General features: G+C 36.5%; 1 pseudogene; it reads right to left on the minus strand.

Moving 5' to 3' along the window:
- Window positions 1-24,338: 24,338 nt before the first annotated feature.
- On the minus strand, window positions 24,339-26,760 carry LOC149240283 (UDP-rhamnose/UDP-galactose transporter 5-like; annotated as a pseudogene).
- Window positions 26,761-72,089: the final 45,329 nt, after the last annotated feature.

The following is a 72,089-nucleotide window of genomic DNA, read 5'->3' on the forward strand; positions in this document are numbered from 1 at the left end:
CTTGGATCGTACAAGTCTGACGAAGGAAGCTTGCTCAAGGGTCTGAAACTTCAAGATAAAGCTCGCACTGAACTAGGGCTTTTTTTTATTCAAATTCGTTGGCACAAAACTAGGAAATTGGGTCCCTGGATGCTGGCGCACAATTTTCATGAAAGCGACTTTGGACCCTTGGATGCTCGCACAGAGTCTTCATGAGAGCGACTGAGAGTCTGGGTCAGTCTGGTCCCCGACTGCTCACACATAATGGTATGAGAGCGACCAAGATGCCATAGTCACCATCATGAAATTTAGAGAGAGTGACCCTATCTATCATAGTCGTTCGCATAGCTCCTCCTCCCTGTGAGTGGGACTCCAAGATGAGATTTCAGTGTTCCGAAGATTCCAGTCAGTGACAGAAGTGTTTGGTAGCAGGATACAGGTAGTGATAGTACATTACAATTATCTGAATCAGAATTCTGATGTTTTAAATGCATTTCATGGATATTCTAGTTGTTGTGAAGATATGGATCATTATACTCTCTTTTTCTAAATCATTTGATGACAATCTATTAGAATAAGATTTGCAAGGGTTTTCCCCATAGTGGGTTTTGTCCTGGTCTGCAACCAATCCTGGTGTCTCTATGTGTGCATGATTTTATTCTATTGTTCCTTTATGTTCCCCTACATTGATGTTGATTTTGTTACTATTTCTACGTAATTGCATATGTTGATTAATAATGATGTAAATCTTTATAATGTTATGATGCTATGGGGTGAAATTAATGCGTTAATGGAGAAATTTAATTATCAAAGCAATGAAAAATATAGCGCTATGAAAAATTAACATGGTATCAGAGCATAAATAATCATATAAATCACAAAAAGATACCATAATCGTCATCCCTCTCAAGGAGGTGCAAACCACAAGTCCGAAGAAGAGAGTGACCCTGTCTGTCATAGTCACTATTACAACTCCTCCTCCCTGTGATTAAGACTCCAAGATGAGATTTTAGTGTTATGAAGATCTCTCTTAGCGACAAAAGTGCTCGGTAGCAGTTTATAGGCAGTGATAATACATTACAGTTATCTGAATCAGAGTTCTGATGTTTTAGATGCATTTCATGGAAATTCTAGTTGTTATGAAGATATGGATCATTGTACTCTCTTTTTGTGAATTATTTGATGACAATCTATTAGAAGAATATTTGCAAGGGTTTTGCCCTGGTCTCCGACCAATCCTGGTGTCTCTATGTGTGCATGTTTTTCTTCTATTGTTCCTTTATGTTTCGCTACATTGATGATGGTGTTATTTTTCTTTCTACATAGTTGCATATGTTGATGAATAATGATGTAAATCTGAATAATGTTATGATTTTATGGCATGAACTTAATGCGTTAATCGAGAAATGCAATTATCAAAGAAAAGAAAAATATAGCCCTATTAAAAATTAACATGGTATCAAAGTTGTGCTGAGTAAAAGCCATCAAGATCACCCCCATGGAGACACTTTGGATGGAAGAAATAAGAGGATGGTTGAGACCTAAAATAATTCTATGTTATGAAGGAAACCCTAGGTATTTAGTGCATAAGGATTTGATGGTTAGGGTTTGAGAGAAACCCTAGTTTATGACAAAGATTTGAGATTTGATGTATGAAACTGTAGCATGGTCTATGTGAAGATGCTCAAGCACTTGGGACATATTTGATGAAGCCCTAGATGGTTGGTTGTTGATTCAATGAAATATATTATGTGGACTATGGATAGTGATGACTCTTGAAGGTTGGTTCAAGAGGGAGAGGATCACCTCCCATTGAAGATAAGTACTCCTTGACTTATGATATTTATTTATGTCTTTACTCTTGTTTAGAATTATGGATTTGATTATTATGATTATTGTTTTGATAATTTCTTATACTTATTGCATGTATATTTTAGTATATGGATGTATCTAACCTCCTTGATGAGAAGCGATAAGTAGATCCCTCTTGAGGATCGTTTGAGATGCAGGAAAGAAAAGCCCGATGAATAGAGGGTGGTACCTTATGCTCCCCTCCAGTGGCAAATTATTCTTCTTCTAGGCTCGAGAATATTCAACATATGAGTAGGAACAATCAAGAGATAAGCAGGAATAAGAAAGATATGTACATTAAAAATCAAAGATGATGATATACTTGAGATGGGACGTATGTCATGTTGATCGATGGTCAAATATTAGCAAGTGGACTTCTCCCTAGTTGAGAGGGAGAGTTAAAATGTGCAACTGCGATCAAATTCCACTTTGAGATACTCATTTGATGGAGATGATGATGGCATGAGATTCCTCTTTCCAAGAGGACCAAAATCGACCTAAATACCACCTCATTTGAACACGCGAAAGTTGAGTTATGTGTAACGAACTAAATTTATATAAAAATAAACATAAATAATGTAAAAGCTAACAAATAAGATTAATGATTAATTAGTTAAGAAATTAATGAAAATATATGTCCCTAAGGACATAACCATTCGTGAAAGGGTAATTACCTGCCTATATATACATGACCCTCATTCTCATTTGTATTCATCCTACATCAATTCTTTATACAATATATAATATACAATTACTATCCTACAATGGATGTCATTGTCTACGAAGTATTTTAATATTTTTGTTGTGTATACGAATTTTGGTCAGTACATTGGTATAAGAGCCACGTTTGGCTAATCACCAGGCCTTTGGTTGTCAACCTATCGTCAACCTTGTTGTCATCGTGATTTAGGCGTTTCGTCAGTCTTGGAGATTCTCCATTCCACTAGATTCGTCGTTGGGCCTTTGGCTATTAAAAAAAAAGGAAAAAAATCAAAATACAAAAAAGGGCAAATAGAAAAGATTATTTATATATATATATATATATAAAACAAAAAACAAAAAACAAAAAAAAACCAAAATCTATATTAAAAAAAAATTGAAAAATATCATATCTATATATATATATATATATATATATATATATATATATATATACTATGAATAAGAATAAGTCAGAAATAGTGTTGCAGCCAACGTTGTATGCTAACCACACATAGATAGTGACAACCTGCTGCGTAATCTCCCAACCGACTACTCAATAGGCCTGCCCTCCATCACCAGACTTCTCTTCTCATTCCGCCTTGCTGCTTTCTCCACTTATCCATCACTACAATATATCTTCAAGTGGTCGGAGCTCCACTGCCACTATCGAGTCTGTTGCCATCGATTTCCATTATGTCTAAACTCATGACTTCCTGTTGTTTCTTCCGACTAAAATCCACTCCCCCACTTTCTTCACAACCACCAACAAATTCAAATTCATTGTCCAATCCGTCACTGTTGGTAAACAACTACCGTGTAGCCATTTTCATGTTTGTTTGCACTATCGTCTTCTTCCCCTAGCTGTAACAACAGGTACGTATCCTTCAACTCTGAGCTACCCATGTCCCTGGATCCTCATTGTCGTCACTCAATCCCATCCTCCTGTTCATTGCTTCCCGTCCAACAGTCATTTAACACATCACTCCTCTAATCTATAGGTCCATCAAACCGATTTAGCGGGTAACACTCCATTACAGTCACGACATTCAATTAACCTGTTTCATTAAAATATATAATTAATTTATCTATCTATCTATCTATCTATATATATATATATATATATATATATATATATATATATATATCTATCTATCTATCTATCTATCTATCTATCTATCTATATATATATATATATATATATATATATATATATATATATATATATATAGATATATATATATATAGATATATATATATATATATATATATAGTAATTATTTTAAAAAAAGGCTACCTTTTAAACCCTAAGCTTGGTGACAAACACAAAAGAAAGTTCATCACTGAAGAAAGAAGTCTAATTTGAAGATGAACAGAGAAATTATGGAATCCATACATAACTCTACATTTTGGATCAGATGTCCATTTTGTGGAGCAGAAGATTGGTATTTATCGATTTATAAAAATCGCACAATACCTTGTCCCAAATGTTGAAGATTGTTTACTCTAGAAGAATATCAATATAGCACCCAGACGCAAATTAAAGAATTAAAAGAAGAAATCACAAAACTTCAACAAAAAAACCAAGCCTCAGAGAAGAAATATAAAGATCTCGCATAGCAGTTTCATGCAAAATCAACAGAATGCAACGAAGAAATTTTGCATCTAAGGAACCACAATGAGAAACTTCTTGCACAAGTCAAAAAGTGTAAAACTAAGAAGCACAAGTTAGAACAAGAAAAAGAAAGTTTTGACAAAAAATTCAATGAAAGTCTATTAAAGAAATAAGAGGAGAATTTATGTTTAAAAGACCTTAACAAAAAATTATTAGAACAAATTAAAAAATTAAAATATCAAGATAAGGATAATAGAGACAAGATCAATGATTCAGAAAAAAGAAGAAATGTTACGTCTAAAAAACACAACCAAAATCTGCTTAGCTAGATTAAAAAAATTAAGACTGATAAGTAATCATTGGAGAATAGATACAAAGAATTTCTCACAAAGGAAGCATCAAAATCTCCAAATGTAGCAACCCACGCTGAAGAAACAAACATTGATTCCACTAATCTCACATTTCAGGCAAATCCAAATCCTACTGAAGTAAAAATGTACTCAAAGGTTTCCATTCAAATGACAGACACCCCAAATCAAGATTCAGTAGTCAAGTCAACAACAACAATGCCTGAGGGAAATCAATAACTTTCCATAAAAGCGTTTAAGGAAGTTCAAACAAGAAAAATTCCTTATCTACATCTGAATCACAAGAGTAGACATCATATTCAATCTACAAATCTATATCATGCCTAACATAAACAAACTTATGTTCTGAAGAATATTGAAGTGAGCTCAATCCTGTCAAACGATAACTATTCACCACACATCTCTAAGGATCAAAAGATTCTCCAAAAGATTAATCTAGGATGGTCCAATCCATTTTTAGTGTGACGATTTTTTTTATCGCTCATAACATCATACCATCTTGTATCAACAAAGATGAAAGCTCAGAAACAAGAAGATATTATGCACGACATAAGAGATCCAATCCTTCATCAGTAAGCTTTGAGGACAAAGCTTTTTGAAGGGGAAGGCAATGTAATGAACTAAATTTATATAAAAAATAAACATAAATAATGTAAAATATAACAAATAAGACTAATGATTAATTAGTTAAGCAATTAATGAAAAGGTATGTCCCTAAGGACATAACTATTTGTGAAAGAGTACTTACCTGGCTATATATACAAGACCCACATTCTTATTTGTACTCATCCTACATCAATTATTTATACAATATACAATTTACAATTACTATCTTATGATGGATGTCTTTTTCTATGAATTATTTTAATATTTCCAATGCGTATATGACTTTTTGTCGTTACATTATGAATTATTTTATGCGTACATATATTTTGGATCAGGTCAGCCCTATGCACATGTACTAATGGGCAGGTCAAGTGGACCCTCATGGAAGCCTATAAATAGAATAGACCTCAAGCTCATTTGGACACACATCAATCTATCTTATCCTCTTCTATTTGGTCTTGGCTCCCACAGATCTGATGGAGGAAGCTCGCTCAAGGGTGCGAAACTTCCAAATGAAGCTTGCAAAGAACTAGGGTTTTCTGATTCAAAGTCGCTAGCACAAAACTGAGAATTTGGTTCCATGGACACTCAAACATAGTGGTCATGAGAGCGAATTTGGGTCCTTGGACACTGGCACTCAGTCTTCATGAGAGTGATTGGGAGTTTGGGTCAGTTTTGTCCCCAGTCGCTTGCACAAAATGGTATGAGAGCGACCATGTTTGTCTGTTAAGCACTTGGGACAGATTTGATGAAGCCATAGATGGCTGGTTGTTGATTGAAGGAAACATCTTATGTGGACTATGGATAGTGATGAATCTTGAAGGTTGGTTCAAGAGGGAGAGGATCACCTCTCATTGAAGATAAGTACTCCTTGACTTATGATATTTCTTTATGTATTTACACTTGTTTAGACTTATCAAATTGATTATTTTGATTATAGTTTTGATCATTGCTTATACTTCTTGCATGTATATTTGTGTATATGGATGTATCTAACCTCCTTGATGAGAGGTGATAAGTAGATCCCTCTTCAGGATCATTTGAGATGTAGGAAAGAAAAACCCGATGAATAGAGGGTCGTAGCTTAAGCTCCCCTCCTGTGGAAAATTCTTCTTCTTTTAGATTCGAGAATATTTAGCATATAAGAAGGAACAATCAAGAGATAAGCAAGAATAAGAAAGAGATGTACATTTATTATCTGAGATGATGAGATACTTAATATGGGACGTATGTAACGTTGATCGATGGTTAGATATTGGCAACTGAATTCTCCCTAGTTGAGAGGGAATGTTAAAATATGTAACTATGGTCAAATTCCACTTTTGCATACTCATTTGATGGATATGATTATGGTATCAGAATCCTCTTTTCGAGAGGACTGAAGTCAACTTGAATATCACCTCATTTGGAAAAGTGGAAGTTGAGTTATGAATTATTTTATTCATACATATATTATGGATCACGTTGGCCGTATGCACATGTACTAATGGACAGGTCAAGTGAACCCTCATGGAAGCCTATAAATAAATGATACCTCAAGCTCATTTGGACACACATCAAGCTCTCTTCTCCACTTCTATGAAACTGTGTTCAAATTCCACTTTGGGCTACTCATTTGATGGAGATGATTATGGAATCAGATTCCTTTTTCCAAGAGGACCAAAATCGACCTAAATATCACCTAATTTTGACAAGCGTAAGTTGAGTTATGGATTCTTTTATTCATACATATATTTTGGATCAAGTCAACCCTATGCACATGTACCAATGTATAGGTCAAGTTCCCCCTCATGGAATCCTATAAATAGAAGAGACCTCAAGCTCATTTGGACACACATCAAGCTCTCTTCTCCTCTTCATTTGGTCTTGGCTCGCACAGGTCTAATGGAAGAATCTCACTCAAGGGTCTGAAAGTTCAAGATGAAGCTTGCGTTGAACTAGCATTTTCTGATTCAAAGTCGCTGGAAAAAAACTGAGGATTTGGGTCCCTAGATGCTAGCACACAGTGGTCATGAGAGCGACTTTAGACCCTTGGATGTTGGCACAAAGTCTTCATGAGATCGATCGGGAGTCTGGGTCATTTTGGTCCCAAGTTGCTCACACAAAATGGTATGGGAGTGACCGAGTTGCCATAGTCGCTATCATGCAGTTCACAGAGAGTGTCCCTGTCTGTCATAGTCGCTCTCACAGCTCCTCCTCCCTGTGACTGGGACTCCAATATGAGATTTCAGTATTCCGTATATTTTTCTTAGTGACAACAATGTTTGGCAGCAGGCTAAAGGTAGTGATAGTACATTACAATTATGTGAATCAGAGTTTTTGATGTTTAGATGCATTTCATGGATATTCTAGTTGTTGTGAAAATATGGATCATTGTACTCTATTTTGTTGAATCATTTGATGGAAATCTATTATAAGAATATTTGCCTGGTTTTCCCCATAGTGGGTTTTGCCCTGGTCTCTGACCAATCCTAGTGTCTCTATGTTTGCATGCTTTTCTTCTATTGTTCCTTTATGTTCTGATGCATTGATGATGATGTTATTTTTATTTCTACATAGTTGCATATGATGTTGAATAATGATGTAAATATGAATAATGTTATGATGTTATGGGGTGAACTTAATGTATTAATGAAGAAATACAATTATCAAAGCAAAGAACAATATAACCCTATGAAAACTTAACATGGAATTTGAGCTGGGCTGAAGAAAAGCCATGGAGACCATCCCCATGGAGACACTTTTGATGGAAGGAAGAAGAGGATGGTGGAGACCTAAAATAATGATAGGATATGAAGGAAACCCTAGGTAGTTAGTGCATAAGGACTTGATGGTTAGGGTTTGATAGAAACCCTGGTTTATGGTAAAGACTTGAGATTTGATGTATGAAACTCTAGCATGGTCTATGTGAAGATGCTCAAGCAGTTGGGACAAATTTGATGAAGCCCTGACGACCTGGATGTTGATAAAGTTGATTGGAGGCAACATTCTTATGTGGAATATGGATAGTCATGATTCTTGAAGGCTGGTTCAAGAGGTAGAGGACCACTTCTCATTAAAAGACAAGTACTCTTTGACTTACGATGTTTCTTTATGTCTTTACCCTTGTTTAGACTTATGGATCTAATTATTATAATTATTCTTTTAATCATTGCTTATACTTCCTGCATGTATATTTGAGCATATGGATATATCTAACCTCCTTGATGATATGTGATAAGTAGATCCCTCTCAAGGATCATTTGAGATGCAAGAAATAAAATCTAGATCTGAAAAGCGGTAAAGAGGCATTTGATGAAAAGGTAACAAGCACTACAAGTTGCATATGAGAAGGTGCATAGGTATTTGAACACTACAAGGTATGAAAGGTATTTTATTTCAATGTTATGTTTTAGCTATAACATTGGATGACTCTAAAAATGATACTCTTAACACTTGACATTCAATTGACATGATGGATCTCTTATTGAAGGTTACCTCATTTATATTGATAATGATGAATATTTGCAAGGGTTTTTCCCATAGTGAGTTTGCCTATTCAGCATCGGTGTATCCATGAAGTCGAACATCTCCGGCAGAGTATCTCAGACCAAATGTAATTGATAGAAAGGGTACGTCGGGATGTTGTTTTATTCTTGGATTTGTCATGATATCTTGGAAGAGCAGGAAACATAAATCCATAGCATTGAGTACCGCTGAGGCAAAGTATATTGTTGCTAGCATAGCTATCTGAGATGCAGTTTGGTTGAGGAATCTCTTTAGAGAGCTATTTGAGAAGGTCCTAGATACTATAGTGATATATTGCGACAACAAGAGTGGGATCCATCTAGCAGTGAATATTGTGTTCCATGACAATTTCAAGCATACGGAGATCTGAATCACTTCATTCATGATATGGTACAAAGAGGAGTCATTCGACTCCATCACATATCGACATATGAGAAGATTGCAGATATTCTCACTAAGGCTTTTCTGAAAGGAAATTTCTTGGCCTTAAGAGAGAAGCTTGGACTAATGGACGTGACCCCTCCTAATAAGGGGCACCATTGTTCAAGGACACTGAGCCATACTCTTCCCCCTGTTTGAGCTCCCAGTGTAAGGAATTGAGATAGAGGACTCTTGGGGTTGAGGGAACTCTAGACAATAGGGTATCACCCCTATATGTTACCCATGGGGCTAGAGTGGTAGCTCACCCTATCTTGGTATTTGTAGAGTATACCCTAGTTGGCATCATACCCACAAGCTGAGCTTGTTGGGATTATCCCTCCCTGTCTAGCCAATGGGTGAGGAGGCTTGGGGGTATGAGATCCTTACCTTTGGTAAGTCGGGTATCTTACCCAAGATAGGATTATGATGCAAGTGTTCTATCACATGTTTTTAGGAAGATCAGTGATCAATAGAATGGGTTGAGTATTAGCTCCCCTACATCACCTATTGCTCGATATGGGTTGATTTTTAGCTCCCCCATGATATTTATGGGTAGTATCCCAATGTCATTTCCAGGTAGTAGATTGATGACATATTCTGGGTACTAGCCCAATGACATTTCCAGGTAGTAGCCTGATGAAATTTTCTAGGTAGCAGCCTAATGACATTCTCAAGTAGTAGCCTTATGACATATTTCCAGGTAGCATCCTGCCCACTGACATTCCAGGTAGTAGCCCGCTAACAGATATTTCCGGGTAGTAATCCATTAATAGAGATTCTAGGTTGTATCCCGATGGATAGAGGGTGTTAGATTTCACTCCCCATGATTCTTCTTTTGTAGATTTGTGCATTTTTTAGTAGATAGAGTTGAGCATATTTGTACACTCGATGATAGGATGACACATTGATCAATGGACAGGTTTTAAAAGTGGAATTCTCCCTAGTTGAGAGGGAGTATTGAAAATATGGAACTACAGTCAAATTCAACTTTGGATTAATCATTTTATGGATAAGATGATGGTATCATATTCCTCTTTTCGAGAGGACCAAAATTGACCTAAAGATCACCTCATTTGGATAAGCGGAAGCTGAGTTATGAATTATTTTATTCATACATATATTTTGGATCAGGTTGGCCCTATGCACATGGACCAATGGATAGGTCAAGTGGACCCTCATGGAAGCTTATAAATAGAAGAGACCTCAAGCTCATTTGGACACACATCAAGCTCTCTTCTCCTCTTTTATTTGGTCTTGGATCGCATAGGTTTGACGAAGGAAGCTCACTCAAGGGTCTAAAACTTCAGGATGAAGCTCGTACTGAACTAGGGTTTTCTATATCAAAGTCACTAGCACAGAATTGAGCATTTGATTCCCTAGATTTTGGCACACAGTGGTCCTGAGAGAGAATTTTGGTCCTTGGACTCTAGCCCATATTCTTCATAAGAGCGACTGAGAGTCTGGTTCGGTTTGGTCCCTAGTCGCTCACACATAATGGTATGAGAGCGATCGAGCTGCCATAATCACTATCATGCAGTTCACAAAGAGTGACCCTGTCTATCGTAGTTTCTCGCACAACTCTTCCTCCCTGCGACTGGGACTCCAAGATGAGATTTCACTATTCCAAATATTTTTCTTAGTGACAGAAGTGTTCAGGAGCAAGCTACAGGCAATGACAGTACATTACAATTATATGATTAAGAGTTCTAATGTTTTAGATGCATATCATGGATATTCTAGTTGTTTTGAAGACATGGATCATTGTAATATCTTTTTCTAAATAATTTTATGACAATCTATGAGAAGAATATTTGTAAGGGTTTTCCCCTTAGTGGGCATTTCCTTGGTCTCCGACCAACCCTGTTGTCTCTATGTGTGCATGCTTTTCTTCTATTGTTCCTTTATGTTCTGCTACATTGATGATGATGTTATTGTTCTTTCTATATATTTTCATATGTTCATGAATAATGATATAAATATGAATAATGTTATGATGCTATGGGGTGAACTTAATTTATTAATGTAGAAATGTAATTATCAAATCAAAGAACAATATAGCCCTATGAAAAATTAACATGGTATCAGAGCTAGTTTGAGGAAAATCCATGGAGATCACCCCCATGGAGACACTTTGGAAGGAAGCAAGAAGAGGATGGTGGAGACCTAAAATAATTCTAGGGTATGAAGGAAACCCTAGGTAATCAATGCATAAGGATTTGATGGTTAGGGTTTGAGAGAAACCTTGCTTTATGGAAAAGACTTGATATTTGTATGAAACTCTACCATGGTCTATGTGAAGATGCTCAAGAACTTGGGACATATTTGATGAAGCCCTAGATGATGGTTGTTAATAAATTTTATTTAAGGCAACATCTTATGTGGACTATGGACAGTGATGACTCTTGAAGGTTGGTTTAAGAGGGAGAGGTTCACCTCTCATTGAAGATAAGTACTCCTTGACTTATGATGTTTCTTTGTGTATTTACTCTTGTTTAGAATTATGGATCTGATTATTATGATTATTGTTTCAATCATTTCTTATTCTTATTGCATGTATATTTGAGTATATGGATGTATCTAACCTCCTTGATGAGATGCGATAAGTGGATCCCTATTATGGATCATTTGAGATGCTGGAAAAGAAAAGCTAGATTTGGAAAGAGGTAAAGAGGCACTTGATGAAAAAGTGACAAGCACTACAAGCTGGCTATAAGAAGGTGAACAAGTATTTGAACACTACAAGGTTTGAAAGGTATATTGTTTCAATGTTATGGATGACAAGGTAAGCCTCATGGTATGTTGAGAATGTTTGCTTCGCAAATGGTCCATGCTTACATATGAAAGAGATTTGGATTTATGTTTCCTATACTGAAATGGTGCACATGGTATTGAGTATTTTGATCATGATGATCTTCTTGATTTTATGAGGTTGTGATCTTGGATATAGTGGCATAACGTGATGTTTGGCTAACATCTATTGTTCTTAGAGATCCTGATTATGTGAATAAGTCTAGTACCTTGACTCTAGTAAATGATACTCTTGACATGATGGATCTCTTATAGAAGGTTACCTTATTGATACTGATAATTCTTGTGATAAGTATGATGAAATTATGTTGACACTCATGTTTTTTTGGTAAATTTTTATTGAATGACCTGACTTGGTCCTATGGTAATCTTGATGATAGAATTATGAGATTGATACTATAAATCTCTTATTAGCCATGGTCACGTCTTTGATAGTAATTATGGAATATGGTAAAACTAGATTCCCTAAACCTAATGGATTGACTTGATAAAAGTGATTTTGCGTTCATGATATTTGAAGTATGTTGTCACACATGTCCGTTGTTCCTATCATGTGAATATAACCTTTGATGAAAGATTGATGTCATGATGTAATTATGTAGTAGTTGACGTGAGCGTGTTATAACCATGATGGGTATATGTTTGACTCTGATCTAACATAACTGCTTTTGCATGATTCTAGTAAAGACAAGGTGATGACATGAAAGAAAATGAATGAAGTTGATTCCCAGTCAGAGGGGCAATAACTTCTCAAGATTCTTACTCTTATTACTATTTTCATTTTGTATTGTTGGTATATGATTTATGTGAATATGACATTATTGATCTGCAGCAAGGTCTCAGATTTGAAGCCTGTACAGAAATTAGGGTTTTTTCTTCTGATGTAGGCATAGAACTGGGAATACTTATCCCTGGATACACACATGCTAAGGCCTAGGTAGAGTCAAGACAACTAAAGTTACTCCCATGCTAACCTGAAGGGAGCGTCCACAGGTTTGACTATTGTTGACCATCATCTGAAGATTTCTGAATTTGTGTGAACTCTGAATCAAGATGTCCACGTGGAGGATGCCAGTTCCATAGACAAGTAGCACATATCCGAAATATTTGAAAATAGGGAAGTTTGAATGGTTGCAAGTGACCATGATATACATATACATATCTCATTATGTTTGAAGTTTGTGCTATAAGAGTTTGACATGATTTGGTTGATTGATATATTTAATTTGTATGATGTATGACGATGACCTAAATATCATACTCAATGATTGAGATATTTCTTGGACTATAGATCTTACTATGATATAAAACTTGGATGTTGACACGATGTCTAAATTTTTGACTTGACGACTGATGATTTGTCTTGATGACAATGATATATGAGCATAATGAATTTCAATGACTTGTATTATTGGAATGGCTTGATTGATATTGTGTGGTTGATAACAACCTATTGGCATGATCAGAGATGATGTCATGACTTGATGAAAGCCCTACCTGTCATCTGGTTCAAAGGATTGACACTGAGATATTGATGACTTTTGATATTAGTATTGATCTAGTTTCTAAAATTTGATGAGATGATATGATTGCACAATAAGGATTTATGAAAGGCTCATGGTTTGATAAAGTGTTATGGTTGTAGTGAGAATTGCATGAAGCAAGCTCCCCCGATTCATATATGTCTGCATTGACATTTATTTGATGAAGCCAAGATGATGTGTTAATCCAAGCCTCTACCTCATAAGTGTTCCAAGGTATCACTTTGATTTTGATTTTGGTTTTTATATATTGACGATATACTATTGTCAGGTAAAGATCCTTTGATGATATAAGAGGGAGATGGCTTCTGAAGCTTGTAATAATGTATCATGGCATGATGAATTGATTTCTGAAGTTGGGAAAAGATAATGTATATTGTGAAACTGTTAAAAAAGCTTTGAGAAGTGGAAATGAAAATCCTTGGACACTTTTATTTGAAGTTAAAGATGTTGTTGAACTTGACATGGCATTTGATAGTTGATTGAAGCATTGATGTTCCGTTTTGAACATCCATGTGTATATATATGATGTGCATATAACATGAATAAGTTCATGATTGAGCTGCTTCATACACATTGCTGCCATAATATGATCTATTCTTGGTCTGAGATATGATTATGATATATGACTGTATGATGCTTATGGTGATTATTGATGAGCACATATGAATGCTTCCTTAGTATGAGATATGACATCATGAGAGGTTTGTGGCACAATCATGGTTCAATATAATGTTGCTAGCATGACTAGCTACGAGAAGGTTGAAGAAGCTCCTTAGAGAGTGGTATGAGCATGATTTGGATATGACAAGGATACATTGTGATAATAAATAGTGGGATATGATTGGAAAAAAAATCCCATATATATAGTTGGGACTGTGATACTCTCATATATTGAGACAATGCAGTTGTGTGAGACAAACTTAGGCTTGTGGTTGGCACTTCCTTGAGAGGGAGGATGATTATGGTATCCTTTTGTGATTTATATGATTATTTATGCTCTAACAAGATTTCATCTAATGTTCTGTATAAATAGGAGATAACAGTTATTGGTAGATGACTTTATACAATTACAATTACATGAGTATGATGAGAGCAATGTTGATCGAGGACACTGAGCCAAGCTCTTATTCCCTTGTATGACCTCCTAGGGTACGGAATTGAGATAGAAGGCTCCTAGGGTCTAGGGAACTCTCGAAAATAAGGTGTTACCCCTATCTGTTACCCATAGGGTTGGAGTAGTATCTCACCCTATCTTGGTCATTGTAGAGTATACCCCATTTGGCATCATACCCACAAGTTGGGCTTATTGGGATTATCCCTCCCCGTCTTGCCAATGGTTGAGGATGCTTGGGGACGTGAGATCCTTTCCTTTGGTAAGTCAGGTATCTCACCCAAGATAGGATTATGATGCAATTTTTCTACCACTTGACTATTCAGGGTCATTGATGGGAAGATTAGTAGCCAATAGGATGGGTTGATTAGTAGCTCCCCTATATCACCTATTTCTTGATATGGGGTCATCGTAGTAGCTCTCCCATGAGATTTTGGGTTGAGTAGGCTATCCCTGATGTGGTTCCAAGTAGAGATGTGCTCCTTGATGATATTCTCTCTGATGATGATACAAGTCATAGATCTGATTCCCCGCCGACATTTCTAAGTAGTCTACAAATGGTATTTTCAGGTAGTAGCACGATGAAATTTCCAAGTAGTTTCCTGATGACATATTTTTTGGTAGTAGCCCATTGACATATTTTTGGGTATTAGCTTGTTGTTTGATATTTTGGGTAGTAGCCCGCTGACAAATATTTTTAATTAGTAGCCTAACGATAGATATTCTGGGTAGTAGCCCGTTGACAGACATTCTGAGTAGTAGCATGTTAACTGATATTCTGGGTAGTATCTCACTGACATATATTCTAGGTAGTATCTCACTGATATATATTCTAGTTCATAGCCCAATGACTAAAGGTTGGTAGGTTAAGATCCCCTCCAGTAGCAAATAATTCTTCTTCTAGATTCAATAATATTCAGCATATGAGCAGGAACAATCAAGAGATAAGTAGGGATTAGCAAGAGATGTACATTGATGATCTGAGATGATGAGATACTTGATATGGGATGTATGTCATGTTGATCGATGGTTCGATATTGGAAGGTGGAATTCTCCTTAGTTGAGGAGTGTTAAAAATATGAAACTACGATCAAATTACACTTTGAACTACTCATTTTATGGAGTTGATGATGGCATCAGATCCCTCTTTCTGAAAGGACCAAAATAGACCTAGAAATCACCTCATTTGGATAAGAGAAAGTTGAGTTATGAATTATTTTATTCATACATATATTATGGATCAGGTTGGCCCTATGCACATGTACCAATGGACAGGTCAAGTGGATCATCATGGAAGCCTATATATAGAAGACACCTTAAGCTCATTTGGACATACATCAAGTTATCTTATCCTCTTCTATTTGTTCTTGGCTCGCACATGTCTGATAGAGGAAGCTTGCTGAAGGGTTTAAAACTTTAGGATGAAGCTCGCACTGAACTAGGTTTTTCTGATTCAAAGTCGTTGGCACAAAATTGAGCATTTGGGTGCCTGTATGCTTGCACATAGTGGTCATGAGAGCGAATTTGGACCCTTGGACGCTAGCACAAATTCCTCATGAGAGAAACTGAGAGTCTAGGTCAGTTTGGTCCCCGGTCATTCACACATAAAGGTATGGGAGCGACCAAGCTACCATAGTCGCTATCATGCAGTTCACAGAGAGTGACCCTATCTGTCATAGTCTCTCGCACAGCTCCTCCTCCGTGACTGGGACTCCAAGATGAAATTTTAGCGTTCCGAAGATTTCGCTCAGTGATAGAAGTGTTTGGAAGCATGCTACAGGCATTGACAATACATTACATTTATCTGAATCAATTTTTTAATGTTTAGATGCATTTCATGGGTATTATAGTTGTTGTGAAGATATGGATCATTGTACTCTCTTTTTCTGAATCATTTGATATTAATCTATTAGGAGAAGATTTACATGGGTTTTCCTCACAGTGGGTTTTTCCTTGGTCTCTGACCAATCGTGGTGTCTCTATGTGTGCATGCTTTTCTTCTATTGTTCCTTGATGTTTCGCTTCATTGATGATGATGAATTTGTTCTTTCTACATAGTTGCATATGTTGATGAATAATGAAGTAAATATGAATAATGTTATGATGTTATGGGGTGAACTTAATGTATTAATGAAGATATGGAATTATCAAAGCAAAGAACAATGTAATCCTATGAAAAATTAACAATGAGTGGTCAGAATGGGAACCAAGAAGAACATGAAGGCTTGGAAAGAAATAGAGATCCAGGAACTGTAAAGATCAAAACTAGGAACTAAGTATTAGTCCCTAGTGGAGTTTCCATTTCTACTATAGGGATTAATGCATGGGTGGTTGTGGATGAAATACCCTCTCGGGTCTTTCTGGGACCCAAGGAAAACTGTTTAAGATTAGCTGCAATTGTCACAAATAAACACACATATATTCATATTAATCCATGATTAACAAAGAAAAAGGAGAAGGATTGTTAAAATATAGACATGCGGTCAGATTCCACTTTGGACTATTCATTTGATGAAGATGATGATGGCATCAGATTCCTCTTTCTGAGAGCACCAAAATTGACCTAAAGATCACCTCATTTGGACAAGTGGAAGTTAAGTTAGGAATTATTTTATTCATACATATATTCTGGATCAGGTCGGCCCTATGCACATGTACCAATGAATAGATCAAGTGGACCCTCATGGAAGCCTATAAATAGAAGAGACCCCAATCTCATTTGGAAACACATCAAGCTCTCTTCTCCTCTTCTATTTGGTCTTAGATCACATAGGTATGACGAAGGAAGCTCCCTCCAGGGTCTAAAACTTCAGGATGAAGCTCGCACTGAACTAGGGTTTTCTGATTCAAAGTCGTTGGCACAAAATTGAACCTTTGGGTCCCTGGACACTGGCACACAGTGGTCATGAGAGCGACTTTGAGTCCTTGGATGCTGACACAGAGTCTTCATGAGAGCGACGGGGAATCAGGGTTAGTTTGGTCCCCGATCGCTCAAACAAAATGGTATGAGAATGCCCTAGTTTCCATAGTCGCTATCATGCAGCTCACAGAGAGTGACCTTGTCTGTCATAGTCGCTTGCACAACTTATCCTCCCTGTGATTGGGACTCCAAGATGAGATTTTAGTATTCTGAATATTTCACTTAGTCACAGAAGTGTTCTTTAGTAGGCTACAGGTAGTGACAGTACATTACAGTTATCTAAATTAGAGTTATGATGTTTTAGATGCATTTCATGGATATTCTAGTTGTTGTGAAGATATGGATCATTGTGTTCTCTTTTGCTGAATCATTTGATGACAATTTATTAGAATAACATTTGCAAGGGTTTTCCCCATAGTGGGTTTTACCATGGTCTCCAACCAATCCTGGTGTCTCTATGTGTGCATGCTTTTCTTCTATTGTTCCTTTATGTTCCACTGCATTGATGATGGTTTTATTGTTCTTTCTACATAGTTGCATATGTTGATGAATAATGATGTAAATATGAATAACGTTATGATGCTATGGGGTGAACTTAATGTGTTAATGGATAAATTAAATTATCAAAGTAAAGAACAATATATCCCTATGAGAAATTAACGAGGATTACCTCAGTCCTTAGTGTAGCCTTGCTAGAGAACTCAGTGTGGAAAATTTCAAGACCTCTCCGCCAGCTCCTAGATCAGAATCTACACATAAACAAGACAAAGTGTAATCCTACAAGATATAAACCTTGATAATAAAAACATCAATATATAAGAATATAACTAGCATGCATCTATGCTACTTATTAATCATGGAATCGAATCAACACGTAAAGGAATACTATCGGCGCCATCAATTAGACAACACAAAAACATATTGATATTATTAGATAGAAGAAGAATGATTACAACCATCTTGGATGGATCAACCCTCCTCTGGTCCTTCAGTTCCACTCTCTCTTTATCTCAACATCTTAGTAGCATAACAATGCTAAAGCTCTTGCAAACTTTCGACAGCCATTCGATCTCTATCACAATGACCGAGCCTCCAATATATAGATGGAGAGAGGCTCATCCATGCCAATTATTTCATGAGTTACATTGAGGCAAAAGCTTGGATGTTGCTTCACTTTATTTCTCTTTCCTTTCCCGCAAGACATTGTTAGGAATATAAATTTCCTTAGTTAGGCCAGAGGTGGATGTTTCCTGCTTTTTGAGCTGGAATTTGAGTGAAAAGCGTAGTATCAATGAGTCAATTCATGCTTTTACCTCCAGAATCTCATAAATATCCAGTAATGCTACCCTTTAGGAAAAACAAAGAATTAACCTAGGGACTAACGCCTTTCGCTAAGAGATGGAAAGCGTTATAACTCTCCTTGTCTGTTTTTGAGGTGCGTTACCCTGGAAAATAGTCTTGTAACTTAGATCTTGTCTTCAACCAATGTGTCTTTCTCCTCTGAGCTGATGAGGAGGTCATTTTCCTATATAACAGTAACTAGTTAACAAGTATGATTCTTTGAAATCACATAATAAATATCTACCTTTTACGTAAACCTTATGTTAACAAATGCTACATAGTCGCTACTGCTTAGTTTAAATATAACTAAATAAAAATAAAAATATTGAATTCAAGTTAGTGTTAAGGTTTAGAATATAGTCAAACATAGCAGCTAGTACCTTCCGCTTCATTCAAATATAGCTAAATTAAAGTAAAAATATTGAATTCAAGTTAGTCTTAAGGTTTAAAATACAATCAATTTAGGTTGCATTGATTGGTAAATTGAGGTATTTTGTTAACTGTAATTTTTCATTTTGGCCATGGAGAATCCAATCCTACCTAGCAACAATATAATGTCTTATTGTAGTGATAATTTTTTTGTTGAGAAGGTTGCCTAGAAGGTTTTAGATTTTTTGTGTAAAGTATATATAGATATATTTTAAAGGGTAGTTGTTCTTGCCATATATATATGAGAAAGATAGGTTGAATATATTCATTAAAAATATATAAATGTTAAAAATGAAGTTGTTTTATTTTCTTAGTTATTTTTTATTTGAATTGATAACTATTACAATTTATTATTAATAAATGTTATTGATTTCTTATTGATATTAAGTAAAATTATATAATTTTTTTACTATAATTTAATTTATTTGTTAAAATTCATTTCATCAAGCCAAATGTTGTAACAATTAATAAATACTTAGGTAATATGAATAAGTGGTTTTTATTTTTAAAATAATTATATAATAATTAAATAAATCTATATTATTTTTTTAAGTGCCTAATTATTTTTAATATATATTAAATAAAATCTGTGATGGGGGTGGTAAATAGCCAAGTTGAGGCCCAAATTTAGGGCGTAGATGACCAACCCACTCAACACCAATGGGCAAGAGGCATGTAAAGAAAACCCAATGCTGGATTGGGAAAGCGAATGTTCTGGAGAATTTTTTGAGTATAAGAGAATTGGGCTAGCTAATTTTGACCATTTGTTTCGGATGGGAGATGGAGTGGCGAGCTAAGGGAACCATTGTTATAGAGGAGTGAGGAGGCTATGCTATTAGGCTTTTCCTGTTCTTTGGTCGGTAGGTGCATAAGAAGAATCTTGTTGGGAAGAAAGATAAAGTTGTGTGGATCCCTAAGGCAGTGCAATATGCGACCTAGGATCCTGGCTCGCATCGATCTCTAGTGAGTGAAGCAATCATTGCGAAGGCTGGAGGGAGGGTGGTTGGAGTTTTCGAGTCCTCATTCGTCTTGCATCAAGGGTAAGTATGCCATTCCTTCTCATTGGTCTTCTTGTATTGTTTAATCTATGTTGTTTTCAAGTCATAGTGGTATTTATCTTGTTGGGGGCTCGAGGAAAGTTGGAAGGAGGTCAAAGTCATATTTGTTCTTAGTTGGTGGTCACGGTGGCTTTCCTCCTATATTTCTCTTTATTTCTAGGAGGGTCTTGTGTCGTTATTTTTTTTTATGTGGGGGGAGGGGGGGGGTTGGGGGTCCACACTATTGCTTTTAGAGAGTGCTTGAGAAGAATTTGCAGGTCCATGGAGGGTGCTGGCGGGCTTGGCGGTTAGTTCATACCGGCCAGGGAACTCGTTGTGGGCGTATTTTGCTACCGCGAGTGGGAGTGGTATATCTATTTTTAGTCAAGAGAGGTGGGGATTGTGTTAAATGGGAAGACTTTGGAATTTTCACTATAAACTAGTGGTGTGGAGTGGGAAGTGAGGTGCTTTTTATAGCTAGTGTAGGTGGGTGGACCAGTGAAGCTTGTGGGGTAGGGGTCAGGCATTTGAAGCGAGGGACCTGGAAAGTTCTTGGTGATTCGACAATGGTCCATCAAAGAGGGAGGCCTAGAAGGGGGGTGGGCCATCGAGGCAAAGGTGCTTCCCACTCAGTTGCCTAGCTCAATGAGGATGAAGGGTTGGTGCAACCGTGTGAGTCATCCCTATGGAATTTGGACCTTCCACCACCCTTTGACTCTTTAGAGGCCCAAATTCGAGTGATGGCAATGGCGGTGGAGAAAATGGAAAGAGAAAAACAACATGAACATAATGAGTTTATCTGTTTTTTGCAAGATATACAGCACAATCAATTGAAAATTTTGGATTCATGAATCTCCCTTCGTAGAGGCCAAAAGTGACTTTAGGAGCGGATGGATGATTTCAAAGGCAGAATGGATCACATGGAATCACATGTGCATGAAACATTTCGACACACTGCAGGAGGAGAACCTAAAACCCAGACACAGTTAACATGACTGGTTAACTATGATTTTGGGACATTTTTCACTTTTTAGATAGTTCTAGTCACTTTGGGCCATTAATCTCCAGTGTCCTTGTTTTCTCTGGCTATTATCCATTTTTTAATGTTTGCAATTGAAGTTTAATAAATCTAGTAGGAGTTAGGCCTCAAAGGTTTTGAAATGATGCAATCCACGATGTAATCTTCTTTTGAATTATTAGAAAAGGTTGATTCACACACACACACATATATAATTTTAATCAATTTTCACTTAATTATTAATGAGTTTATCCATTGTATTTGTTTATGAATAAAGTTATTTATTTTGCTCAATAAAATTTTAAACTTGTTAACTAACAATATTTATTAATTTTGAACTTGTTAAATAATAATTAAATATTTAATACAAAATTAGTTACGTCGTAAGGCATTCCTCTTTGAAAATAACTCCCCTAGTTTCCATGGTGTACCTGTCTGCAGTGTTCGATGAAATGTTAGATGATTGAATATTTTTGTGCCATTGGATTAATAGTTATGAAAAATAGTTAAGAGACACTAACAGTTAGGGAAAGAATGCATACAACTTTAATCCATCAGATATAGAAATCCAAGCAAAAGTCATTATTGTGCTCCAGGACTGGTTCCCTCTCCCTTCCAAATGCAAAGGACTTATAGACGAGACAGAATGCAGTGTTTGATGAAGATATCCCATTACCCACCCTCACAAATGCTCACCACAATTCCATGGATCCCATCGCATCCCAAAACTTGAGGCACTCCATTGCTCATCCCTAGCTCGTGGAACCGAGAGTTAGAGGCGCCAAAGCTCCTATAATTTCTGCTTCAACGATTTCATTCAAAGAATATGGAGATTCAATGTCAAGGGAGTCAACATTCACTGAGACCTTTTCAAAGGTGCAAAGGCGAAGAATTGAATCGTGTAGATAATGACAAGAATATTTTATGGGATCATGAGGAGGAAGAGGACATTAGTTTAAGTAAAAATATTGAACACAAGCATTCAACCTTCTGGACCTGGAAACGCATGCGAGTGCTTTCTCATATTGGGATGCACCACTTCAACTACATATTATCTATTTATGTGAATGCCATCCATGGTCTCTCACCTTCCATAAATGGGATGAGACTTTGTGTCAATTTGAGAAGGAAGGATAAGAGAGATGGAGTTGCTAAAACTATACCTGCTCGCTCATTTCTAAGTGTAGCAGAATTTGACAAAAGTCTGTATATCCATTGCCATGTCTATGGCAGCAGCAACATGCATGTGAGTTCTCATGGAACCATGAAGTTCCAGTCAAGGTCATTCATCATTTTTGTAGTTGTAGTGGATGCAAAGGAGTTGGATTTTGGTAAGCATCATGTGGATCTTAGTATATTGTTGCAGGAAGCCATTCATAAGAATCTTGTAGGGGAAGATTCCAATGATGGATGGAATGTTTGCTTTGTGTTGAGTGGGAAAGACAAAGAAGTAGAGATTTTTGTGGGGTTAGGATAAAAAAATCTTGATAAGGGTGAGTGTTATCATATTGGGAGTTGTAAGTTTAAGGATTATGCAGAGCATCGTATAGGAAGAATGCCCAATGGGGTTTCAAAAATCCTACCCAGTTCGTCTTGGGGAACTCCAAAAACATGGGTTGTTCCTAGATTTATCAATGCCGCGTAAGGCAGCAGTTACCCGTTTTAGCCGCAGAGGGGTAGGTACAATCTTGTCGATTTCATTCGAATGGTGCACCTTAATCTCGATGATCCTGGCCCAAATATGGAATCAGGGCTACAATCCCAAATGTTTTAGACTGAGAATTATGCCCTCAATGAAAAAGATGAAGGTAGGCATTTAGAAGAAATAGGGCTTAAATAAGTACATGAACAAGAACAAGAGAGCTTTGCTTCACATGTTGTGAATCATCCATCAGACCTAGAGATTGAAAATGCATAGGATGAAGGGTTTTGTTTGAAGTAGAAGAACATGGTGTGGAATTGGTTGAGAATGAAGTTGTAGAATATGAAGGAATTATTTTCAATAATAACTAGATTTAGTAGAAAAACGAGGATCAATAGGCTTGAATTTGAAGGGTAGAAATGAAAACATACTAGAGGCACTTTTTTGATGCTCTGTTGAAATTCAGTCAGCTCAATTCAATGTTTTCCTTGTATAAAGGCAACTCCTTTTGGGAGGGGAAAAGAGAAAGCAATATACAACATAGTAGCAGAATTTAATCCTCAACCAAATTGATGTTCAAACTTTCGGTAGATCAATTTTAATCCTTTCTCGGAAATTATAAAGGTTGTGGCTCCCTTAGCAAGCAAGCAATGGCACTGATTTTTTGGGCCACAGTCTGTATACAATTTGTTTGCATTTTAATCATCAAATTTAATCTTTGAAATACTACTAAAAGATTTATTACCATTGTTTCCATCCTTTTTCTAGAGAAAGCTCAGTAAACATTAAGTCATAGCATAATTCAATTATTTCCTTAATGATGCTCTTATGATCTTAGGTCGAATCAATTCTCCCCTTATTTATGCATTTGTCTAAGAACTACGTCTCACAAATTATTCTTATGTGCTTATTAGATATAGGTATTGTGATCAATTAGCAGAAAATGAATTCGCAGGCACATATTATGTCAGAACAAGAGTCAAGACATAAGCAAGTATGCATACACATTCCTTCAATTATGAGAAAAGAGACTTGGATCTCTAATACTAACTAAGAAGTGAAAAGCATGCAATAAATAATGATTGTTTTTCAAGTAAAAGAAGATGATGTAGAAGCCTTGCTTGCATGAAAGAAAACTGGAAGGTTGGCCAATTAAAGATTTTGTGTTGTACTTCCTCTACCTTGGAAAGGGTAGCAACCGTATACAAATTCATGATCTTACAATAAATTTATGGAGTAATTTTTATTGTACCACATGGCACATTACTCAACAATCTCTTAAATGTAATGCCAACGAGGACAAATATCTATAACGACAATAAATGAAGCCCAAATTAATCCCACAATCAATGGGTATCATTGGGAAAACCTCAGTTATCAGGTGTAGAATCAACCTAAGCAGTAGCATATTCTAATATGCTAAACTTTGTCGAGCCCTCCATCTTAAGATCCCCCAAGTTTTAGGTTCCTTTCACTATAAATCAGATACATACACCATTCTTTATCGCCAATTTTTTTGGATGCTTTATCATACCAAACCATTGAAATCATAGCTATTAACATTCCCAACACCACCTACGAATTTAACCCTTCTTTGCCAAAAAATATGAATCCCAATACAAGGACAAATATAGTCTTCATATTACCAAGAACTTGAAATGAGACTACTGTGAACCAACCAATGCAGATGAATTGGATAATATTGGTGCCAAATACGATCAAGCATGAGAGTGTAATGAAGAGTTGTACAACCATGACACATAGGATTAGCTACAGAATTCTAATTGACCTAATGATGGAGGAATATCATGTGCCCAAGTTTTTTAGCCTATGATTAATCTTATGTAACAAATAAACAAAAATATTGCATACATAAAAATAATCTAGGAATGATTCCCTTTCCATCTTACCACAGAAGTCATGGAATAATCATAAAGATCCATTGTTTTTTCTGTGAGCCAATAATCAAGAAAAGGACCAAAAATGAGAAAGATAGCTACTTGTAGTGGCGCAGTATGTCGAAGAAGATCAAAAGAACCCAATTCTTTCATAGGTAGTGAACATATTGTGTATACAACAACATAAAAGAGCTTTGTATCACAAAATAACGAAACATTTACTAGCCTAATCAACGAAATTGAAGTACCTCAAATGCAAACAACAACAAAATATTGTATGTCTTTGACATTAGTGAAACATAGAAAAGTGTAGTCACAGGATGATTTAAGACTTACATATTTTTGCATAGATGTGCTCAATACTACAATTGCAGCAACTACAAAACCTTTAGTATTGACACTAACATCTGTGACAGTACATATTGCTACACCAACTAGCACTACTATTATACTTAACTTGGTATCTCTTGAATAATGAATCTTTTGAAAGAGAACTTCAAAAAAGAAAGATACAAGTATCATGCTCAACTTTGTTATCTTCACAACAAATAGAAGCAGATAGAAGAAACTAAATCTTAACAAAAACAAGGCATTACATTTAAAACAACAAAATATAGTTATCATGCTCAAAACTGCAATACAAAGTGAACCTCATAAAAAAAATTATAATAAAATTCAATCTGAGCAAGAGACTGTAACGAACGAGTTATGAACCATTCAATAGACTCCACCAACAGGAAGCATGCTTATCTAAGGGCCCTAATTGTTTACTAAAATATGATACATGCCAATTGGCAAGAAGCCACAGGGATGTGGGATTGGAAGAACATTGCATTAAAATACTCCCAAAAATCTAATAGTTCAACTTATGGCATTTACAGATAGGAAGTTGGGAAATATTTATCTGCCAATATTATAAATTTTAAGAAGGATTCTAGGATCATAATAATGATTTGATCTCTGGCATTGATCTTCTTCCTTTGCTTCTTGATTTTCTTTGTCATTTCTTCATTTGGTTCCTCATTTAATGTATGCTAAATAGAAAATTCAAGAATTTGCATCACATTTTGCACTTTGAATTTTATATGTTCCTGCAATTTTCCATACTTTCAGCACTTTTATTGGATGCAATATTTTTAGTATGTATTAGGTTCCATATAAAAAAATTCCAACAATTCTTAGTAACTCTGACAACAGCTAAGTTGTTTATTTACATACAAATGAACAGAAAAGGTGAGAAAGGAAGTGTATTGATTTAAATCCTACAAAGGAGTGGCATACTTGTTTGCAAAACAAAGAAAGTAAGTGTATCAATATCACTTGGTAAAAAACAACAAAATTCCACATGAGACTGACATTCATGCCAACAATGGAGAAATTGGCACAAATCACAAATTTCGCAAGCTCGGAGAAAGGTAAATGGGAAGGCTGGATATAACCCATACAATGAAGAATAATTGTCATCAGTATGGTCATTCCAAAATGTAAGTATGTCAATGTAGTAGTTGCATAGAAAGAAAACAAGAACTCCACTTCAGAGATCAAAGAATTAATCTAACAAAATTTTCCCATTCCCCCAAATTATGAGAAATGTTCTGACCTATAATAGAAATAAATGAAAATCACTCATACTCCCTCTCTCTCACACACAAAAATGTATATGTATCAGAATTCCCCATCAGAGAAAGGTTTCGAGCTTAATGCTTTGTATAGAAAACAAGTAAAAAATCAAACAGAGCCATTTAACCAGAGAATAAATATCAATAAACTCTGAAATTAAAAATGCTTCAATCTGATGAAATTAAATAGCAGGAGATTTACAGGACATGGGATTGACCAAAAGTGAAGCCATATCTAGCCATGAGACCTTTTTTAACCATAATAATCCCAACAAATGTGCTGACATTGAACATCCATGTTTCCACATCAAGGGTTTCCTTCCTATCTGCCTTTCTTGCAGGTGTCATGCCTACCCAACCTCTAAAATTACACACAGATCCAAGTACTTCCAACCCATCAATTTACGCTATTAGTTTTGGATCTTGAATCCCCAAATATTGAAGTGTCCAAATGCCCTATGATGCAAAAAAATCATACAAATGACCTAAAGTGTTGTAGATCCTCAACATACCAATGAGCAGAGCAAATAATGTACAAAACAAAGAGAAACCCACATCACCAATCCCCAAAAACTAGAGACCCAAGTCACCTGATGCTCCTCAGAAATATAAAATTGAGCAACACGGAGGAAACAGATCCCTTTACGCCCTGGAGAGGATCCTCTCCTCACTAATTCTTTTACTTAACATAACGAGCCTATTATTCAAGAGCCAACGATTCCTCATCTGAAATTTTACCAATATTTAGTCGCATAGCATTGTATTGATAATGTAGGTTCACTTTGTTTGAAAGCATAATTTCTTCTGGTTTCATCGCTTTCTCAAATTTCATTATGTTCAATGGCTTGCAATACTAATAAAGTATATAAACCTTTGCATTGTGAATGTGTAAGAAATAGACAATCATAAATATGGTTCAGAAGGAATCCTCAATGCCTTAGGAAATCGATAAACAACATCACATTTTCAGTAGACACAATTGAGTAAATGCAAAAGTCTATAGACACGATGCTTATAACCTTCATTAATTGTTCTTCATTTAAGCTACTTGCTATGGATTCATTACAACCATGTTTTTGTCACATGAAAAGTATACCTCCAAAAATGACTACCACTAGCATTCTCGACTTCCATTGTTGGACTCCTCATGAGCTAGAGACTCGTTGTAGAATAAAAATCAACTTGTGCAGAGCACATACGCCTTTGTTATTCTCAAAGGACGATATGGATTACCTAACTTCCATTCTGTATGAACTTGGAGAAACTGAGTTGAAGTAAATGACCCATGTCTTAGACAGTCAAGATCAACCTAAAATGTTGGATTTTGAAGAGACTAAAGAATTGATAAAAAAAATGGGGATTGAACAAACATTTATTTAAGAACTCTTACCGTAACTTTGATTTAGGATATGGTTTGGGCTCTCATGTGATGCAAGTGTAGATTAGAGATGGAGGCATGCTTTCTTCAATGAACCCTGTGCACTCTCGATCTGAAAGGGCGATTAGTGATGCACGTGTCGGAACCTAAAGTACTTCTAGTTGAAATGGGTGATACTGCTATAGAAATTCTTCAAAATATGGTGGGCATGGGCATAACCCATATGAGTTCCCAAGAAATGGACTGCATGTCATTGGAAAACATTGTAGGCAAGACTGTGGAGCATATTTCCTTCGAAGGGATGGCCAACGCTATCACTAAGAGAGAGTAAAATTTAAATAACTATCTGCTTTTTATTTTTATTTTTTTCCCTAGCAAGGTATCAAGATATTATACATTCGAAGGATGATTTAGTATTTTTAGATATATTTGAAGGAATTTCTTGGATACACCATGTCACCCAACACAATATCAAATTTTCTACTTTGAGATTCCAATTTTTTCTCTTCAAAAATCACCAGTGCTCCTCTTCAAAGGCTTTGTGCATATCATTGACTTGATCACCTTCTATATTAGTACCTGAGGTTATTATTTTCCCAGACCATCACTCCACATGATATACTTATCCCATGGTATCGGTATGAAGAACAAAAAAAGGTTTAGATTGAAGCAGATTTCGATCATCCAAGACACTCGATATTTGAGTTTTTTTTTTTTTTTTTAAACCTTGCATGGCATAAAAAATCCATGTCTAATTTATTTTCTATACAGATTCACAGAGTAGAGCTAAAAAATCATCATTAGGACATCAAAAACAAATTAAACAAAAAATTGTTCTTCTTCAAAGAGCTAGCCAAACTCCCAACATAATTCTTACTTTACCGAATGTATTTCCTTGCATGATTATCACTCATACTAGAATTTTCCTAATAAGGTCTTGGCTAACATCTTTGAGGTGATATTCCCTCCCATCAGTTCATGCCCGACTTGTATGCCAATTTTTTTTTACAGTAGGGAGGGTTCTCAAACAGAGAAAGTGATAACTTTCCAACATCAAAATAGATGAATCTACTATTGAGAATGCCCACACATATACCCAAGCTCCTGTGCAACAATGCTTGAAAGCCCACCAATATGACCATATCTGAGACTACCCTTTACAATTTTCTCATGGTTGACCTGATTCTCAAACTTAGCACAACAAGGATTATCCAAATGAACTTTGAAGTTCCCTTGTTCCTCCACAATAAAGATCTTCACAACATAGGCCTTTGGGTAGTGTTTTACCAAAGAGCCAAGACTAATGTCGGTGATTTTCCGGTAGAGATGACACAATGTCTTTTATATATGGAGAAAATTATTGCTAATTGGACAATTGTTTTTTGAAGTAGCTACGACCTAATGTAGGCCTCATGGCACTTGTAACTCCACTTCAAACTGCCTAGCTTACCTCTTTCTTCATACTCTTCTTGTCAAATATTGTATCTAACTTCAATGGACGGAACCATAAAAGAACATTGTATATTTGAGTAGAAGCTCTGTTTATTTTTAAGTAGCTAGAAATAATCTCCTCGCTAAATATTTACTTAACATAATGAGCCTATTATTCTAGAGTCAACAGTTCCTCATATGAAATGTTACCAATATTTGGTCACATAGCATTGTATTGATCATGTCGGTTCACTCTGTTTGAGAGCATGGTTTCTTCTAGTGTCAGCACTTACTCAAATTTCATTATGTCCAATGGCTTTCAATACTAATAAAATATATAACCCTTTTCATTGTGAATGTGTAAGAAGTAGCCAACCATAAATATGGTTCAGAAGGAATCCTCGATGCCTTAGGAAATTGATAATAACATCATATTTTACACCATGCAGTTCCAGCAAGCACAATGGTCATTGAAGAGCATCTACCAATTGGATCTTGTCCTCTCTCAATAATAGAGAATGCCATCCAATGGGTTAGCCTTCAAACCACTCCTTGTCATTTCTCATAAACCAATATTACCCTTTCTAACCATTGCATATCAACCATCTAAGCCAAAAACCAATGATTTTAACATACTATAAAATATTGTGTTTCATAATAGATAGAATGTCGCATATAAGGCCACATCTTCCACCCTCCTATGCCTTTCAAATATTTTGTGAAATGACACTGAACTTATGGGTACACTTCATCCAGTCCCTACAAAAGAAATGGGAATCTTGTGTGAACCCCCTTTGGCTCATTGATGTATTATTCTCACTTCTCCATGTACAATGTATTGATTTGCATTAAAAAATAAAAATTTGATGCATTATCAACCTCTGATGATTGATGTAGTTCAATCCTTGATTCCCCTTGTGAAACAACATATTGGTACTAGAGTGACAAGCTCTCCCAAATTCTGCCATCATATTGTCACTATCAAATCTTGTTCAGTTGATAGTGGCAACAATGGAACAAGCCTTAATAGCCCAAGAATAACGGCTTCAACCAAGGACTGGAAATTTTTTATAGACAACTAAACCACAATCATCTTATGTTTTGGGTCCCAATATAGGATTTTGAATACATATATAGTGCAATGATGAATCATCCATCCAATTGGGAAGAAGATATACACCTCTATCTTCAAAGGGTTGAGGGTTGGTCCTTGCCAACTCACACAATTAAGAGGCCTATTCCCATGCTCTTGATGAATCTAACCCAGAAAGGGAACCTTAGCATTATTTCCTTATCCTCAGGAGCTATGGATCCAACATATTCAACTCCCACATTAATAAAAAGGCATATTTGTTTGAACTTGTCCTCATAACTGCTACACTGGATGATGGATTAACTACCTTAGCAGTTGCTAGTGCATCTGCACAATAGGGTGGTGCTCTCCTATCTCAAGTTGGGTGGCTTGGAAAGAAAGCATTTTTAATACAAATCAAGCTTCAACTCTCTTGTATCACCCAGACCATTGGGATGGTGACTCCATCCTACCCTGCATTAAATTGTAAACATGTACATCTGAGCAACATTCTCATGTTGTTGGTTGATATATAGATGGTTTCAGTAATCTAACCACCTAATCAGTGATATATTGTGATTAGTTGTATTATTTAAAATAATCTTGTAATATAATTGTTGTATATTTTAACTGTGACTCATTTATATATGAGTTTTGAGATGGGTCTAAGATACAAAACTTCGTACTAAATATCGATATGTACAGTTAGGAATTGTTTATATAAATTTTGAGATGACTTTGAGATATGAAGCTCGTACAAATTCGTTATAACTAAGTTATAAAGTGATATAAGTGAAGTGACATTGTTAAATAAATTATTGTATGGGTAAGTTAAAGGCTTTTATGATAATAAATATAAAATAAATTTATTATTTTTATATTTATTAAATATAATAAAGTTGTAAAAGTAGATATTAGGAAATACTTTTTGTTTATTTTAAAAAGATTTATATAGTTTGATAAATTAATTATCATTTAAAAAATGGGAGAATTAAATTGCTATATTGTAACAGAGAAAAGTTGCAGGATTAAAATTTAGGAAATATATAACATGATTTAACTATTTTTAAGTTTGAATTTATTCATTTGTTTTTTAAGTAATAGATTATCATCGTAATTACTTGAAAAAAAACAATTTTTATAAAATGAGAATTTAAATTTATATAGCGGTAAATTTTAAAAATTAAAAAAAAAAACGTAAAATTTAAAGAAACAATTATTAATGGACTTATCTTTACCCTACAACACCTCACCAAAGGACACAATTTCTTGCAGCTAAGCATTTGTCACTTCTTTGCAGCAAAGCACCTGGCTAAGCACTTGTTTCTGTCCCGTGAATAAACTTGACATCAAAAAAGTTATAGATAAAAAATGTTGTGTTAAGGAATATTGGTCCATCATTGGTATTAATTGCATGTCGATTGTATAAAGATATATTTGATTTTTAAACCACTTACTATTATCAATTTGGTTGTATTGAGCAACGTGTATGCAATATTATATTAACTTAATATTAGTGTATGTTAATACTATAAAGGTTTAATAATTGTATAGTTAAATTGTGTGCACTTGATGATGCCATTCTAGTTGGGAGTTAGTAGTTTATTTTTATTATTTTTGGATTTACAACTGAACAATGCTTCAATTTCTTCATATCCAAGAATCAATAGTTAATTGAATAATTTTTTTGAAAGGGAATTAGTTTTTGAGTTCCTTGTAGACAAGAAATAAAGATATTGAGATAAACAACAAATATCATTCTTTTCACATTCTCAAAAATAAGACTCAGTCAAATTGTTCTTCCTAAATTTCCCCAAGATTTAATGAATAATCACCAAAGAATCCCAATACTTGAATATTGGATACACCTATCTTTGTAAACATTGATTGTGTTGCTTGTAAGATCTCTTGTATATGTAAGTTTAATAATATGGTATATGTAAGTTTGGACTGGCATGCAAGTTTAATCATCCAATGACAGGTCTTTCTTATAGCTTTCTTACCTTTCAACATTTTTAGTGTGATGAGACTAGTGATTGATACATTTTGGTGAAGTTTTAGATCATTTTCATAAATACTTTAGAGTTAAGGTGTTGTGCATTACCTTCATCTTGAACACATTCTAGAATATTGGAATAGTTGGAATCTCTTTGAAACATAACATATGATAAAAAAAGAAACGTCAATAAAGAAACAAAATTGCATAAAATTCGTACTTCTTTCTTCTATGTTTTTTCCTATGATATCGCCTTACGACGTTTCTTTTGCAACATGTGGTAATTTAAATATTATAAAATAATGGCTTAGTCTAACTTATAATCGAAATAGACTTTTTCACAAGAATCTCGTAAAAAAATTTCAAGAAAGAATGTGATTTTCTATTATAATAATTTCAAGAAAGAATGTGATTTTTTTGTTATTTAAAATGCATTTTTGAATGCATAAATGGATATGGGGCACTCCATTTTACAGATTAAGAAACTTAAACTCAAGTTTTTTAAAATCTCTAAGATTTCGATTAAAATTAACTAGAAAAAATGTCGTGAAAAATGTCATTTCATCTATACGTTAGACTGCGGCTAAAATAATTAAGTTACATTTTAATTAATTAAGGCATAGTCTAACTTATAGATGAAATAGTATTTTTCATCAAGCTATATGATTTTGAGAAAGATTTGATTTTTTTTGTTTAGAGTGGTTTTTCAGGGTGTTGAATCCATTTATGCATTCAAAAATGTATTTTAAACAACAAAAAATCACAATCTTTCTTGAAATCATATTGTCACATTCCAATGAAAAATGTTATTTCGTCTATAGATTAAACTACACCATTATTTAATGTTTAATAAAATTTATTTTTGCTATTATTAGTCCTCTGCACCATTAATTAATGGTTAATAAGATTTATTTTTGTTATTATTAGTCCTTTGCAAGCCAATACTTTAATAATCGGTTTGTTTGTTGACCACTATTAGTTTAGCATTAAACAATGCAACTTATAATGTTATACATATTTGTTTTCCAACTATTAAAAAAAAAAACAATCATTTGATTAGACCATAACTCGAAAGTATTATTGCAACCTTTGCATGAGATAATCCCATGTGGATAATTGCCTCACATATTTTATGCCATAATTTTGTTGAAAATAGCAACAAGAAATGATAAAAATAGAATCTAGAAATTCTAGTTTAATTTGTCCTTGAATTAAACTAAGAATTAAAATTGAATTATATTCTCATAGCAACTTGTAAATAGTTAATTAAGTTTAATTAACTTAATTAGCTTAGGAATTTCGAGTTGGAAGTCTTTCTGAAGTCATGTATATGTTCTCCCTATATTTTAGGGGTCTAGTATGAGTTTAATTGTGAGTTGTAATTAGATAACTCAGTTTACTGAGTTAAGTTCAGTTAAATTAGTTCCAAACTGTTTGTGGAACTAATAGAGAGTTAACAGTCAGTTGGTGCACTAATGCATCCACTAGTGCTACTCCAGTTAACTGAAGATTCCCTCATCAGAAACTCATGCATGTCGATTCTAAGAAAGACCCAATTGAGACTAGAGTGCAAGGACAATGTACTATCAGTTGTATAATTTTCTGATCTGTAAAGATGGTGAATGCAATCGAGAACTGAACCTAGAATGGATTGCGCAATTTTGGATGCAAATTGAAATGTTTTCCCTTTAAATACGGGCTAATTCTCTCAGGAATTATGCAAAGAATTAGAAGCTTGGAGGCTTGAAAATTTGGCTAAGTATTGGCCAAAGGAAGTCATCAGGCAGAGGATAGGAAATACTTGTGCAATTTAAGCTCAAGGTTGAGCATAACATATTGTATTCATCAAAATACTTTAACCAAGGGTGCAAGGAAATAGGGGCTTGGACAGCAGCAGAAGAGGCTAAGGTTTGGCTTGAGCTTGCTTGTGAGCTGGGAGATTGATTATACTGAGTATTGGGATTGTTCTTGTGAGAACAAGCATTGTATTATCATCTTGGATTTATAATTAATGCAGTATAGATAGTAGGGGTTTTGAATTGTTGATTTCCCCAGGAAAACTTATTGTGTTATGTGCCATTGATTTATCTTCTGCTTTTTCATATTGTTTTCATTGATCTGTTGGCTTCCATTGGTTGTAAAGAGTAGAAGTAGATTCTTGTCTCTTGTTTTAGTAGATTACATGAGCTTGTGAATCTACAGGAAAATCTACAAATTTATGGATATAGTTTCAATATTCATGCATTATTTTTAGATATTTGTGTAGTGATTTTTTATTCTTAAGCTTTGAAGGAAAATAAATAACACATTTGGAGACAAAAATCCAGAGTTCATTGGTTAAAGGAAGGAGAGCGCAACACTAAGTTCTTTCATAGAACCACCATGGCCAATAGAGTTCACAACAATATCTCTTCAATCAAGAATGAAGCAGGGGAACTTCAGATATCCCATAAAGCTATAGAAGCTGTGTTAGTCCACCACTTCCAAGGTATAACACAGGAGAACACTTCAGATAGAGAGCAGGCCATCAGGGAAATTACCAGAAACATACCAAAACTAGTATCCAGGGAGGACAACTTCAACCTTAATAGACCAGTAACGGAAGGGGAGCTAAGAGATGTAATCAAAGACATGCAAAATGGCAAAGCACCGGGCCCGGATGGTTTCAATGTGGACTTTTTCAAAGCTTGTTGGAACATTGTTAAGCAGGACATATTGAATGTTGTGGAGGATTCTAGGTCAAATAAAACTATTCTGAAAGCCCTCAATACTTCCTTCATCGCCCTAATCCCCAAACAGGAGATTTCTCTTACACCGGATAAATACAGACCCATAGCCCTATGCAACGTAATCTACAAGATTATATCCAAGGTTGTGGCTAATAGACTCAAACCTTTGCTTCCAGTCCTGGTTTCTGGGGAGCAATTAGGGTATGTGGAAGGCAGACAAATTCTGGATAATATCATTCAAGCGCATGAAGTGGTGCACTCTTTAACTAGCAAGAAGAAGGCGGGTATGATCATGCAATTATATATTGCCAAGGCTTATGACAAAGTAAATTGGGTCTACCTAAAGAAAATGCTGATTGCATTTGGTTTTGATCATCTCTGGGTTAGATGGGTAATGGCACTAGTGACCTCCTCCAGTTTTTCTATATTGGTTAATGGCTCCCCCTCAGAGATTTTCAATCCTTCTAGAGGCCTCAGACAGGGGGACCCGCTCTCCCCCTTCCTTTTTATTATCATGATGGAAGGGATGGGGAGAGCTATAAAACAGGCGCAATCTACAGGAAAGATTAAAGGCCTGCAGCTTACGGATAATGGGCAAGCTCTGACTCACTAACAATTTGTTGATGATACCATGCTTCAAGGACTCCCCACAGTCCAAAAAGCCTCAAACTACAAAAGAATTCTGAATCTTTTTGCCTCGGCTTCAGGTATGGAAGTAAATCTCTCCAAATCTAAAATCTTTTTCTTCAATACCAGTATTGCTATTCAGAAAAACATCTCTAGAATTCTTGGCTTCCAAAGAGATTCTCTTCCTTCAAAATATTTAGGAGTTCCTCTAATGGCAAAACCAATGCACAAAAGTATATGGGAACCTTTGATCAACAAGTTGCAAGATAAAGTCAGTAAATGGACCATCAGATCTCTAAACCTTGCTGGCATACTAGTTCTTACCAACGTAGTGCTTCAAGCAATCCCCATCTTCATGTTATCAGCCCTCCCAGCTCCAAAAGGGGTCCTTCAGCAATTCAGATATATTCAAAGAAATTTCCTTTGGGGCAAGGAGGAGACCAAGAAAAAATGGCCCTTAGTGTCTTGGGATAAAATTTGTAAGCCCAAAAACCATGGAGGGCTTGGATTGGATGATCAAGAGATTCTTAGTAAGGCTCTAGGAGCCAAACTTTGGTGGCGTTGGGTCCAACAACTAGAAACCCAATGGGCTAAGATCTGGAAAGAAAAATATGCTAATTCCTGGCAAAACAGTGATCTTATAAGAATGTCGGGAAATATAAAGGGTTCTTATATTTGGAACAAAGCCTGGGAAAATAGAAGACTAGTACAAGAGAATAGCTTCTGGGAAATCAGAGACGGAAATCTTGCTCTTTTCTGGGAAGATAAATGGCAGCAAGAATCAATTCTGGTAAAAGAAGAGTTTCTAGATCTTAAACAAGAGTCGGAGTCCCAAGGTTTAATAAAGGTTAAGGATTTCTGGACACATTCTCATCTCACAGAAAAGTGGAGAGTCTGGAGAAACATAGATTGCAGTAATAACAATCTCTTGAAAACTAAAGCAAAAGAACTTAGGAAAATTATAGAATAAAGGAAGATCTTAGTGGTAGAGGGACAAGACCAACTGAGATGGGGAGAGAACAAAGAGGGCACCTTTAATATTAAGGAAGCTAAAAACATTCTCCTTGGGTTGGATCCCCTAGTTCCAGACAAAATCTGGCAAAACCTTTGGAAGCATCCAAGGTGGATGAAAATCAAAATCTTCATGTGGGTTATTTATCACAGGAAAATTCTGACTTGGGACAAAATAAGGAAAAGGGGTGTATAGGGGCCTTCAAGATGCCGGCTATGTGAATATCAAGAAGAAACCTTGGAACATTTACTCAACAACTGCATTTTTACATCCTCGCTATGGGATTTATTTGCTGCAATCTTCCAACAATCTAATAGGGACAGAAGGAGAATCATCAATACCCTCATCAATTGGAGGAAAAAAATTTCGGATAATGAAATTCTTAACTCAGCATGGGCTCTTGTACCAAGCTTCATCATATGGAACGTGTGGAAGGAGAGGAATAAAAGAATTTTTAAGGGAGAAAAAAGCTCCCTAAACACCTGCTAGAGTTAATCCTGAAACAGCTCAAGGAGACTGTGGGAACCACTGTTTGTAACCCCCCAAAAAAACCCCCCTTAGACTCATATTCAAATATTCTTAGGCAGCTGGGGTTGTAGAGGCTCTCCCTCCTAGGCATTGACAGGAGGATCCTTTTGTCAGATTCAGAAAAGGAATTTTGGCATCCCCCTCCAGCAGGCTATTTAAAATACAACATTGATGGGAATTCTAAGGGGAACCTGGGAACAACAGGGTATGGAGGTGTTCTCAAAAATTCAGAGGGAAGTATACTTAGCATCTTTCATTATCACCTAGGTACAGCCACCAACAACATGGTCGAGCTTATGGCTATGGAGCAATGCCTGGATTTGCTGAAGTAGGACAACTGTCAAAATGTCATGATAGAGGCAGATTCAGAGTTAATTATCAACTCAGTGCAAAAATTCACAATGGAACCACACCGGATAAAGTCTCTAAACATTGGAAACTAATTCAAGTTTTCCAAAGGATTCAAAGCCATCTTCAAGGCCTGTGCACTATCAGTTTCCACCACATTCACAGAAAGGAAAACAAGCTGGCGGATCTTCTGGCTAACCAGGGGGTCAGCTGCACAAGGAAAAATGGGTTGACAAAGTGGCAGGAGGTGAGGCCTAGTAGACTGAGAGCTCAATGCGACGAGCAGGCGGAAGATGACAGGGAGGTGTTTAGACTCAACACCTTGGGAAATAGCTCGAATGGATTTTCCCCTGGTTGAGCCTTCCTTTTGGGTAATGTTTGCGGCAGAAATTGATCCTTGTCTGGTTACCCAGACTCAAGGTGTAAGAGTTATGCAGATCTCAGATGTTTCTCGTAAGCCTTGGCTCTATGGAATACTGCTACCCTTGCTTTGTCCAAATCCAAGGCGAGGTAGTTCTGTCTTAGACAGAGGAACCAGGTTTTTCGGTAACTGGAGGTCTCGATCAACGAAGTCTAGATTGCAAAACTACCTCCCAGGTGGTTTCGGACTAATCGTGTGGCCCTCGAAGCGGAAATGGTTTTCGCGTGATCGTAGCGATCCCATTCATCTGGCGACGCATGGCGGGGTGGGGGGATGGAAAACCGCCCTCCATCGCAAAATAACTTTCCGCCTTTTTATCCATTGTGAAATGCTCCTCATCCGTTAGATTTGGGTGTTGTGAATCAATGGTGGTCTTTCGAAGTGCAACTTGGTGGGGGTCAGGGTGGTAAACTTCTGACTCTTTGGAGTTGCGCGTTTTTTCTCAGCCGTCGATCTTCTTGTTTCGATGGGTCGGTGTGTTGGGTAGGGGTTTTCCAGGAGGGGGCCACGCGTTAGCTCGCGGGTTTTCCACAGGTGGGTCTAGAGGCTTTCAATATTGTCTTTGGCTCTTTCTTTTGCATGTACTGCAGTATGGGGTAGCCCTTGGAGGCTTGGCTTTCTTTGCCTTTCTTTCTCTTCGTCGTCGAGTGGACGGTGGTTTATACTGTACAATATTTTTTGATGCAATGATATAGAAGGATCCATACTTGCTTAAGAAAAAATAAAATAAATAACACATTTACCATCAATTACTTCTCAACATAATTTAAGAAATTATTTGCATTAAATATGGATAAGGTGTTGCAGTAGTCCCTCCCTCCCATTTAAGTGGAAATTATGCTTTCAAAAAAATTGTAAATTTACATATGAAACTAAAAAATTAATTGCCTACTAGGGGGCAAAGACTTGCACAAATTTTGGCAGGTAGTATCCACTAAACATCTACATTTTTACTCGACTTATTAAAGTGCTGAAGAAAATATAAATAATGGTGGGCAGTAACAAATCCTAGTAAGTATATTTATTTGTCGTAATCCAATTCAGAGACTAAATAACTTTTTTCACCAAGGGATAGAATTTAAAGCAAATTTGTGATTTGTTGTTGTTTTAAATATGTTTTTGAATGCATAAATCAATTCAATACATCGAAAAACCCATATGGCATTCAAATTATATTAAACAAATTAAACTCAAGTTTTTAAAAATATTTGCCGAATTTTGATTAAAATTAACCAAAAATGTTATGAAAAATTGTCATTTCCTTTATACGTTAGATTAGCCTATTTATTTACATCTTGTTCCTATCCATTATTTATGAAAATATTTTCTTAAATTTTGGTGGGTAGTAATTGATGGTAAATAGGTTATTTAAGTGAGTATGAACTATTTTCAAGGATGTTAACTATTGGTGGTTGACAAGAACTAATAAATTGAGATGTGGAAGTAAATAAATTAATTTCTTTTTCAAGTACAAGGACCTGCATGATGTTTGGTGGGTAGTAACAACAATTAAGCCTACACATTTATAGTTTTACTCCTACATAAGTGATAAGGAAAACATAAACAATGGTGGGAAGTAACTCCTCGTAAGTACTACTCTTTACACACTATTCTTATCCATTTATGGTGTGAAGTAACTGATGTTGAATATGTTATTTACACAAATATCTAAAAATCATGAATAACTATTGCAACCATATTCTTAAAATGTGAGATAAATATGTGAGGTAGTGATCCACATGGAATTATATTTTGCAAAGGTTGCAATAATACCTTCAAGTAAAATGTTTGAAAAATAGTTTTTTTAATAATATTGAAAGATAAATATTTATTTTTCAAAGTTAAACATTATAAGTTGCATTAGTCAATGCTAAACTAATAATGGTCAACAAGCAAATCGATTTCTAGAGTCCTACCTTGGCAAGGACTAATAATAAATAACATAATTCCTTCTAAGCTTACTATCCACAATTAAATTGATAGTAGCATTTATGATCGAGTCTAATAGGGAAATTTGAATTTGATATGCAAAACATATATCAATAATTTATAAATGTATAAAATGTTTTTTTGGAAGTATATGATAATAACAATGATCATAAAACCACTTAGGTTGGTTATAATTGTGACAACCCTTATATCTAAACCTCTTGTAAATATCATTATGAAATATAATTCATGTAAATTATGTGGGATTGTAACACATTGGTCGGTTGCGACGTGGACACAGAATCATAGAATTGAGGAGGAGATTGCTTGTAAACCCAAGCCTTGCAATTTTCCATCACATAAATCTTTGTTGGTTTAATGACATTGTTGTTCATTCATTGAATGGAGGAGATGGGCCTCCTGAGTGGAGTACAAGTCAATAGACTTGCTCCCATGAATTGTGTTGACAAGGTAAACATGAAAGATAAAAGTCAAGGAAGAAAATCACAATGGGTAGACGAGAGGGTATCATCAAGATTTGATCATTTTTTTGGGCAGTCGAGCATTAGAGGATTTGAAAATTCTTGGATGGATGCTCATGTCTCGAGGGAGACTGCTTGAGAATAGGAGGGAGGATGCAAAGTGAGTCTAGTAGCTAGTGTAGCTCCTTGGAAGACTTGAATTCCTTGAGAACTTGTTTTTTGTGCTTGAGAGGTAGATTCCCTGAGTTTATTGAGGCTTGTGTTGTGCCTACATGTTACCTTTGAGCCTCATTGTAACACAGTTCAGAGGCATGTAGCCGCCACATCTCTTCTCAGAGATAAGCTACCATCGCCCGAGATAGTCTTATTTCCATTATGTTTGTAAGCATATTTGAGTATTTGAGATTAATGTAGAAATTCTCTCTACAAATCTCGCTCTGAGATCATGTAGAAAATCTGACTGTAGATTAACCCGATAATGCAATATACCAAAGCAAAATACTATAATCTACTTCTACTATCAATTTTCTTTGTGGAAGCTTAAAGATCTAGCTAAATCATATTTGAGCAAGATCAAGCTGAACACATATAACCAGAAGAAGAATCAATGCACTTGAAACACAAAAAATACTCAGGGGAAAGCCTCAGCTAAAAAACCCACTATCTGTATTATCATACAAGGTGGAAATATCTTAGAATTACACAAAGCCTTAGCTCTCACAGCTAGCCAGCTCTCAGTACAATCCTCCTGGATGCTCAATGGAAAACAAGGCTTCTCACAAACCTTCTCGTCTACCCTCCAAGCCTCCTATTTCCTTGTGCAGTTTCTTCTGGGTGATCCTCCTGTTACCAAGTGTAACACTGATCTCACACCCTATAAAATTGTGCAATCCTCAAGGAACCTTACCTTGACTGCATGCATTGGTTTCCTTTATAGGAAAACATATGCAACTGATAATACATTGTCCTTGACATTTAATTCAACTGGGTCTTTCTCAGAATAGACATGCATGAGTTTCTGACAAGAGAATCTTCAGTTAACTGAGTAGCACTAGTTGCATGCATGCATGCATCAACTGAATGATAACTCTATATTAATTCCACAAATAGTTTGGAACTAATTTAACTGGACTTAACTCAGTAAACTGAGTTAACTAATTACAACTCAATTATAACTCAATCTTATCTCCTTAATTAAGGGATAATCTCCTTAATTTAAGGGATAACTGTTGCATGAATTTAGAAAGACTTCTAACTTGAATTTCTCCAACTAATTAATCCAAGATGAATCAATTAATTATTTTCAAGCAACTGGTGAGACTAAATTCAAATTTTAATTCAAGGACAAATTAAAAATGGAATATTTTAGATTCTATTTTTATCATTTCTTATCACTATTTTCAACACTCCCTCCCAACAAGAAAAGAATTCAACTCAATCCCGATTCTGAACCTTTGGAATGTTCTGCATGCAACACTTCTCTCTAGTATTGTTGCTCCAACAACTCCAAAAAAAAAAAAACATCCAACTTGAATCAGTGTGATGCATCTGTCATCAAGGTCTCTGACTACTATTGCCTTTGTCAACTGAAAGCTTTGTGCCTCTGTGCTCTTCAATATCGGACTACTCTAGCCTCTGTCACTTTGATCTCTAACTGCATTAATCCCATTGATTCCTCCCGCTACTATGTACTTTGGGCTCTCGTAGCAAGGTGTGATACATGAGATAAAACCTCTAAATGGATCCTGCCCAATTTCAGCCTTCTTGGGACTATCACTCCACATCGCCCCACCTCACACCTGGAGGTATGGCTGCATGTGATCCCTCTACCCACCTAGTTCAAAATTTCCCCCTACTGGAGGTCTCCACATGATTGGATGTCTCCACCCGGTCTCCTCTCAACTTCTCTAGTTGTGGCTGCTCCACAACTTCCTGAAGCTGCTTCTCCAATTGTGGTTCCTCCACAATTTTCTGAGACTTCTTCTAGGACTACATGTTGAGAGGTAATTTACTCTCCCTCTCAACCACCAAGTCTTTAACATTTGCCTTGCTCCTCAAGGCTTTGCATGCATCTTGAATCTCAAGAGCATATAGGTTCTTAACCCGTGAACCAATTTGTCTCACCTGTCTTGTGGTGATGTGTCTAAGGAAAACCTTTCCCTTAATAAAAAACACATCATAGCCACGGTCTTCCAATACCACGACTGATACCAAGTTCTTATTCATTCTAGGCACATACTTCACATCAGTCAAGGTGATAAGAGCTCCATGCTCCCTCTGAAAAGCAACCGTGCCCACTCCTGAAACATTATACCTTTTATCATCACCCATCTCTATGCACATCTTGAGGTCATTCTCCTCCAAGGTACTGAATAAACTTTTATCACCGGTCATGTGGAATGAGGCTCCACTATCAAGATACCAACCACAACCCATCATCGATGACACCATGCAAGCGATGATGGTGAAGTCCATCTTGAACAGAGAAACTAATGCCTCACCTTCAGATCCTTCCGAGGATCCCTTCTTGGACTTCTTCGATGGGCAATTAGTCTCATAATGACCCATCTCGTGACAATTAAAGCATCTCACTTTAGACTTGTCACCCTTCTTCCCTCCATGAGAAGAATTCGATTTGGAATGAGAATCCTTCTCCTTCCCTTTCCTTGCCTTACTTGCTAAGGCCAGATTTTCTTCATTATCATCCTTGGATGAAGAACCATCTCGTGTGCTCCTCCTGATCTCCTCCTGCATGAGATCTGACCATAGTCGTTCCCAATCCAGCAGTTTCTCCCTTCCATTCATAGAGTCCTAGTAGCTATTCCAGCTCTTTGGAAGGCCAAGGAGAGCGAGGCTCACCATATCATCATTGGCAGTAGATATTCCCACACTTCCAAGCTCATCTTTGCAGGTGGTGAGCTTGTTCAGATATGTGGAAATAGTATCTCCCTTCTCCATCTTGATTCTTCGAAGCTTATCCTTGAGCGCCAATTTCCTCTAGTTGCTACTGTTCTAGTAGAGGTCCTTCAATGTCTTCCACATTGAAAATGGAGCATCCTTCCCATGGAGACTCGAGAAAATATGGTCTTGAACTCCCTCAAGGATGATCTGTCTCGCCCTCGCCACACACTTCTTCCACTCATCCAATTCTTGTGCATTAGTTGAAGCTGGATTTTGGATTTCTTGATCAATGAAATCCTTCAAACCATTTTCTTCTAATACAACCTCGATTATATCTTTCCATGATATGTAATTCGAGCTACCTTCCAACGCATACTCGAGTCTCAAGCCATTGAACGCCATTGGCCAATCTTGAAGTATGATATAAGTTCGATTTTCACCTGCAACCTCGAACTTCAAACTTCAAATTCTCTTCTCTGTATACTGTTAACAGCTCTGATAAAATTTGCTCTGATACCATGTAGAAATTCTCTCTACAAATCTCGCTCTGAGATCATGTAGAAAATCTGGTTGCAGATTAACTCGATAATGCAATATACTAAAGAAAAATACTATAATCTACTTCTTCTATCAATTTGCTTTGCGGAAGCTTAAAGATCTAGCTGAATCATATTTGAGGAAGATCAAGCTGAACACATATAACCAGAAGAAGAATCAATGCACATGAAACACAGAAAATTCTCAGGGGAAAGCCTTAGCTAAAAACCTCACTATCTGTATTATCATACAAGGTGGAAATATCTCATAATTACACAAAGCCTTAGCTCTCACAACTAGCCACCTCTCAGTGCAATCCTCCTGGATGCTCATAGGTAAATAAGGCTTCTCACAAACCTTCTCTTCTGCCCTCCAAGCCTCCTATTTCCTTGTGCACTTTCTCCTAGGTGATCCTCCTGTTACCAATTGTAACACTAATCTCACACCCTGTAAAACTGCGCAATCCTCAAGGAACCTTACCTTGATTGCATGCATTGGTTTCCTTTATAGGAAAACATATGCAACTGATAGTACGTTGTCCTTGACATTTAACTCAACTGGGTCTTTCTCAGAATAAACATGCATGAGTTTTTGATGAGAGAATCTTTAGTTAACTGAGTAGCACTAGTTGCATGCATGCGTGCATCAACTGACTGATAACTCTCTATTAATTCCACAAACAGTTTGGAACTAATTTAACTAGACTTAACTCAGTAAACAGAGTTAACTTAATACAACTCAAATATAACTCAATATTATCTCCTTAATTTAAAAGATAACTGTTGCATGACTTTAGAAAGACTTCTAACTTGAATTTCTCCAACTAATTAATCCAAGATGAATTAATTATTTATTTTCAAGCAACTGGTGAGACTAAATTCGAATTTTAATACACAATTTTAATTCAGGGACAATTTAAAATTGGAATATTCTGGATTCTATTTTTATCATTTCTTGTTGCTATTTTCAACAATTAATGAAAATGAAGTGTTATTTCTATTGCATCTTTCCATTTATGATTATATATGTAATTTGTTTTGTTCCTAATTAAATTTGGATCAGTGGTATCAGAGGGGTCTGCTCTTTCTCTGTTTTTCTTTGCATGTCCCCAACGAGGTCAGGATATAAGGAGTTAGGGCTCGGTCTTGTTGAACCTTTGCAAGATCAACCTCACAAACCCCGACTGCCCATGGGGGAAGAAGAGAAACATGAGGGGGTAGGAGATCCTATCAAAATATTGCTCGAGGAGGCCCTCGAGAAACAAAGGAACGTGATGATGGATAACTTTGCCCTCAACGGTTTCCCACCGGCCATGCATCCACATCCAGCAACCACTTTGGAGGCTCCACTCCTTTTAAGGTACAAGTAAACTTTGACGTTCCCATACTTTAGGGTCAAATAGATGCAGACGCCACAGTTAGATGGTTAAATATGCTAGAAGGATATTTTTTTGTTCATGATTTTCTAGCCAAGAAAATATCACGTTTTATCTTCTCAAATTCAACCCCCACGTCAAGGATTGGTGGGAAACCTATTGTGAGCAGAAGACCTCATTTTTTTCAACCGCACCCACTTGGTATTCACTCCAAGATGCTATCAAGGAGTAGTACTACCCTGTCGGGAGCTATGAGGATAAATTCATCAAGTGGAAAATGCTACGGCAAAGAAGGGACCAAGATGTGTTGGAGTTTACCAATGTTTTTCACACCCTTCACACTAAGTTGGGTATCAAGGATTATAAGAAACATTTGGTACTAAAGTACCGCGGCTGCCTACACAGGTATATCTGGGACGAGATGGAGTTCCTGGACATCTCCTCACTCAGCACAATGTACCGATACGCCGTCAAGATTGAGTAGAAGTTTAAATAGAAGAAGCGAGACTTTGGATATGCGAATCTGAAGCAAGGGAAAGGTTCCCCCAAACCGCAGAAAAAAAGGAAAAATTCAAGGTGGGGTGGCCTAGGAAAACCCGCCAAGGCCACAAGAAAAGAAAAACACCGCGAAGTCGAAGAAGGACATGAGAAAGTGGTGTGAGTTCCATAAGAGCTCCACTCACAACACAAGTGAATGTTGGGCCAAGAAGTCACTGGTGGCCGAGATGAAGGCTTTGAAATCATATGCATGTTCCGATTCTGAGTCAGAACCCCACAGGGGGAATGACAAAGGGAAACATATTATCAATGAGGAGCCCAATGCCATTGTTGCTGCCATGAAGATGAAGAAGGAGGAGCCCAAAGATCTAGAGAAGGAGGAGTGCCTCTTCCATTCCCGTATGTGGGTGAAGGGTTCCCCGCTACAGTTCATTGTTGGTATCGGGAGCCAAAAGAAACTCATTTATTTAGAGGTCATGAAGCGTTGGGCTTACCGACCACATCACACCCACAATCGTGCACCATCAGGTGGCTTCACCAAGGATGGGATCTTCGCATGAGCCAGTAGTGTCGCCTTCCATACAACATCAAGCCCTTCACAGATGAGGTATTATGTGGCATTGCTTCTCTTGATGTTTGTGATGTATTATTAGGCAAACCATACTTTTGGAAGCAATATGTTGTGTATGAGTCAAGGCCTTGTGACTTAACTGTTACTTTGGGAAATAAGTTGTACAGGATACTGGAGGTAGCACTGCCCACAACCATCTCTTTGGTTACTACAAAAAATGCAATAAGCTCATTTCCAAAACCAGGAAATTTGTTTTCCAGATGATATTCCCTCAGGGAAAGAAGAAGGCGGTGGCCATGACCTCCAGACAGGGACCCTACGCAAGACAAAAACAGATGGACAAGTTCATGGAGGAGTATGAGGACATCTTCACCTCCCCTGCAGGGGTGCCTCTGCATTGTCAAGTCAAGCACTCCATCGATCTGACTATAGGTGTGTCGTTTCCAAATGGACCAATCTATCAGCGCTTCGTTTTGGAGAACAACGAAATCAAGAGGTAGATTCAAGAGTTGTTGTAGAAAGGTCACATTCGATCGAGTGCATCACCCTGTGGGAACTCGGTCGTGTTGGTACAGAAGAAGGATGGGACTTGGAGACTCTGTATTGACTATCGGGTGCTAAAAAAGATGATTTTTCAGAATAGATACCCAATCCCACGGATTGATGACCTTCTGGACCATGTCAAGGGGAAAAAATATTTCAGCAATATCGACTTGAAGTCCAGATATCACCAAGTACCAATAGAACCCTCCGATGTGTGGAAGACTGCCTTCAAATCCAAGGAGGGCCTTTTTGAATGGTTGGTTATGCCTTTCGGGTTGACGAATGCTCCTGCAACCTTCATGAGGCTAATGGATGACATCTTGCAGCCATTCACCAACTCATCTTTGGTGGTATACTTGGATGACATCCTGATCTTCAGCTAGAGTTAGGAAGAGCCCTCCACCACATTCGACAGGTTCTCCAAACACTGCGACAACACAAGCTGTGTGCCAATTTGGAGAAATGCACTTTTGGCAAGACCCAGGTTCAGTATCTGGGATACATTATTAATGAAAGGGGTGCATTTGGATCCATCTAAGATCCAAGTCATTTGGTATTAGCCAGCCCTAACCACTCTGACAGAGCTCTATAGCTTGCTGAGTCTTACCAATTTCTACCGCAGGTTCGTGTTGGGATTCTCTATATCACTTGGCCCTTGAGTCAAGTCAACAAGGGAAGAGCGAAAGCAAAATTCTTTTGGTCTGAATCTCAACGGAAGGAATTTTCAAATTTCAAACATTGCCTCTACTCTGCACTAGTTCTCACTTTACCATACTTGCAACAACCATTTGAGATCGAGATAGATGCCTATGACTATGCTATTGGGGCAGTCCTTACTCAATAGGGGCATCCAATGGAAGATCACAATGAGACACTTTCAGACATAGTCTGGAAGTATCCCACTTATGAAAAAGAGATGTATTCCATTGTGCAGGCCTGTCGATAATGGAAGCATTACATTTTTGGGAAGGAAACGGTCATCCACACAAACCACTGACCCCTACAGTTCATATAGACATAAGGAAAGTTGCAGAATGATCACCATCAGAAGTGCTCCACATACCTGTAACAGTTCCATTTGAATATCAAGTATAAGAAAGGTAGCACCAATAATTTTGAAGATTGCCTCAGCCAACCACCAATCATGGCGTTAACCACTATGCTCAAATATTGTGGGCACGAGACTTCTAATTGGCCACGTCTCTACAAAAGTGCTCCAAAATTCAGCCACACATACTAGACACTCTTGGAGGGTCAGCAAGTTCTAGATTTTTCACCTCCATGATGCCCAGTTATGCCACCTGGGACACCTTTGTGTTCCTTCAAGTGAGTGTGCTAAGATTATTTGAGAAGCGCACTAAAGTTGAGCCTCTGGGCATTTTGAGGTCGAGAAAATGGTGAAAGTACTGCAGAATTATTTTCATTGACCGAATCTTTGATAGGATGTCAGGAAGTGCATCAGATTCTACACTGTCTGCACCATTTCCAAACCAACCATCAAGAAACAAGGCCTCTATACTCCACTGCCTACCCCTAGTCGACCTTGGAATCCATCTCCACAAATTACATGTCGGGTCTTCCTTCTACTAATCATGGCAATGACTGTGATTTTATGGTCGTCGACAAATTCTCAAACATGACCATTATGGCGGCCTGCAAGAAGAATATCATAGCAGAAGCCCCTACTAAACTATTCTTTGAACAAGTGTGGGTACACTTTGGGATCCCATGGTCTATTATCTCAGATCGGGGTAGTAGGTTAATCAATACATTTTGGTCCAGTCTCTGGTTGATGCTGGACACCAAGCTCACTAAGTCCACGACTTTCCATCCCCAAACTGATGGCTAGACAAAGGTCGTCAACAAGATGATCGTACGCATTTTGTGCATGTACAACTCAAAGCATCCACGCACATGGGATGAGAGCCTCCCCTATATCCATCATAGCTATAATCGGGCTCTTCACAGCTTGACTGCCCACAACCGCTTTCAGGTGGTCTTGGGTTCTAGCCACTATGTCCCATTGATGTGGCCATACCATCTGCAGCTACTAAGGCAGATTTGGCTCATGTCCAATTAGAAGTCTGTTAGTGTCGGTATCTTCATCCCTCCATCAGAGATCAAATTCTCTTGTTGCATTGCATATTAGGTGTCTCACTCAGTCAGCTGCATTCCATTAGGAGCATGGATCATCTGACGGTAGTGGCTTCTCCTACAGTTTCCCTCATGTCATTTACCTGTTGGCTCATGTTTACTCATTAATATCATGTACTGTCACTTTTTGTCTTAAAAATTGCAAAAGTCTTTTCTAGGGTTTCATTGTCATTTAGGTCTAGGGTTTCATTAGGATTTCATCAAAAAGGGTTTCAAAATGTCCAATAACAACCAGCAGGCACATGAGGAGGTTCCAGTACCAATAAATTCATAATCACTTGCTTAGAAATGTATTTTTCCTCAAAACTCTGTTTTGAGGAAAAACAGAGTATTCTAGGTTTTTGTTGTATAAATTCATGTAATTTCAGTTCTCTTGTATGTAAATCACTTCAGTGGCAACCCTGGTCACCTTGCCAAGCTTCAGCTGCTCCATCCCCTGCAAGGCAAACAAAAAATCAAAGCATTCAGTTCATCACAGGCAAAAATAAAGCAAACTGCCCAAAAACAGAGTTTGAAAAGCAAGTCAATTGCAAACATTACAAAGTGGGTTGTTGATAAGTGAAAACTTAAAATCTCTTGTATATAACTCATTGGTCATGTTCAAAGAGCTCATTTGCATTCAAAGAAGACATATTAAGCAAGAGAAGGTCGTGTTGGAGAAAGGAAGCAAGTTTGAAGCAAAACTGTGCAAATCCAAAGGCGCGACGCATAGGGCCGCGATTTTCAGTGTTATTTTGTACTGGCGCGGCGCACACAGGAGGTGCGGTGCGTTGGGTTTGAGTCGTGGTGCAAAGAGCTACCAAGCCCGATTTGCTTAAAAACTCCCTCAAATTGCCAAAATCTTTCAACTCTTCTAGTCTGTAAGTAAGTCAAGATCTTTTCCTTGCTAGTGAAGAAGTTTTTCTTAAAGTTTATGGTGGTTGTGTAAAAGAAAATCCAAACCCTAATATCTTGCAATTTCTCAAAAGCCATTGCCTAGGGTTTTGTACTTCTCATTTTGTTGCCTTCTATCACTCCCTCACTTTTCACTCCATTTATTTTCTCAGCTTATCCACCCATTCCCTAACTCCCATATTCCTAAAAATCATATATCCCTATCCCAATTCCCATTTCCCAATTCCTAAATACAAATTCCCAAACCCTAGCCGTTATCCCTAAAACTCCCATATTACTCCCTAATCCCCTATTTCCCTAAATGAACCCTATCCTAACAGTCCTAAAATCCCTCATTTTCCCCTCCCTCTACAGTCCCTCATATCACTTTTCCCTTGGTGGCAGAAAATCAAGAAACACCATAATTTTCCTATTTTTCATCAAGAAAACTCACTTGCTAGCAGAGATGGAGTCTGATCCTTCATATGACCGTGATGAAGGGACACACAGTGACTCTCCTACAGAGGTACATGCACCCAGGAGACCTCATAAAGTTGCAAAACATTCGGGAGAATCACCAAGCTACCCAAAGGAGGAGGGTGGAGTTTACTTCACTTGAGCAGGAGGTTAATGCCGATCGGGAGTCATGGCTTGAAAGAGCCAATATCCACTTGGAGAGGAAGCTAGAAAAGGCCATCAATGAGAAGAATATGCTAAGAAACATGTCGTATCATTATTTGTCAAGGAACCTGGTGTGCCAAGCTAGAATCAGGAGCTTGAAAGCAAAGTTGAAAAGGGCATCGAGGAGGCGAAAGGAGCATGATAGAATTTAGATATTGGTTGAGGCTTCTTTGGCCCATCACAGCACTTGATGGAGAAGACTCAGCCCAAAAAATTTGGGACACTTTTTGCATTTTTGAAAATTTTGGACTAAAACACAGAATTTTCTGCCCTATGCGTCGCGCCACCTAGCACTTGCTTTTGATAGGAGCCTCCAAATGACAAAAACTCAGCACTTTTGGATTTGGCACAAAAAAATATGATTTCCTACCTATGGCCAAGAAACTTGGGCAGGTTTTGAGCCCTCAAAAAGGTCAAAAACACTCAAAAAATGACCTCACTGCCCCTATTTTGACACACAGGAAGCAGTCTTGGGAGATTTGATTTTTGATAGGGAAAATGAAGGCCAAATTGAAAAATTCCACTTGGGATAGAAAGTAGACATGCATACCTTTCCAACAAGCACACCTGGAGCTCATTTGTACATCGGAAAGGCCTCCAAAAGTGGGTGTAAACAGGCATGATGCATAGAGAATCAGGCGCAACGCATAGAGGAAAAATTGCCAGTTTGACCAAGTTTTGCTATGTTTTTCGCCCAGTTTTGTCTAGTTTGAATTTTTCACTTTCCTAATGGAAAATTTGTGATCTAATTTGATGAAAATTGATGGATCATGATGTAAATATGTCAAATTTTCACTTATGGAGGTAGATTCATTGGTTAAATTGTTGTTTGAAACTGAATGAATCAGTTCCCCAGTTTCTAGAGGCAAGCTGTTCCACTGCCTAATTTGTAGTTCTTAGTTTAGAATTAGTTGGAACATATCCTAAACTCATGAGCTCGACCCCTAGAGGCTAGGATGAGTTTTTGTTTGTCTATATTATGTTGTTTTTCAATCATTAGCATGGTTGGACTCTTGAGAAAGCCTTGAGCTTCATTGTACATTCATTTTCAGTATTTTGGCTAAGGAATTGAGACCAGGATTTGCAGCACTCTTTGGGATTCATGTGGCAATTTTTATTGGTACAGTGCTTCTCTTTGTTATTGTGAATTTGTTTATGTGATTGCATTATCTATCTTATTTCTTCTTAACTAAACAAACAAGAGTGTAAGTAGAATTCATTGAAAGTGCAATGCTCTACTTGAAGTTTGCTTTAGTTATTTGATGTTTTCAGCTATTTGGGGAGGATTCATGATTTCCCTTGCCCTCTTCAACACCTCACCTTTCTTTTCCTTCCATCTCACTAAAATTTAAGTGCCAAAACGATTGCCTACCTTGCCCTATTGAGATCTCTGCAGAATTGAGCCTTAATCCCCGCACCCCAAAATGTGCCTTTTCCTCTGAGCCAACAAAACCCCATTTTATCAAATCAAATTTTCTTGCACAGATACCTAGCCTAAAATCAAAAGATATTTTAGTCATCTCAAGCCCCCCATAGATCATAATTTGCTGAGATTGACCTGGAGAGAGCCCTCTCCTGACCTGGTAGGGCTAGCTACCAGGCTGAGCGTGGTTTGATGTTGGCCCTGGATCCTACCTTTTCAGCCTGAGGTAAATCTAGGCTCTAACAAAGTCGATAAGGAAAACAAATTCATTGAGCACATCCAACATATCTACCAGTAATTCCATGACATTCTGGAGAAATCAAATTCCAAGTACAAGCAGTGACATGATCAACATCGGGTACCACATAAGTTTCAGGAGGGCGACAAAGTCTAGTTGCATTTGTAGAAGGAACACCTTACTGAAGCCTATCGAAAACCCATACCACTCTGATATGGTCCTTACACCATTACCAAGGTTGTGGGAGATAATGTATTTGAGCTCAGCATTCCCCCATTCCTTGGCCTGCACCCAGTGTTCAATGTGGACCGCCTTCGACCATACTTCCCACCATTGTTGGACACATCAAACATTGCAGAACAACTCACACCTACAGAGTTAAATCCAGATTGCATGGAACAAGCCACAATTGATCGGATCATGGACACACAGATCAAGAACACCCGACAACAAAGGATCCAACTATATCGAGTTGTCAAAGCAGGCCAACTCCTTCACCAGGGAAAGTGGCTCACTAGGGACCAAGTTCAGCAGAAGTTTCCTCATCTCATGGAGGAACTCAACACAATGGGGACCATTTCTTCCTAAGTGGGGAGGAATGATCCAGCTGGATATTTTTAGCTACCCACGATTCCACTTGGAACCCCCACCATTGTTTCTTTCGGTTTTTCAGTTTCCTTCTTTGTAGTAGAATTTACTATTTTTGGCAGTTTTTCGAGTCTTGAACTTCCGAAGACATTTTGAGGCCCTAAACAACCTTTTTTGGGAAACTGGGAGTCCTCGAATAGATCTTTCTAACGAGGTATTGTGTGCATCAAATAAAGATCGTATGCCAAAGTTACGACCCCGAGAAGTTGATGTACCAATTTACCCAAACGGGGCCCATAGTTTGGCACTTCATCTCCTAGGGTTAGGTTTTTGGATGTTTAGGGTTTTCTATTGTTTCTCAATAATAAATAGGCCTTTGAGCCTCATTTTAACACAGTTCAGAGGCATGTAGCCGCCAGATCTCTTCTCAAAGATAAGCTACCATTGCCTAAGCTAGTCTTATTTCCATTATGTTTGTAAGCATATTTTAGTATTTGAGATTAATGAAAATGAAGCGTTATTTCTATTGCATCTTTGTATTTATGGTTATATCTATAATTTGTTGTGTTCCCACTTAAATCTGGATCACATGCATGCATACCAGAGGGAAGAAGATTAATTTGTATGCGATAAATACAAAATGGGCTAGTAATTTTGACAAGTTTGTAACAAGTTACATTTGTGTTGAAGGATGCAAAGATTACCTGTAATAATGAAAATAATATTTTGTTAGCATAGTTATAAAGACTGAAAATTTGACAAAAAAAATATAGATTAATAACCACTATACCCATAAATTAGTGAAGTAGTTTACATGTGAAAGAATGTTATCAAAACTTATTCAACCTTCTAGAAATTAAAATATTATATGTATACATTAGAAAATTTTCAAACAAACTCTCTCAGAGTTGTAGATAATACTACTAACTTATAAGGAAACAAGATAAAGACTTGTAAAGATAGCAAGATCTTGCTACAAAGTCTAAATTATTTAATCTTCAACATGAACCAAGAACTGGCTATGACCATACGAATTCTAAGCCTAGTCTTAATCAAGACCCTACATTAAACTAGGGAATGTACTGGTTCAAAGGCAACCATATGTTGTCACTCTACTGAAAGTTACAAGAAAATCATACATGAGAAACCCCGAGGGTTTTTATTAAATAATAACCACTATGGACAAATTGGATAGTTACCTGAAATATGGACTCTTGCCAAGAGAAAGTTCCAGAAAGATTCCTTGTTTCAAAACCTACGTTTTCTACCTATGATAGATGTAAACTATATCAAAATATTTATAAAAGGATTTTAAGTTAACAAATTTGCATAGGGTTAAACCTTATTTATTAAACAAAATGCACATAATTAAGTTCATCCACAGTATGAAATTTATATATGGAACCATGGCTAAGCCTTTAGACTAACATTTACTATGGCCATACAATATCCATGGTGTGCTAGGGTTTTAATAATTAAACTCTAAGTCGTAAAATGTCTAGAAAACCAACAAGGCGTGCGAGAAAAATAATTAATGTTTTTTTTTTCTTTTAAAGAAAGGAACAATACAATATTACCTTCCGAAATTGAATCCCCTATTGATAGTGAACCTCTGCCGAGAGGAGGCTAGAAGTAACTCCATATCTCCATATTGAACTTGTGTACAAACAGAAAAAGGTTAATATAATACATTGGTTTGTTTATTAGACAAAAATATGTCATACATAAGGAAATGAAAAACAAGGTTTACCTAGGGAGAAAGGGGAACAAATAAAATCACTTGAAACAATTTAAATTAAACCACTAGCAAGCTAAAGGATATTTCTTGCCATGGATAGAGACTGAGAAGAATCTCGACATCATTAGGGAAATACTCCCTATGAAACCTGCAACTCGAAGATGAAAACAATTGGTTAAACTAACAATACAAACAATTGACGTAAGGAAATGTAGATATATATCATAAAATCAACCTTCTACTCTATTACATACCAATTCAGCCATATGAAGCTGCAATGTATTTCCACCAGAAGAAAATGAATGAAACCTGGAAAGAGGATGAGGTTATAGTTGTTTGTTAATTTAGCAATGAATGGAAAATCGAAACCCAATTGTAGAGTAGAGAAAAACACTATCTATAAACCTAATGGAAATGACCAAGTGAACTAGTGGAGGGAAGGTCATTATGATCAATATGAAACCCTAGCATTGGACATTGTTGATGTGTCAAAACTCCATATTGTCCATTCATTGTAAAGTCTATGTTTTACCATGTGGATCCATGTGAGGCTAGGTTGGGAGCCTCTTCATGGACCAATAGAAATGATCCATGTGATCAAGCATGGTTTGTGTGTTAAATTCATATGTCATTTCAATTGTGGAGGTAACCCTCATACATAGTCTTAAAGCATAGAACGCAACAATCGTAATACCATATGCCATGGTTAGAAATTTGTAAATAATGTTGGGGTAGGACTCAGTCATAAAGAATGAAGGAGGAGGGGTGAAATCTCATGGTATGATTGCATGACATATTTACAAAAATAGTCTTGTGTCGAACCTTGTATGAATTCAATGAGAGGTAAAAATAACATTTATGCCTAACTACATATGTATAAGACTAAAATCAAGTTGAAAGTTATGGTGGTTAAGTGACCCCATAGTGAATTTAATAGTGGTTGTATTTTTATATGCCACTAGCCCAAAACATAGACCGAAGAGTGTCTTGGGAAATGTTGACACCTAATAATCAAGATTGGGTGAATAAATATAATCAATGTAAATAAATAATAAGAGATATGAAGAGTCATCAGGAGATGAAGTGAACAGTCTCCCTCATGTATATAATAAAGATCAACCTAAAGGAATAATATGAATTGATTTGTTTTGAGGAGTTACTGCCTGGTCTAACATGGTATCAGAGCCAGGTTCCGAAATTAGTTGTAACTCCCTTCTGCCATTTTCTTGCAGTCTGTCCCCCTGTGGAGTCTGTCTACTACGCTCTTTGTCTGCCATAATTATTGATGTGCCATTCTGCGCTCTGTGTTACCCACTGCGTGGCTTTTGCGCATAACTATTGTCTGCCATATTCCATATATTCCGACTTACCCCCTCCACAGTTGCTGCCATTGTCTAAACGATGCATTATCTGCGTCCTCTAGAAGGAGTTTTGGGCGTTAAAAGAATTTTCTTTTGAGGGGACAAGTCGTGGTTCTTAGAGTCTTTTGACTGTCCGACTGCTTCTCATCTATGGCTATCGCCTACGCATATGTGTTACCAGAATGCATTCTCTCCAGTGTTTCAATAGGTGCTACGAGATGCTCACATGGTTTCAATTAAACAATTCTCCTGCACATTGATTCCTTTTACAAATAAATATCGCTCCATTGAGAATATTTTGAAAGATATATAAGAGGTCTACGTCTGCACTGAGTAATGGGTTTAGAAATCTAATATAACTGGGGCACACAATTTTCTGCACTCGCTGCACTCATTCTGCTTGTTTTCATTCTTGGACCAGTGGCTTCAAAGCATAGCCCAGTGCTAGTATTAAATACCTACGTGTTCTTATCCTGTAATTTTGATTCGAGTTGCTGGAATGATACCATTGTTTATGATGTTGCTGGTTTGTAATACGTAATACCATTGTTTATCTTGAACGTTGGTATCAGTTCTTGTATCGGCCAGTGTTGCTATTAATTACATTATTTACATTAAGTCTGTTGAACGTTGCCCCATATATTGAAGTCTGTTGTATTTACGCTGCCTTAATACACAGTCTTGGTGTATTACATTGATCGCTGGTCCAACCATATATTGAACGCTGGTATCACCATATGCTGCCCCACTCGTGTATGCATTGAAGTTTTTTTTGGCATATAAAAATCGTTGAATGCCATGTGTTGAATAGAGTTTTTTTTTTTTTTTTCTAAAAACAAGGTTGTGGGTCAAAGCACTGTGGCATGAAGTGTTGAATGCGCTGTACAGTTTTGTGTATTTACAGTCTTGGGTATTGACATTTGCTGTCCAGTTGAATTTGCTATCCAGTCATATCAGAATTATATTTTTTTCCCATTAAGAGTAAAATTTTGCAGCAGAATTTTTTGTTACAGTATGCATTCAATCATATCCATTGTGGGAATAATTCTCACTGGAAAAGAGAACTATCCTAAGTGGTCCCGAACGATAAAACACACCCTCATTTTCAATGAGTTGTGGAAAGGAGTGTGTATTGGAGACGGAGACAAACAGCCAAAACAGCCTACCTTAGACAAAGAGCTGGCCATTTGGGAAAATAAGAACACCAAAGCCTATGCATTAATTGCAGCATCTGTAAGTGAAGAGGTGAGTTTCCATATTACGCCATTTTCAACTGCTTTCGAAGCCTTACAAAAGCTGAAAGAAATCTATGACTCACATTTTGCACTTGAAGTTGTTCAACTCATGATTAAACTCTTTACTCTTGAATTGAAAAATAATGATCCTCTTGCTCTTGAATCTAAAGTAAAGTATATAATGCATGATATCCAAGCCACTAAGATTGATTTGGATATTCCTCTTATCGCTTTTCGCAAGGCACTTTATCCTACTTACTCCAATTATCTTGAGTCATTGCAAGCAAATGGAAATCTTAAAGACATTACCTTTGACTCTCTTGTGAAAAAATTTGTTGAAAGAGAGAAAGATTTTGGAAAGAAGACAACCTCTGAATCTTCTGAAGAGGCTGTGTGCCTTGCTCATAAAGAAAAGCATCATAAAGAAAAGCATCCTGCTCAAAATTCTTCCAGAGGAAGAGGTGGTCGAAGAGGAAGAGAAAGATATTTTAGAGGCGGGGGGGACGCAAACACTCTCAAGGAGAAAAGGCAGATTTGCACTGCATATGCTGGAAAAGAAATGGATCACATGATGCCTCTACATGCAAGCTACCATGGGACAAAATTGAGTAGCAAAGAAATCAACAGAAAGGTAAAATTGATGATACAGACAAAGGTAAAGCATCTGAATCCGCTCACTATGTTGTGGCACAATGTAATATTGGAGTAAATGAAGATTTATTTAATGCTTCACTTGCTTCGTGGAAAAATGATTGGTTGCTTGATTCAGGAGCAACTTGCCACATGACTCGTAGAAAATATTTTTTGAAGAATTTACTGACAATGTTGATGGAGCAGTATACTTTGCAGACCAATCAAAAATCAAGCCATCAGGGCTTGGTACAATCAGGCTTAAACTGCCTGGTCTTCCAGCCTTTCTTCTGCATCATGTTCTATATCTCCCACATCTCAAGAGAAACATGCTATCCTTGGTCCACATCCGCCAGCAAGGTCACTCAATTCATATGTTTGATGGTAAGCTTGAGGTGAGAAAAGCATCTGACCACTCACTTGTCATGAGGGGAATAGAAGAAGAAAGGCTTCTCAAGCTGCAAGGTACCTCTGCTCATGCACAACATTTCTCATACAATTCTCATTATGAAGAAGGTACACTTCCATCAAGTTTATTATGGCATGCTAGATTTGGACATTTGAACTATGACAGCCTCCGCTTGTTGAAGAAAAATGGTGTTGCTGGTTTGCCTACAATTCCTAGGAAATTTAAGCAATGTGATGCTTGCATTCTAGGAAAGCATAGCAAACAGTCTTTTCATGATTCACATTCAAGAGCACATAGAAAAATTGAACTCATTCATTCAGATTTATGTGGTCCAATGCCTGTTCCTTCTGCAAATGGAAATAAATATATGATGACATTTATTGATGACTACACCAGAATGTGTTGGGTTTATTTATTGAAGAACAAATCTGATGATTTTCAAACATTCAAGAACCTTCATAAATGGATTGAAAATGATGCACAATCTCATATTGGGTCTATTCGCACTGATAATGGAAAATAATACACATCAAATGAATTTGAAAAATATCTTTGCCAACATGGGATCAGAAATCAAACAACTGTGCCTTATAATCCCCAACAAAATGGTGTAGCTAAAAGAATGAATAGGACAATCTTGAATATGGTATGGTCCATGCTCTTCTTCAAAAATGTAAAGATAATGTTTTGGGCTGATGTTGCTCTATATGTTGCATATATATAGAATAGATGTCCGTCTAATGCTATTAGAAACAAGACTCCATATGAAATGTGGTATGGACATGTTCCTCCGGTAAAGCATCTCAGGTCCTTTGGTTCCACCTGTTATGCCTTGATACCAAAGGTACATAGAAACAAACTTGGTGCAAGAAGTCGTAAGTGTATCTTCCTGGGGTATTCAAACACCTCCAAAGCATACCGTCTCTATGATGAAGTTAATAAAAAGTTTGTTGTATCTAGAGATGTAATTTTTCTTGAATCATCCAAAACTGACAATGTTGTTGAGTGGCAACTTGATCGCTTGGATAGATTCGCAAATGCAAAATCATTTCAAGAATTTGATAACCAGATTCCACATCTTGAAGGGAGGATTCCTATACTAGATCAACATTTGGAATCTTCTTCTGAAGAACTCTCTCCCCCGCATGAAACTCCAACTACGGATGATGCTTTAAGTGATGTGATTGATAGAATTGGGAGACTCAATCTTGATTTAGTCCCAACTCAATCAAAAGAGCAGCCTGGACCACCTGAGAAAGGTCCCCCAAAGTGGCTGACAAAGACACTTGAAAGTGTTCATCTTGATGAGGTTGGAAAGACAGGAACTAGAAATTCAAACAGGCAAAATGGAGGTGATGTAGATGACTCTAATTCACCTGTTGATATGGATGTTTCTTATGATTGTGAATTGAACTTGTATACAGATTTTGAACGAACTTCCTTCAAATAAGCTGCTTTTCATGATGAATGGAAAGTATCGATGCAAAAGGAGTATGATGCCCTCATAAAGAATGGCACTTGGAAGCTGGTTGATCCTCCATTAGGAACCAAATCATGGGTCTACAAGAACAAGTATAAAGCTGATGGCTCACTTGAAAAGCACAAAGCTAGGCTTGTGGCAAAAGGTTTTGCACAGAAGGAAGGGGTCGATTATGAGGAGACTTTTTCCCCCCACAGCAAAATGGGCTACCATCTGGACACTCTTTGCCCTAGCAGCTCAAAACGGTTGGAAAGTCCATCAAATGGATGTAAAAACTGCTTTCTTGAATGGAGATCTAAAAGAGAATGATTTTATGTCCCAGCCTAAAGGATTTGCTGTGAAAGGACATGAACATAAAGTATGCAAACTTGTGAAGTCCTTGTATGGCCTCAAACATGCACTGTGAGCCTGGTATGAAAAATTAACTGAGCATCTTCTAAAACTCAATTTCAAACATTATGATCTTGATGATGCAACTTTATTTGTCAAGAAAGTTGGAAAAACAGTTGTATATCTCGTGGTATATGTAAATGATCTTTTGATGACAGGGAACAATGAAAGCTACATTGCATCCATAAAGAAAGAATTAGGGAAAAGTTTTGAAATGACTGATTTGAGCTATGTTCATTACTATCTTGGTATTGAAGTAACCCAACATCCAAATTCCATATTTCTTTCTCAAAAGAAATACATTGGAGATCTGTTGAACAGGTTTTGCATGACAAAATGCAATCCTCTTACTACTCCAATGAAACAAAACTTAAAGCTCACATCTGTTGAAGGAAAAGAATTTGAGGATGCAACAAAGTATAGACAACTTGTAGGAAGTCTCAACTACCTAAATACTACTAGACCAGACATTTCCTTTGTTGTTGGAATCCTCTCTAGGTTTATGCAAAAGCCTTGTGAGGGACATTAGTCTGCTGCAAAAAGAGTTCTAAGGTACTTGAAGGGAACTCAAGACTTTGGAATCAAGTATACACAGGTGGACGACTTCAGTTTGATTGGATACTCTGATTCAGACTTCGATGGAGACAAAGAAACTGGGGTATCTACTTCATGATATGCTATGAGTCTTGGATCAGGAGTTGTCCCTTGGAGATCACACAAACAATTAGTTCCAACAGATTCCACAACAAAAGCAGAATATGTGGCAGCAACTGAAGCAACAAAAGAAATTGTGTGGCTCAGGAAAATTCTTGAATATTTGTAGGTAAAACAAGTACAATCAACTCCACTCATGATTGGCAATACTTCTGCAATAAAGTTGGCCAAGAACCCAAAGTTCCATGATTGAACAAAGCACATCAATACCAAATATCATCTGATTCGACATCATGTTGAGGCCAAAACAATCCATCTCCATCATTGTTCCACTAATGAGAAAATTGCCGACATCTTCACCAAAGGACTTGGAAGAGAAAAGCTTGATGCTTGGACTCACCAACATCCCTTCAGATTAAGGGGGGGAATATTGACACCTAATCATCAGGATTGGGTGAATAAATATAATCAATGTAAATAAATAATAAGAGATATGAACAATCATCGTGAGATGAAGTGAACAGTCTCCCTCATGTATATAATAAAGATCAACCTAAAGGAATAATATGAATTGATTTGTTTTGAGGAGTTACTACCTGGTCTAACAGGAAAGGTTAGGGTCAACCTAAAATATATGTGTTATAAGGTGATAAAATAATATGTTAAAATTTAAAATCAACTTGTACCAAAGTTTTACAAAGGAAAAATTGGTCAATGACCAAGTCAATATCATTGTATTAAGTCATAGTCTTGTGGAGTACTACTTGAGTACTGTAATTCAGTCAGTAAGAAAAAAAATTAGGGTGCATTTTGTGGTTAATTACAACCAATTTTTACAAATATGTGAAAGTCACACTTTTGGGGAACTACCAAACATTGTTTGGTTCTCCTTGAGAAGAATGGCTTCTTGACAATGTACTTTAGGGCTTCATGATCCACATAAAAAATGCATTGATTAGACAAAAAGTAACGTTAATTATTTTGTAAAGCATAAGCCTTACCTAAGCTTCCCAATTGGAATTTTTGTGGATATTCTTTGCTAATGATGATTTTGGTGAAATAGATGTTTTGGATCATATCATTATAATATTTTTCATCCATCTTGATGCTTTCAAAGTAGAAAAAATGGAGGAATCATCTTGTAGGGTAATTTTTACAAGTAGTCCAACTTGGAAAATTTGGGAGCCATTTTAAGACCTTAAATGACCACTTTTTGTGGTCTTGAATTTATATAGACTTATATTCCATAATATACACATGCATACCTTTCCAGTGATACAAGAATCACCTCAATAAGAGCTTGTATGAGAAAGTCATGCCTCTTAGAAGTTGACCTATTTTGATTGACCACCATAATTCGAGAGGATGCCACATCATCACTCATTGCTCATGGAAAAGGGGCTAGTCATGTGGAAACTACCAAGAAGACTCTAGAAGGCTCAAATTGTAACTCATATGGAAGGCTTAATGGGTCAAATTTAAGCCCTAGCTGGATATTGGGTTGTGTTATATTGAGCCATTAGGAGGAAAATGGCTTCCATTCTATTCGAGAGCATTTTTGTTCCATAATAGAGAAAAGTAGTTGAGGGTGGATATAAAGAGAGCGGAGTATAGGAGGATTTTTTGTAGGTTTTAACCCTTTACAAAAATTACCTGCAAAAAAATTCTTCAAACATTAAAATAAACAATGGCAAGAACATAAACAAATATACACAAAAATTTTCCCCTAGATCCCAAAATCAGGACTACCTAATTGATTTTTCATTATTTTCCTTTCAATGTTACTATATATATATATATATATATATATATATATATATATATACATACATGTTGAAGCATTCATAAACTCCAATCCATTAACCTTGGATTAGAACATAATTGTAGTTCCCTCGATCAGATCTACAAAATACCATGGGCAAAAAACCATCATGCCCAAAACCATGTGAAAAACCCATGCACAAAACCATGGGTAGGTATGTCCATCATCTTTCAGTCTGCTCCCCCATTCTTGGGTCCACATAAAAAAATCTCAGGGCATTTCCCAGGATCTCGTGCAAGGGGGCTATCGCCCCCTTGTGACCCCCTCGCTACACCCAACGCAACATACAACACGAAGTTCTTGTTGTGGAAAGAATATAACACATACCCAACATGTTTTCTGTAACAACCTGCAGGGCATAGGTCTTAGGAAACTTCATATAGAGTGCCTCCTCCTTTGTATTTTCATCATTTCCATTCAAACAAAAGGGTAGAGCAACCTCAAATTCCAACTCAGTTTTATTTTGAAAGGGATTCCTAGATCATATCATGGTATTCAAAGTGCTTGTTGTGTGCTTGTATTTCATTGTTCTTTATTTTTTGCATTTTATCTATTTTTTTCTATGTGGTTCATAGGCCCCAAAGATCGGCAACAGCTACATCCACATAATATTTGTACCAGGCAGATCCACCCAAAGAGATTACTTCCTACTAGTTCAACCACAAAGCCTAACCCGGAGGTTGTCAAGAGAATTGAACTCATGACCTCTTAATAACAACAGTTCTTTAACGATGGGGACTTGACCAATTGAGCTAACCCTCAGGGCTAAAGCATTTTATCTATTATATGCATACGTGGAAAAACAGTGACTAATATATCCAAATGTCAAGGAAAATTAACCATCATAGTATAAATTTTGGATTTCAATCTATTTTTATCAAATAGACTATGATGAACTATCTAATGGAATATTCATAGTAGTTATAGCTCAATAAATTAGGGATTCGTCCCTTTAGCTACTAATGTGTTAAAACAACCCTAATTTCCATGCTTGAAGCATCCACATGAACACATGTTCATTTGCCCTAGTATGAAAAGCAAAGAATTGGAGTATTGAAAATATTTCCTTCAGAATTTTGATTCCTTGTTGGCATTCTTTAAGCCAAATAAAATGTCTCCTTCTTTAGAATCATTCCCAAGGGATCCACCAATTTCGCATACAATTTCACATACTTCTAGTAACACCTTGTGTGCCTCAAAACTGACTTGATTTTGGGGTTGGTTGAGGGGAAGAGGGATTCACTAGTGGTTTGAGATCATGAATCACTCTAACTTTATCTAGGTAATCCATTATCCTTACTTGAACATGATATGTCCTAGTAGTATGCTAGAGGGATGAAGGATCTAACATTTTTATGGGTTCAATGAGATCCTTATCTTGTAGCACCTACTAAACATCCTTTAGAGATTCAAAAAAATGATTATTCAAGCATATGAATAGAGATTATCTACGTAAATCTCTAATTTTTTGTGAATAATTCCATTGAAGATATTAATTGAAGTCGAGGTTCCTAGATGCTCCTAAAATCATGCAGCAAACATGTCATGTTGGCATTTCTGTTATAGCGTTTCTTCTGGGAGGTTATAGAATTTGAATCTTAGACCATAATGAGGGGAAATCTTGTTGATCATTTGGTCTAACTTTCATATCTTGTGTCACAATATTTTAATATATATGATCAAAGGAATTCGAGAGTCCTAGATGCTCCTCAAATAATGCATCAATCAGGTCATGTTGGCATTTCTACTATAACTTTTCATCCAAGATGTTGTAGAGGCTGAAACTTGGAACATAGTGAGGGGAACTCCATTAATCATCTAGTTTAGTTTTCAGAACTTGGACTACTATAATTTAGGATATATTCCCTGAGGAAGTTTCTTTATTAGTTTGTATGCAAATTGTTTGAAGAAATGCCAAAATAGTTTAATGATTCATTGCATACAAATTGTTTGATAAAATGCGCCAATGAAATGTTGTTTTGTTGATGGGGATAGTATTGTTGTATGTTAGCATTTTTGTATGATAGTACTACTATAGTTTATACATGCCCATAGCATGCAAAGCATTTGAATAAATGTGTTAAAAGTGTTTTATTAAAATATGCATACAAATTATTTGATAAACTACCTCAAAAACAAAAATCAAAAGTCGCATGATTGCGTAATATATCTCAATTAGTATGCTGCAAGTGGAAATAAAGCAATGTTTCTTATTTGATTTCATACAAAATGTCTGAAAAAAATGATATAAGAAAAAAACTACTTAATTGATTGTATACAAAGCATTAGAAGAAAGGTTTACATTTGAAGTGTTCGACAAAATGTATGAGAGATGAAAATCAAGTTTTTGCAAGCGTGGTTAGGATAATTTAGTAGGGGTATGTGACAAAGTGGTATTAGAGCTTACTTTCAAGCTAGTAAAAAAAAAATGGACACTAATCTGACAAGATCAAGACTTTCTTCTTGATACCAAAAATTTATTTGAATGGGAAAATTAGTTTTGTTGTGCTAAATTCCTCTTCAGAATATGAAAAATTGCTTAAGAATTCATGAGGTTAATTGCAAGTTTTAGTCATGAAGTTTTGAGTGTTTTTATGTAAATTACATGTACAAATTAACATAAACAAATGAATGAATAGTATCATATAACATACATGAACATCACCAAAATAGTATCACAACAACACATGATGAAGGAGTTCACCCCGCCTGGGCTATGTCTCCTTGGTCCAGCTTCCAATGGCTTGGCCCTCTCTATTATGCTCAAAAGTGTGAATACATCAGTTTACAATGCTCAGATAGCTTTAAAACCTATTCCAATGGCTCCAGAATGCCCAAAAATGTCTGTCTAGCCTCTTTCTGCTCCTGATTTGGTAAAAAACTGAAGAAGTTATGGCTTCCCCAAGTCTTTCTACTAATCGCACCTCAATTTCCCCAAAATCCAGCACCATCCTACAAATTTTCCCTAAATTTCGCTAACCGAGCACCGATCTTTCCTAATTTTAGGCAAAATTATCGTACATGTTAAATGTCCTATAAGTCCTTAAATCCTAAAATTTAGGACATGTGGGGGGGCACGTGCCTGGGGCTAACGCCAACGGCTCGTCCTCACTAGTCTGGCCCCCATTCCACTCCAATGGTGGTCCCTTGGACTAGCACGCGCCCAAGGGCTGGCCCTCGTGGATGATCCTTTCCCCGAAGCGTGCACGATGTCAACCTTAAATACATGCTAACACCCATAGTTATTAAGAACCATATGTGTGGTGTGTTGGTAGGAGGCTTGGCTTGTTGCTTGGAGGTCGTGGGTTTGACCCCCATCGTTGTTGCCCGGACCTTAACCGAAATTTTGGTGGCCCTTGGGCTGCCACGTGGCGGCCCCTAGCTGAGCGAAAATTAGTTTTGTTGTGCTAAATTCCTCTTCAGAATATGTAAAAGTGCTTAAGGATTCATGAGGTTAATTGCAAGTTTTAACATGAGTTTTTGATTATTTTTATGTAAATTGCATGTAAAAATTAACATAAACAAATGACTGAATAGAATCATATAACAGACATGAACATCACCAAGATAGTATCGCAATAGCACATGATGAAGGAGTTCACCCAGCCTGGGCTACGTCTCCTTGGTTCAGCTTCCAATGGCTTGACCCTCCTTATTATGCTCAAAAGTGTGAATACATCAATTTACAATTCTCGGATAGCTCTGAATCCTGTTCCAATGGCTCCAGAATGCCCAAAAATGCATATCTAGCCTATTTTTGCTCATAATTTGATCAAGAACTGAAGAACTTATGGCTTCCCCAAGTCTTTCTGTTAATCGCACCTCAATTTTCTGAAAATTCGACACCATCCTACAAATTCGCCCCCAATTCTGCTAACCAAGCGTTGATTTTGCCTAATTCCGGGTGAAATTGTCAGACGCATTAAATGGCCTATAAGGCCTTAAATCCAAAATTTTGGACATGTGGGGGGCCATGTGCCTGGGGCTAAGGCCAATGGCCCACCCCTGTTGGTCAGGCCCCCACTCCGCTCATATGGTGGTCCTATGGGTGGCTCGTCCAAGGGTTGGCCCTTATCCCGGATTGCGTAACACTTACCATTTAAATAGGATCCGACAACCATATATATTAAGAAATAAATGTGTGGCACGTTGGTAGGAGGCTTGGACTTATGCTTGGAGGTCATGGGTTTGACCCCCACTGCTGCTGCCCAGACCTTAAATGAATTTTTGGTGGCCCTCGAGCTACCACATGGCGGCCCCTGGTTGGGCCACGTGGTAGCTTGTGGTTGGCCACCAACCATCTAATTAAATTCTACCAAATGCACCCAATGACAAACTGCCACTTGGCATCACATGATTCATCGAAGGAGCTCGTTGACTAGTCAACCCTGCCACATCAGTATACACAATCAGTGCCACGTCAGTAGTACAGACTGTTCACTGGGCTGTCACATTTTTCAAAAATTCCCTTGTTTGGGAAAGCAAATAGAACGTGATTCTAGGAGCATATGGTGTCTGTTTCACGTTAAACAAGTTGCACCGGATTTAAGATGACAAGCACTACACGGTCGTTCAGGTTCCACACTGATCCGACAACTTTGAATTTTGAGCTATTTTTTTCAGCACCTGATCAGTCTACAAAGCATTTGAAGAAAGGTTTACATGTACATTGTTTGAAAAAATGTATGAGAGATGAAAATCAAGTTTTTGCAAGTGTGGTTAGGATAATTTAGTAGGGGTATGTGACAAAGTGATATTAGAGCTTACTTTCAAGCTAGTAAAAAAAAAAACTGGGTACCCTGTAACCTTTGTATGTCATTGAGGGAATTTGGTATGTGACATTAGATGACTATCCTAATGTTTACTTGCATTTTGAGTGATTATTGAGATATGTGGTGAGTTTGGTGAAAGTGGAGGCCTTGTGAGTGAGAACCTCCTCAGCTTAAGGGATCTCCTCCACTTGCTAGCGAATTTGTCTGTCATACAACCCCATCGTAGCTAGGGGGTTTGCAGGGAAGAAGATTACTTAGGGAGCAAGCAGGGTGGTTGACCAACAAATTAGCAAAATTCTATTGAGTGACAAGTATTGCAGTTGTAAACATCTCGAGTGGGAGCTACAAATTCAAGAACAACATTATCACTTCGAAGTCATTTGGAGCACTATCAATATAATTGAATGATACTTTGGTTTTGTAAAATTTGATTAGTTGTGATGTATATTCAAATTTCTATTCAAAATTTTCTATGGATTATTTTAGACTTCTAATAAATGTATTACTTATATGAATTCAAGGTGTAAAACCAATGATAAACGATCATTATGCATGTTAGATTTTTGTGCTATTTAGTGCTCAATGTTATTTTCTGCCATGAGTATTACAACAAATATTTTTATATTCTTGTTGAGATTACCAATAAGAATGGTTTATTAATTCAATTTATGGATACAAGTTCTTATCTGTCATTACCATTTTTTACATTACAAGTAATTTATTTAATTTTTAATTAGTTCTATTTTGGTTACCAAACTCTCAACACTACAAATTCCATGTCTTGTGGTATCCTGACATGGTTGTTTGGCACATGGTTTGCAAATTCCCAATGCGTATGAGATGCACAAGTTATAAGTATAGCTTGATACACTTTAGTATCCGTTGAACTTTATAGTTAAAGTTCAAAATACCAGCATGGCTCTGTCATTTCTTCTATTCCCTAGATCACTTGGTAGGTTATGGAGCCCTCTTGCAATTGGACTAGTAAATTTTCCCTTGCACCACACATTTAGATTACATCTAGCTTGGTGTGAAAACATTTAGTGTATGATGTGAATTATCCTCTGCATCCTTTAACTTAGCTTCGTAGTCGAAATATTCTGAAGTTTTCCTTTAATTTTTCCTAACATATATTTGCGTTGAATGAATAAGGAAATGGTAAAAAGTTAGAGATGCTCATTGAAAAAGTTAAAGATGAAACAACATTAGTTCGATGGAATGTGGCATGCATGATGTGGGGTTTGATTTTTAATTTGCAAATTCTCAATTATAGCATGAATTGAGCCCTAGATTTGATGTTTAAGTTTGAGAGTAACTTTTTGTGATGGTATCATCGACAATTACCAGAATCCCTATGATTGATGAAGTCGTTTCGTGTTTAGTGAACTCCATATTTGTAACAAAACAATGTGTGAATGCTTAAATAACACTATAGTAAAAACTAAGTATGGCATACCATCATAATTTGGAATGGAGTTTTTTTTATTTTGTTGGTAACTTAGTATGCACTTATGTTAATATTAAAGGAAGTCACATTAACTAGATCTTGGAACTTGACCCAGTGTACAGGCTTGATAATAATATTATCTGAAGAATCAAAGTTAATATTGTGATGTTGTGCCAATCACAACACTTTTAAAAGAGGGATTTGATAAACTTATCTCTATCAACGACTTATAGAGAGATAGAGAGATAGATTGATTTAATAATTAGAATTTGGTTACATGATTTTATGTACAAGTTGTGTAATCGATGGTAATATTTGGGAGGAAATTTAATAAAGCGACAATAACGATTCGTATAAATAATGATTTTTTTCTTTTTTTATGAGGAAAATCTAGGCAGATCTATTCGAAATGATCACATCTCACTAACAAAACTAATTAGAGCCTAACCCTGAGGACATCGAGGAGAATTGACCCCATGACCTCCCAATAACAAGGCGCTTTAGCAACACGACCTTGACCAATTGAGATAACCCTCATGGATTAATTCATATAAATAATGGTATATCCAATATTTACTAATATTACCATATCATGCCATTTTAATCCAATATCATATAATGATGTGTGCTACCTAAAGCTCACTTTATAGATAGTGATTGAAACCTCCATAACTCCTTGGATGTATTATTTATCTTGGAACAAAATATTACCCCATCAATATATATACACCAACACACAAAAGTTATGAAAATATCGACCGTCGATCTAAATATCTCATCGGACATATTTAAGGCTAGCTAATTATGAATTCAAATAATGTGATTAATGTATAATTATATCACTGCACATTGTAAGAGTTATCCTAATAATAGCTAACTAATATATTAATTGTGTGATGTATAAGACGAACTCTTAAAATATTCACAATATGGTAATTCATACTCTTGGGAAACTAATCACAAGCCATAGTAACTAGTATATGAATTCTCAATAAATAAATAAACAAACAAACAAAGCCCAGCCTAAACCTCATAGCAACCAAACCTGGTAACCTTGTCATACCTGGGAGTCCAATTTAGTGTTGAGAATAAAGTGAATCGATTAATGTACCATTTATATATACCACATCCATTTATGGAAATTGATTCATCGTGAAGTGTGTTAAATCCCGAACTCGGCTAAGTGAGATATCAGTTACGGGCATTTGTTGTATGATATGCATTTTATGTTATGTGTTACACATTATATAATTGGTATAATGGCGTGTGTTATGTCATTTTGGATAGGTTTTCATTATGGTTGGGTGGGTGGGTGAATATATATAGTAAGGGTGGGTGGGTGGGTGGGTGAATATATATAGTAAGAGTACTATGTTGTTTAATGGAATTTATTATTTATATTTCTAAACGATGTGTGATTTAATTGATTTTCTAATTTATGTATTAATCAAAATAATAGTGATTTAAATTATTAAAAAATAAATATTGTATTAATAAATAATTAAATAGATAATAAAAGACATTTATTGTAAACATGGTATAGAATCGATATTTTATAAGTAAATTTAAATTCACTAAATTTACAGTGTTTATTTATATATAAGGATGGTTAGATTGCAAATTTTATTCCGATGTAATATTCACATTTTAAATTTAGCAAAAATGAATAAATTTAGGGAAGCACAACAACTATTATTTTTTTAAGTTGAGGGCATTACAATGTTATCTTTCTTGAGAGACCAATGGTCCTCTCTATTGACTTCCAATTAGCTAGCTAGTCATCTACCTGTCTATTAATAAGTTATTCTCCTATATGAGTTATCAAAACATGATCCATTTTGTTGTTTTTTAAGATAGAAGATGCAAGCCTTTAAATGTGGTCTTAATTGTGTTTGATAGTGAGATGGTACATTTTTTTTGGTTAAAGTTCGTTGGTCATTGATTCGTCCCTAATTTAAGCCTATTACATATTTTCACCATAATATATTCTAATCTTTAGTTTCCCCATGTTTTTCTTTATCACAATACCATTTGAGTGCAAATCCATCAATAATTATTACAATTTTTCAGGGATATATGTGTGTGTGTGTGTGTTGGATTGCATTAATGTATCAATAATAATTCTTAAGAGATTTTGAATTTGTCTCAACCATAGTTAGTTGTTAAGAATACCAACGATATGTTGTTGCCTCAAGTGTTCATAGACATGCTTATAGTTGTTCATGCACAAAAGAAGACATTGTTACATCCTCAATTTTTTCTAAGTGTTTGATGGGATCATATCTAACATCAAAATTTGGAATCAAGTAAGCATATCTTGCTTCCACCTATAAAATGTTTTTTTATATAACTTGGATAGATTTCATTATTCTCATCTAGCCATTTTTATAAGACACAATAAAAATCCTCTACAAATGACACATCCATGTGTAAAATGCCTTTGTCGTCATATTTTGGATCCATTGATGTTTGACTATATCAACGTTGGACCTTGACTTCTTATTCCACTCTATGGCATATGTTTCAACTTTTACAATCCATTTACTCTTATCCATGGGAACAATCGCCTTCCTTTAGAGATTGTGGAATGTCATCATGATATTGTTGGAGTAGATTTGGATTCACAAAGAACAAATCCAAGGTCAATGGAATATGGTGTGGTATGCTCCCTAAGGAATTCTTGTTACCTCAAAGTTAACCACTATATAAATGCCATATCAATTGTTGTGTATACCAACTAACCTTCTTAGTAGCTTACAAGTGGTATGATTTGCAAGTCTAATAGTAATTCCAATATGCTCTAATGGGTAGCTAGACCAATACCTAATCTCAATAAAAGCAAGAGATAATATTAACCTTGGCCCAAGGTCTACCATGAAATCATTAATTGATTCTACTATAATGGTCATTAAGACTTGTAGATCCTTTCAAAATAATATAATGACCTTTCTAACCTTTCTACATCCAAGACCAAATTTCATCACTATCAACATGTAGGTGGTAGTTAAGGAATGCTTATTTATTTTGGAGGCATATTATATTTTTTCTTGATGCATTTAACAAGTTGTTGAGATCCCAAACAATATTTCCTTAAGGGTTTAGATTTCACCTACGAGGATGGTGTTTGTGAGCTTGCCAATTGTGCCATTGGTAAATCCTTTATGGCATGTTGTAGCATTTGATGCTAGTCAGTGAAATCCACCTTATCATCCTTGGGTATAAATTAGTTGTCCAATCCATATAGGCCATATCCTTTAGGCCAAGAAATTGTGGACCTAAGATCTTCTCATGGTTGTTCTTCATTTATGACTTGTATGTATAATTTGACAATAGTTTCGAGGGGTCCCTTTGTTTCCAACGCAATATTTTGTGTCATGGACATCAATTCTACATACAATGCAACA

Source organism: Pinus tabuliformis, chromosome 8, assembly GCF_031772625.1.
Source record: "Pinus tabuliformis cultivar Carrire ecotype Pingquan chromosome 8, CPIR1, whole genome shotgun sequence".
In the NCBI taxonomy this organism is placed as follows: domain Eukaryota; kingdom Viridiplantae; phylum Streptophyta; class Pinopsida; order Pinales; family Pinaceae; genus Pinus; species Pinus tabuliformis.